Source organism: Triturus cristatus, chromosome 11, assembly GCF_964204655.1.
Source record: "Triturus cristatus chromosome 11, aTriCri1.1, whole genome shotgun sequence".
Taxonomy (NCBI): Eukaryota; Metazoa; Chordata; class Amphibia; order Caudata; family Salamandridae; genus Triturus; species Triturus cristatus.
In genome coordinates this window covers 45,376,211-45,448,299 of record NC_140594.1, presented here as the reverse complement: position 1 = coordinate 45,448,299, position 72,089 = coordinate 45,376,211, and positions in this window count along the sequence as shown.

Sequence of the window (72,089 nt, the reverse complement as noted above, 5' to 3'; positions counted from 1 at the left end):
GACAGTGTGAGGAGCATGGGGCTCAGAGACGGGCAGTGTGAGGAGCATGGATGCAGAGACGGACAGTGTGAGGAGCATAGGGTCAGAGACGGGCAGTGTGAAGAGCATATGTCCCAGAAACAGACAGTGCGAGGAGCATATGGGTCAGAGACAGACAGTACGAGGAGCATGGAGACCAGGGACAGATAGTGGGAGGAGCACAGGGCCCAGAAAGGGACAGTGTGAGACGCCTGGGGCCCAGAGACGGGTAGTGCGAAGAGCATGGAGCCCAGAGGCAGGCAGTGTGAGGAGAGTGAGGAGCATGGGGCTCAGAGACAGACAGTATGAGGAGTATGGAGCCCAAAGACGGAGAGCGTGAGGAGCATAAAGCCCAGAGACAGACAGTGTGTGGAGCATGGGATCCACAGAGGGGGGCAGTGAGAGGAGCATGGAGCCCAAAGAAAGATAGTGGGAGGAGCATGGGGCCTAGAGATGGACAGTGTGAGGAACATGGAGCTCAGAGACGGGCAGTGAGAGGAGCATGGAGCCCAGAGACAGACAGTGTGAGGAGCATGAGGCCCCGAGACGGACAGTGTGAGGAGCATAGGGCTCAGAGACGGGCAGTGTGAGGAGCATGGACCCAGAGACAGAAAGTGTGAGGAGCATGAGGCCCCGAGACGGACAGTGTGAGGAGCATGGGACCCAGAGATGGACAGTGTGTGGAGCATCGAGCTCATAGACGGGCAGTGTGAGGAGCATGGGGCCCAGAGACAGTGCGAGGAGCATCGAGCTCAGAGACAGACAGTGTGAGGAGCATGGAACCCAGAGACACATAGTGTGAGGAGCTTGGGCCCAGAGACTGACAGTAGGATGAGCATGGAGCCCGGAGACAAATAGTGCGAGAAGCATGGAGCCAATGGGCAGATAGTGGGAGGAGCATGGGGCCCAGAGGCGGGTAGTATGTGGATCATGGGGCTTAGAGACTGGGTTTGACTAACTCACCACGTAAGAAATCACAGACCAAGCATGGGGCCAGGGACAGACTGTGAGGAGCCTGGGGTCCTAGGACACTGTGTGGAGCACAGGACCCTTGGATAGACAGTGATAATGAGCATGGGTCCCAAAGACAGAGTGAGGAGCATGGGGCCCAAAGGCAGAGAGAGGAGCATGGGGCCCAAATGCAGAGTGAGGAGCATTGAGCCCAAAGACAAAGCAAGGAGAATCGGGCCCAAAGACAGAGCGAGGACCATGGGGCCCAAAGACAGAGCGAGGAGCATGGGGCCCAAAGACAGAGCGAAGAGCATGGGGCCCAATGACAGGGTGAGGCGCATTGAGCCCAATGACAGAGTGAGGAGCATTGGGCCCAAAGACAGAGTGAGGAGCATGGGGCCCAAAGTCAGAAAGAGGAGCATGGTGCCCAAAGACAGAATGAGGAGCATGGGGCCCAAAGACAGAATGAGGAGCATGGGGCCCAAAGACAGAGGGAGGAGCATGGGGCCCGGAGACAGAGTGAGGATCATGGGGCCCAGAGACAGAGTGAGTAGCATGGAGCCCAATGACAGGCAGCGTGATGAGCAGGGAGTCGAGAGACAGACAGTGTGAGGAATATGGAGCCTAGAGACAAATAGTGCGAGGAGCATGGAGCCAATGGGTAGATAGTGGGAGGAGCATGGGGCCCAGAGACGGGTAGTGTGTGGAGCATGGGGCTAAGAGACAGACAGTGTGAAGAGCATGGGGTCCACAGAGGGGGGCAGTGCGAGGAGCATGGAGCCAAAGGACAGATAGTGGGAGGAGCATAGGACCCAGAGATGGACAGTGTGAGGAGCATCGAGCTCAGAGACAGACAGAGTGAGGAGCATGGAGCCCAGAGACAGACAGTGTGTGGGGCATGGACCCAGTGACAGACAGTGTGAGGAGCATGAGGCCCGAGACGGACAGTGTGAGGAGCATAGGGCTCAGAGACGGGCAGTGTGAGGAGCATGGGGCCCAGAGACAGTGTGAGGAGCATGGAGACCAGGGACAGATAGTGGGAGGAACATAGGGCCCAGCGATGGACCATGTGACGAGCATGGGGCTCAGAGACGGGCAGTGTAAGGAGCATGGGGTTCAGAGACAGACAGTGTGAGGAGCATGGAGCCCAGGCACAGAAAGTGTGAGGAGCATAGGGCTCAGAGACAGCCAGTGTAATGAGCATGGAGCCCAGAGCCAGACAAAATAAAGAACATGGGGTCCAGAGACAGGAAGTGTGAGGATCATGGGCCCACCGACGGGTAGTGTGAGGAGCATGGAGCCCAGAGCCAGACAGAGTGAAAAACATGGGGCTCAGAGATGGGTAGTGTGAGGAGTATGGAGCCCAGAGACAGGCAGGGTGGGGAGCATGGGGCTCAGAGACAGGTAGTGTGAGGAGCATCGGCCCAGCGACAGGCAGCGTGAGGAACAGGGAACCCATAGACAGACAGTGTGAGGTGCATGGAGCCCAGAGACAAATAGTGTGAGGAGCATGGGGCCAAGAGAAAAACAGTGTGAGGAGCATGGGGCCCAGAGATGGGTAGTGTGAGGAGCATGGGCCCAGAGATAGACAGTGTGAGGAGCATGGGGCCCAATGATTGGCAGTATGAGGAGAATGGAGTCCAAAGACAGACTGTGGGGGACACTTGGGGTTGCCTTCACAAGAACTCTGCAACTCCCTGGTAGACTTCTTTCACAACAAGATCTCTGCCATCTACAGATACTTTAAACCCCAACCCACGGACATCCTTGTTGCTTTGTGTTCCCCCACGAACATGGAACAAGACCACCTGCTCGCCACCTGGGACCAACTCACCAATCAAGACACCACATTCATCATGAACCTGTCTGCTCAGGAGCACCTACAGACCCTTGCCCCCACATCTTCAACCTCAGAGGCAATACAATCATCAGCAAGCTTACCGCCATCCTCAATGCATTCATCACCGCGGCCACCTTCCTAGATGAATGGAATCATGCAGAAGTCAATCTTCTACTCAAGAAACCATCTGCAGACCCCAATGAGCTCAAGAACTACCGCCCCACCTCACTGCAGCCCTTTCACGCCAAAGTCGTCAAGAAGGCTATCGACCTTCAACTCACAAGACACCTGGAGAACAACAATATGCTGGACACCTCCCAATCGGGATTCTGCACCAATTGCGGGCACCGAAACTGCCCTGATTGCTGCCACAAATGACATTACATCCCTACTCGACCAAGGAAAAGCAGCAGCACTGATGCTTCTCAACCTCTCAGTTGTTTTCAACACAGAATCTCATCACACCCTGATTAAAAGGCTTCACAACATTGGAATCCAAGGGGATGCCCTCAAGTGTATTGCCCCCTCCCTCACCGGAGAACCCTGAGAATCTGCCTTCCTCCCTTCACCTCATAACACCTTCTGTGGTGTCCCTCAAGGTTCATCGCTCAGCCAGCCCTACTCTGTTCAACACCTAGGTGGCCCCCTTGGCCAATATGCATCAGACAGCATGGACTAAGGGAAAGGCAGCCGGACCAGATGGTCTTCCCGTAGAAGTTTTATGTGTATTCTAGATATTGTAATTCCTGTTCTATGCAAACTATTTAATAGAATATACATAGGTGGAAAGAAGGTTCCTAGATCTTGGCTTGAGGCAACAGTCACAATGATTCAGAAACCTTATAAGGACCCACGGAAGATAGACTCCTATAGGCCGATCTCATTGCTCAATACAGACTACAAGATTTTTTCTGGTATTATCACATCGCGGGTGGCTAAAGTAATATATGAGGTAATTCATTCTAACCAAAGAGGGTTTATCCCGGGGAGACAACTAAACGAGTTGACCTTCCAGTTAATTGGAGCCATAGATCTGGCAGAGGCTGGGAAATTACCTTTGACTAGTGGCAGTTGAAGCTGCAAAAGCCTTTGACCAGGTGCATTGGTCTTATCTATGGGAGGATCTGCGTAGCTTTGGTTTTCCGCCGAATATGGTAACCGCAATGCAGACCTTATATCAAGGTCCTAAGGCTAGAGGTTTAATAAACGGAGGCTGTCAGATTGGTTTGATATTTTTCGAGGGACAAGGCAGGGTTGCCCCCTTTCTCGTCTCCTTTTCAATTTATATATTGAGCCCTTAGCTAATTTGATTAGGGCAGATATGGCCATTTCTCTTTTTCAATTTCATACTTTTGCAGTGAAGTTAGGGCTCTATGCAGATGACTTGCTGCTTTATACAAGTAACCCCCAAGAAGCAATTCCAAATTTGATGAGGAAGGCGGAGGTTTTTGGTCACATCTCAGGCTATAAAGTAAATCCAGGTAAAACTGAGATCATGGATTGGAATCAGGGGGTGGTAACTAGGGGCACAAAGGACCAAATAAGATATATGGGAGTCCAAATATCTCAGAACATGGATGACATCATTAAATTAAACTGGAAGAAAGTTAGTCATGAAGTTATAGGTTTGCTTTCTAAATGGGCAAATTTACCACTTAATATTTATGGTAGGGTAAACCTTATCAAAATGATTATTTTGCCAAAAGTGACATTGATGTTTCATTCTATCCCACTCACGTTTCAAAAGAAAGACATAGCAAAGCTCCAGGGAAGAACAGCAAGTTTTATCTGGGCAGCAAAGGGTGCCAGGATTTCTTAGAAAAAACTGCGTTGGAGACTTGAAATTGGGGGATTGGCATTACCAGATATATTAGTTTATTGTTATGCCTTCCAATTCAAGAATGTCCGTATGCTGCCAACAAGGTTGACAATTCAATGATTGGCGCACTCTTTGAGGCACTATTAGTAGATGTACCACAAAGTCAAATTGGTTTTCTTTTTAAATGTGGGGATCCTACATTTCTTTTAAACGTAAGGCTTAAGATTTTGAAATCAGCATTGAAGGTATGGATGTATGTGGGGAAAACTTTAAAAATCCCGTATTTTTCATTATGGGCACCAATTTGGGATTCTCCCGGTACACGGGAGTGCTCGAGGGACCAATTGAGCCAACCTTTGAAAGCTGGAGGTATTTGTTGTTGGGCGGACCTTAAAGTTGGTAGAAATTTAATGAGTTGGGAGGCATTGAGTTATTGTACTAATGGTCAGCTGACAAGGTTAAAATATTATCAACTTAGTTGCTGGTGGGTTACGCAAGACTGGGCAGAAACCGAGGATGTTAATGTTGACCAAGTAATGAGAACTGGTCAGTGGCGTAAAGAAATATCGTTTTGGTATTGGGCCTTTGTGGAGACAGAAGGACATATTGAAATTTTGAAGCTGTGGGGCGGTAAGGTGGTAAACCTTGATTTAATGCAAATGTGGCATAATTCATATACCATTTTGCGAAAGGTAGTAAAATCAGCCCCACTGAAACGAAATCACCTGTTTACCATATATAGGGTATATTGGTCTCCCAAAAAACGTACAAAGGTTACGGGCAACGTATATACCTGTCCCAGGTGTATGCAGGTAGAGGCTGACGATATACATATGCTTATGTCATGTCCCAAGATTGTCCCTCTTTGGAATGCTATAACTTTTTTCCCGGGAGAAACCATAGGGGCACAATTAAAGGTGACATTAAGTCTAATATTTTTGGGATTAAGTTTGGGCCAAGAAGCGCAACTTGCAACCGTAGAATCCAAATTTTGTTTTATGTTGTTCTCTTGACAAGACGGGAAATTTGTAGACTCTGGAAGTCTGGGAACCACCCATTCTTTTCTGAGTGCCTCAAGAACATTATATAGATTAGTGAAATAGATATGGAATGCGACCAGAGAAGCGGGGAGAAGGTGTGGGCTCCATTGGTAAAGTGGAGAGAGAAGGTAATGCGCGTCCAATGATTATGCCATCTACTCTGTTGGCCATATTATTTCCTGGCACCCCGGTTGGCACAGAATACGGAGATGGAACTGGAAACAGTTGTATACTTGTGGGACATTTGCCATTGGTCTCCTGTCCCTGGGTCTTCGACTAGGGCCCCTAAGATAAGATAAGACCTGGAGAGACTAGAGTGATAGCCCATAAAGATACTGGGCAAAATGAGGACAACAACAACAACAAAAAGACAGCATGGACTGAGCATCCTATACTACGCCAATGATACCCAGTTCATCAGAAGACCCCCTCCGCCACGCTGACCAATTTCCGCAGGTGCATAATGAATATCTCCAACTGGATGAAAGACAACTGCCTATAACTCAACACATACAAGACAGATGTGCTGATCTTCAGGCACAACACCTCCGCTTGGAATGACGCCTGGTGGCCTCCTGAATTAGGACCCTCACCCACTGCGACCAAAGCACGCCGGCAACCGTGGCATCATCTGGACAGTAAGCTCACTATGGAAAGACAGATAAATACAGTATCATCTGCCTTCTTCCTCGCCCTTCACATGCTCTGCAAAATGTTCAAGTGGCTACCCATCGACACCAGACGCACGTCACACTAGCTCTGATCTCCAGCCGACTGGACTAAGGCAACGCACTCTATGTAGGAATCACCTCATACCTCCTCAAAAGACTGCAAACAACACAGAACTCAGAGGCCAGATTCATACCCCACCTCCTCAAAGAGACCCGCATCACCCCCACCTCAAGAAGCCCCACTGGCTCCCCATTCAGAAGAGATGCCAGGTCAAGGCGCTGATCCACGCCTTCAAATCCCTCCACAACCAGGAACTAGCGGACATCAACCACCGACTGAAATCCCACCTTCCCTCCAGACACCTGACTCCGACTCCCTGCGCCTCCGCCGCAGCAGCAGTGGAGGATGCCTCTTCCCACCTCGCTGTGAAGTCCTGGAACGACCTCCTGCTTCACCTCCTGGCCTCGTCCTCCCTATTGGAATTCAGACAAGCATTTACATTGCAATGGTCTCGGCATTGTTAAAGTTAGAGCTATTGGCATTGCTCATGAAATTATTTTTGTTTATGTTTTTGTTTTGAAAACATTTAAAGAAACGGCATTGTCATGAGCAATGGCAATAGCTCTAACTTTAACAATGCCGAGACCGTTGCATTGTAAATGCTTGTTTGTTTTGAGAATCTGGTCACCCTAATAATATACCACCAGATTGTGTAATTCCTAAAATAAACATACTGCATGACAGCCTAATGGGTGAACAGTTAACCTATTTTAAGAATGGCGCCAGCCTCTTGAAAAAAATATAAGCCCTTCATATAACCAATAATAAAATACGAATGTAAAAAGTCATGCTGCAATTGTCCCATACACTTTAGAGCCGAGACCTCTTCAAGCCCGCAATATTAGTTCTGTTAATAATAGGTCCCTTTGCTCTTTGACCTGAGCGCTGAAAAAGCGGAAATAATACTGCTGTGTGCCCGGATGCGATCGCTTCGATATCTCCTTTCCAACACAAAACGGCCTTGAGATTGAGGGGAATGTCTTAACACCGCTGAGCCAATTAACACATGTGTGTACAGTGACAGCTTAAATGGCCGCTTCCCGGTGAACATCGTTATCCCCGAAAGCACTACATCTCCCATAATGCTACTTGGCAGTTTAGTAAAAAGTCACATATATTAGGGCATCCTTCCAAACATCCGCAAACCGCCTTCACCATAACGAGATCAGGACACGTCAGTATATTTAAATAGCAGCAGGCAAAGTCATTTATATGAGAACTGTCTCGCTGTTGGTGGAAACTAGCAGCACTAAATGAATATTTGAAGAATAGACATAAACACGGGGCCGAAGGAGATCCGAGAATGAAAAAAATACTGATGCCGAACGCTCCTCACCGCTTCCGCATAGGCGTCCGCAGTGCCCAGTCACCAGAGGATGCCAGTATTCCAAGTAGGGCTTTTCTAGACTGGGGAAACAACAGACCCCATGCTGGCAGTTGGGAAAACCGCCCCCCTACGAGATCCTCATCTCCCAGCTGCTGTCATCCCCAAAATTCTCCTGCTGGCACGAACTCTGGGGGCTCTATCTTTAGCATTTCCATGCTGCTCCCAAGCAAAATGCGGTCAAGATGTAGAGCCACAAGCCGACTGGTGTTACGTGGACAGCGTTGAACCGCAGCCGCTGTAATTAAATTAATCCACCATCCCACTCCAATGAAGAAGAAGGCACGTACTCGAGGAAGTCTGGTGTGGCATTCTTTAATGTCTCGGGTCTCGCTCGACCCCTGGCAAGAGAGACGCGTTTCGCCTTCAAAGAAGGCTTTCTCAATCTAAATGGCGCCAAACACATTTGAATATAAATAGCCCTCCCCCCCCCTTAAAAGCAATGGTAAACATAAAAGAAATACTGATATGTTTAAAGCATGCATTGAAAGAAGCTTTCAGCGATGTAAATATACACAATTCATTGAGATAATAACTCAGTAACGCGTAGTTCTGCCTCGAAGTAATGAGACCTTCTGCCAAAGTACGTGTGGAAATGTAGCGTGCGCTGAACAGTAAGAAGGTTCAGTACCTTTAACAGATGGTGGCGTATTGTGGGATGTTATGTACCTTGTGGTCGACACGCATTCTCAGTTTCACCTTTAGAGATTGCGGTCATCGTCTTCACTACTGCTTGTCGCAGGGGATGTTCTCGCCTCCAGGCGCCATGTCTTAAAGGTACATTAAAATACCGATAAAGCCAACCGCCTCCCTGTTGATGGAGGGTCTGCGTAAACAAATCAAAAAAGAAGCGGAAATCTGCAATGAATCCCCGTTGTCTGGAATACGATTTATGCGCAGCCCTGTTCTGATCCCCTCAAACAGACAGAAAGTCTATCTGCAAAATCTATTAGGAGACGTTGGTGGTGGGCGAGAGGGGGGCTGGGTTACCTCCCCCTTGAAGCGTGAACCCAAGGGGTCGGCAGCGCTGGATGCATTTCTCATTAAAAGATTATTTCCTGGGACAGGAAACATTAGCTGTTCCTTCCACTTCTTCAATGTAAGTTCCAGGCATCCTTTTTAGAAAAAATAAATAAATGTGCTTAGTGGGTTGAACAAATATTTCCGGCCCGTGTTGAAGCCTATAATATATATATATTTATATTAAGGTAACCCCGCATGGCAATAGCACGAGGGCCAGGGGGAGGTCTCACTGCAGGCAGTCTCCTACCAGAGGTCAGAGGTCACATCTGTGAAACTTTTACTATGTGTGTCCACTGTGAGTTCAGCTGGTGGTGACACTAGTACTGGGTATTCCCATCTCCTGGGCATCTGTTCCATTGCCTCTGTAGTTCGTGTTAACAGTGTAAGATCTCGCCGGATACAACGTCATCACAATCTCGTCACGGGATCACCAAGTGCAGCGCGGCGATTCCATTATCGTTGCCCAGCAGTGATGTATTGTATATAAGGCGCTCTCCGTTATAGTACTGTAGTATTTATAATTCGCCATTGCGGGGTTACAGGCACATATTCAAAGAAAGAGGTGGAAGGCATACTGCGTTGGCAAGATGAGCAATAAATAACAAGGCACAGCAAAAGGCACACCACCGCCTTTCTCCGAGGCACAGCAGAAATGCCTCGGAGAAAGGGAGCGTCCTTTTCGGATTCGGGGGCGTGTTTTGCTGTTGTCTCCTCCCTGAGACTTTTCGCAAAAAACACGCCCCCCGATCCGAAAAGGACGGGGCATGATTGGAGTGACGGGACCTCTTCTCCAATGGCTGGCCAGCATTTACTAGGCCAGCCAATGGAGAACAGGGGAGAAGAGGTGTGGGTTCAAGCCCCTCTTCTCCCAAGTCATTATCTCTCGCGAGCGAGACTGCGCAAGCGCAGCCATCGCTAGCCGAGACCTAAAAAGGACTCAAGGACTGGCTGTTCATCCAAGCCCCTTGCAGCAGCTCCTGGAGCGCCTGGATAACCTCACGGGTGATAAGCCGCACCTGGGGTCTATAGTCAAACAGTGTGAGGAGCATGAAGCCCACTTACAGACAATGTGAGAAACATGGGGCCCACAGACAGTGTGAGGAGCACGGGGCCCAGTGACAGACAATGTGAGAAACATGGGGCCCATGGACAGACAGTGTGAGGAGCCTGGGGCCCAATGACCCACAGTGTGAGGAGCATGGGGCCCAATGACACACAGTGTGAGGAGCATGGGGCCCAATGACACACAGTGTGAGGAGCATGGGGCCTAGAGATGGACAGTGTGAGGAGCATCGGGTCCAAACACAAACAGAGTGAGGAGCCTGGGGCCCAATGACACAAAGTGTGAGGAGCCTGGGGCCCAATGACACAAAGTGTGAGGAGCCTGGGGCCCAATGACACACAGTGTGAGGAACATGGGGCCCAATGACACACACAGTGTGAGGAGCATGGGGCACAATGACACACAGTGTGAGGAGCATGAAGCCCAGAGACAGACAGTGTGAGGAGGCTGGGGCCCAATGACACAGTGTGAGGAGCCTGGGGCCCAATTAGACAGTGTGAGGATCCTGGGGCCCAATGACACACCGTGTGAGGAGCCTGGGGGCCATAGGTAAACAGAGTGGGGAACCTGGGGTTTCTGGACAGGTCGGGCACTCTAGGAGGGTGAGAGGGGTGCTATGAATAAAGAGTGTGAGGGCATGCATTGACACGACGGTCCTCACCCCCAACTGACCCTCAAACCTGCCTCTTACAAGTGCAGAGACGCCTTAGTGCTTAGACGTGACTCGTGCTGTACAGGGTGTGAACATATTTAGCTGTTAGCTGCACTATAGCTACATAGGTAGATGCTGCTGAGAGCCCCCTTTGACGCCCCCCCCCCCAATATGTGAGCACCCCCTGGGCTGGGTTACTCACCTCTACATGTCACCCTATGCTACAATCCTAGTCACACAGCACGTGTGACCTCTCTGACCTTCCAATTGCTTAGGAAGCATTACTCCTGCCCTGCTGATGACACCATCATCTCCTCTCAGACCCGCCCCCAACCCCCGGAGCTCAGATCTGACTGGACGTCGATAGATTCGGCGATCACATTAAAGTGATCTGTGGCCGCGGCCCGGAGCATCGCTTTCATGGAATTTCCAATCTGGAGTTTGTCAAACGCCTTGCGGTGATTTAAGCCTCAGGGGCCTTTTAAAGACAGAAGCCTCCTTGGGGGCGTGGTCCCAGGGGAGGAGTGTGCTGAGCTCAGCAGTCCCGTGTTGTGAAGCCCCCAGACAGCACCTGGCAAGGATTGGATGGATTTTAGGTGCACGTGACATGGGCAGGGGGTTCTCTACCAATGGCACTGTGGGGAAATGATTGGCAAATTATGTATTTTAAATCGAATTGGACCAGGAGGAGTGGTGAAAACTGGGCAGAACCAAATACAACTTTACAGGGGCTACTAATTTTCACTTCAATTTCATGTGAGGATGATTTTTGGAAAAATTGGTGACTAATGGTGCTTTTAACTACATTTCACGGAAAGCTTCATGTAGTGTATGGGTCGCCTGGAAGGAAGAATTGCTCACACCTAGAATAGCAGGTAAGTATGGTTTTATTTGTAGGTAAATTACACACCATCGGGAGAGCGCCGGGAGACCTCCGCTCAGCTCGCGGGCTCCGCGCTATCTGTCCTCGCACCTAAGATGGCTGCCGCGCTCTATGTCATCACGTAGGACCGTGAAGACTAGAGCGCGACGCTACATATCTCCCTCCTTCATGGATATACATTTCACACATATGATACAGTCTCACAGTTTACCTGCTGGTGGGCTCATTCCCGTCTCCCATCTCAAAGTCTCTGTATTTCAATGGTCTTACCACAGCTCTGCCGGTGCGGGTACGCCTCACCGGGGTACTGGAAGTGTACACGGCAGCTTCTTGGGAATTTCTTGCCCCACTTCTCTCTATACTTGGGGAAACTCCTCTGCGAGGCGATCAACTGGTGTTTCCCGAGAGTTTCAATGCACTAGGATCACTCCCCCTCTCTACTCCTTCCTCTCTCTCTCTTTCTCTAGTATTTCCTGTCCCTTCTCCCATCGGATTGGCTTCCGTATCTTGAGTCTGGGGAGTTACTGTCTGTCCACTTTCTCTTTCGTTCCATCGCAATAACTTGTTGCATTTGGACATCCTGTCCTGAGACCAAACTTTCCCATCACTCAGTAGGGCTGCTCTGTTGTAAACCTTTTCTACTTGCATTGGTGCACTGAACTTGCTGTCACCTTTCCTTCTTAACTGGGCCAGTTTGACTCGAACCCACTCTCCTCTCTCTAACTCCATCTCCTTGACATTTCGTCTTCTATTGAAGTGTTCCGTATATATTCTTTGTGCTTTTTCCAGATTGTGGTGCACTACTGCTGGAGACCACTTGCTCGTAATAGTGCGCTCCCTCCATGCAACATTGTCCTTCGTGAATGGGTCTCGACCTCTTAGGCTCTGGAAGGGGCTGTATCCCGTGCTGGTCGGGGTGATCCTGTATGCCCACAACATGCACTTTAATTCTTTTTCCCAGTCCTTCCCGGCTCCGATCGCTGAGCCCATGATGACTCTGTTGAACCTCTCGGCTAGGCCGTTTCCCGCTGGATGATCTATGGAAGTGTGTTTGACCTTTATACCATTCCTTCCCATGTACGCGTTCCACTTGTCCGACGTGAACTGAGGTCCATTGTCACTTAGGAGGGAGCGTGGAATACCTTCTCTCAGGAAAACGGTTGTTAGAAACTTAAATATTTTATCAGTGTTCATGTCTTCCTGTATGTCAACCTCTGGCCACTTGGAGTACCGGTCTATGAGTACTACCACATATTTCTGGACTCCCTCAGCATCCAATATTGGACCCAAGATGTCTATCGACAGATCCTCTCATGGGTTATCAGGTTTGTCAAATTTTCCTAAGGGTGGTCGCATCAGGCTTTGGGACTTGTCCGCTCTTTGGCATTGTTCACACTCCCGCACGTTCCTTTCTATCTGGCCATCCATAGCTGGCCACCAGTACATCTGTTTCGCTCTGAGCTTCGTCTTCGCAATGCCCATGTGTCCTTCATGTATGAGAACAAGTAAGTGTGGGACCAACTTGTTGAGAGGAACTACCTTTTCTCCTCTCCGCAGGAAGATCCCCTTGTCACAGACTGATAATTCCTCTCTCACTTCGAAAAATTTCCTGAGCGCTGGCTCCACGTGCCTCTTTTCTGGCCATCCTCTTAGTATGAACTGCTTGACCGCCCTGATGTCCGAGTCAGTCTCGTACGCTTCCTTCCATTCCTGCTCGCTTATCACTCGTTCATGATCCTCCATGAATGCTACTCTGGTGTCTTCCTCCTCGGAATGGCGTGGAGCTTCCTCCATGGCTGAGGCTCGACTGAGATAGTCCGCTACTTTATTCTTTGTTCCCGGGATGTGTTCTACATCATACCTATAGTCCAATAACTTCAAGGTCATCTTCGCAATGCGGGGGGTCGCATTTGCATGTCCCGATGACGTGAGGACTTTGACCAGAGGCTTATGGTCTGTTCTTAGCCTGAATCTCGTGCCCCATAGGAACTGTCGGAATTTTTCCATGGCCCAGACTACCGCCAACATGTCCTTTTCTATTACACTGTACTTCTGTTCCGTAGGTGACAACGATCTGGATGCAAAGCTGAGGGTGGCTAGTTCTCCTCCTTTTGTCTCCTGCATTAGGACTGCTCCTAGGCCCCTTTCACTCGCATCAGTCGTCAATACTGATCTAGCTTGCTGATCATATCCACACAGAGGTACTGCTGTGCTGATGTCCGCTTTGATCTTTTGGAATTCTTCTTGTGTTTCCTCCTCGGAATGGCGTGGAGCTTCCTCCATGGCTGAGGCTCGACTGAGATAGTCCGCTACTTTATTCTTTGTTCCCGGGATGTGTTCTACATCATACCTATAGTCCAATAACTTCAAGGTCATCTTCGCGATGCGGGGGGTCGCATTTGCATGTCCCGATGACGTGAGGACTTTGACCAGAGGCTTATGGTCTGTTCTTAGCCTGAATCTTGTGCCCCATAGGAACTGTCGGAATTTTTCCATGGCCCAGACTACCGCCAACATCTCCTTTTCTATTACACTGTACTTCTGTTCCGTAGGTGACAACGATCTGGATGCAAAGCTGAGGGTGGCTAATTCTACTCCTTTTGTCTCCTGCATTAGGACTGCTCCTAGGCCCCATTCACTCGCATCAGTCGTCAATACTGATGTAGCTTGCTGATCATATCCACACAGAGGTACTGCTGTGCTGATGTCCGCTTTGATCTTTTGGAATTCTTCTTGTGTTTCCTCCATCCACTCAAAGGTTGTCTTGTCCCTGAGGAGTTGTCGCAAGTGGTATGTCTTGGTGGCGAAGTGCTGTACGAATTTGCTGTCAAACTCGGCCATGCCAAGAAATGACCTGACTTCTTCCTTGGTTCCTGGGGGTGGTGCCTCACATATCGCTTTGACGTTTGACTGTTTTGGTGTGATGCCTCGGTCGCTGATCTCATGCCCTAAGTATGTGACAAATGTAATTCCAAACCGGCACTTGTCCCATTCTGCCGTGAGTCCATTGCGTTCCAAGACATGTAGGACTTTGGACAATTTAGCATCATGGTCCTTTTTGTTCATACCCATCACCAAGATGTCGTCTTGGAAGTACTGAACTCCTTCTACCTCCTTGAACAACTTGTGCATAAGTTTCTGAAATACGGCTGCTGCCGAGGCCAGACCAAATGGCATCCTGTGAAACTGATAGCACCCGAAGGGGGTTATGAATGATGTCAACTTCTGGCACGTGTGGTGTGGGGCTATTTGATGGTAGGCTGAGGTGAGATCGATGGTCGAGAACCATTTCACCCCTTTGGTTTTTGCCAGCATCTCGTCTATCCTTGGTAGTGAGAATTTTTCCACTATTGTGTTTTCGTTCAATTCCCTCAGGGCCACACACAGGTGTACTTTGCCGTTTGGCTTCATCGCTACCACCAACGGCGCCAACCACTCTGCGCTTGTTATTGGTTCTATGATGCCGTTATCTTCTAGTCTGCGTAATTCCTGTTGCACTTTTTCTCTGATCGCCAGTCGTATATTTCTCACTTTGTGGCACACCGGTTTCTCGTCTGCCTTGAGATCAATCTTGTGCGTGAACTTTGTCAATTTTACAACCTTGCTTCCAAACACGGTGGGAAATTCTTCCTTCAGTTTTCTGATGTCCGGTTGTTGTTCGTCAATGGTCATCAGGACTTGTGTGGTGCCACCGGGGTTCAACTGTATTCCCAAATCTCCTTGTTCGATCCACCCCAGGACAGAGGGACCTTTCTCTGCCACATATAGCTTGCACTTTGCACTCCGTTCCTTGAATTCGAATTTCAGGTTTCGGTATCCTACCATGGGAATGGGGTCTCCTGTGAATGTGACTGGACGAATGTCCGGGGGTTCCAAGTGGTGCCCCAGGTGGTCTTTGAAGTGTTCGTCCCATACCGTCCGTTGTATTATGGTGTACGGGGATCTGGAATCTGCTATCATCTTTATTGGTACTCCTCCGATCACTAGGTCGCATTGGGGTTTCTTAGAGCGGTTGCAGTTGATCCCTAGTAGGTGTTCTTCTATGTACAACACGCTATCTTCCTCTTCTTTGCCTTCTCCTTCCTCTTCTGCCTCTTGTGCGACGTACTTGACTGCCGCTCTTTTCTGCTTGCGGTGACATGCTTTCTCGCAGTGCCCTACTATCCCACAAAACATGCATTTGGCCCTAAAGGCTGGGCACCGCTTATCATACGCTGGGTGAGACAGGCTGCCACACCTGTAGCACGTGTTCTTGCTTTCATGTCCAGGTTTCTTTGTCGGTGCTGGTCTGGACGTCCATTTGGTCTGTGCCCTCGTGTCCCCTGTTGCTCCCATGCCTCTTTCTGGTGGTTCTGCCTCCGTGACTTTGTTCACCATGGGCCTGGCGGCTGTCTCTTTTTTCGCCGTTTCTGCACATCATTTCGATAGGTCCGCTTTCTTCACCATGGCTATGACTTCCTTTGGGGTTGCCTCTCCATTTACCCACAGCTTGTCCTGGATGGTCGAGTTCGTGGTGTGCATGACTATTTGATCTTTAATGAATTCATCGTGTAATGTCCCGAACTTACACGTGACTGCTAATTTCTTCAACGCTGCTACATATTCGTCTATGGACTCTCCCACTGCTTGTTTCCGTTGTTGGAAGTTGTATCTGTCTATAGACGTGCACACCGCTGGCCTGTAATGTTTATTCAAATCATCAATCGCATGCTGGAACACGTCGTCATCCGCTGCTTGCTGTGGAGTAGGAACTATATTCTGGAATACTCTGATGCCTTCCGGACCTAGGTTATGAAGCAATATCCTCTTCCTTCTTTTGCTGGGAAATGCTTCTCCATTCTCGTCCTCCAGGGCTTCTAGATAGTTCATAAAGTATTCCCTCCAATCTTCCTATTTCATCGAGGGATCCCCCAGTTTGGGTAAGAAGGGGATCGGTGTTGTGAGCGAGGACGTTTGAGCACACATTTCCGCTCTTCTTCCAGGTGGCTCTTCCTTTCCCCTCGGACTGCCTGGCACACTTTGTCTGTGCAGGCGTGGAGGGCTCAGTTGCGACACCGATCCACCCCCTTTGCTGTGCTCTGCTTGCTCTGCCAGGGCCCCCGGCGTTCCCTCTATCCTCTTTGAATGTGGAACCACTGACTCTACGCTTCGACGATCGGTTTCTTGCTCCGCTTTTCTTCCCCTCTGTGGGTGGTATCTTCCCGCCGTGTTTACCCCCTTCTATGCCTTGGCGTGCGTTAGGGGTGTCTTGCGGTCTACATGCCTTCCCTTCTGTGCCACGTGGTAGGATCTCCAGGCTACAGTCAGCTAGGCCGCCTGCTGTGTTCGGGGTTGTATCTGTGCGTGGGTGGCCGCTTATAGTGCCTGGCGTCCCCTCTGCCGCGCTCTCCCTGTAGTCGCATACCTGTGTATAGTCGGCTGCTGCCCCCTTGGTTGCTGGTGTGCTGTCCCTGGTTCACGTGGCCACGTGTAGCTCCCGGTTCTATTTCCCTCTCAGTGTTTTCAACACCAGACCCTCGTCGCCATTTGTAGTGTATAGGTCGCCTGGAAGGAAGAACTGCTCACACCTAGAATAGCAGGTAAGTATGGTTTTATTTGTAGGTAAATTACACACCATCGGGAGAGCGCCGGGAGACCTCCGCTCAGCTCGTGGGCTCCGCGCTATCTGTCCTCGCACCTAAGATGGCCGCCGCGCTCTACGTCATCACGTAGGACCGTGAAGACTAGAGCGCGACGCTACACTTCAGGGAGCAGTTTATAAGGGTAGTTCTAAGTGCATGGGCATCCAGGCTCAGCGAGTTTCCTGCGTTGCCTCCCAGTAGAGCCACATACACATACAAACATACAAAGACACACCCAAGCATGCCCTCCTCATGTTCAATCATAAAACTGGACTCAACATTTAGAGTTAAAGTTGAGAGTATCAACTTTAACTCTAAACGTAAGACTCTCTGGTACTCCGTGGCTTGTAAAGATTCTTCCAGCCAGAATAACTCGGTCCGGTGCCAGGAGTGTCTAGGTGGTGGCGGAGGCGTAACGCAAAAATGATGGGCCCCCCTCTAGAATGTGATGAGGGCCCCCTGAGACTCCCACATCTCACAGGTATTCATTGATTTTGTGCTGAAGGGGACCCCATTGAAGGGTTAGGGGCCCCCTGGATGGTTGGACCCCCCCTGTGCCGCAAGGGCTGCAGGGGTGTGTGTTACTCCCCTGGGCGGTGTCCTCTTCTGGCACTTGGAAGGGAAGAAACAGATGCTCTGTAGACACAAAAACACACACATTGACACACATAATTCAAGTTTAATTACATTACACTATATTTTTAAAAGATAAGACATTTTGGATTAAAACTATTTAAAAAAAGTATATTAACAAATAATTGATTTTAAAAATATATCAACATTAAAATGAATTTTTGCTCAAACACATATTTAAAAATAAATAAGGTAATTAAAATATGGACTTACCTTCAATGCTGCGAAGTAATCACTCCCGATATTAAAACACTCTCATTTTAAACACTGCTGACATCACGACTCCTGGTGTAAATTTCTGTGAAATAACAACTGACATTCTGCTGCCCTCTGCTGTACATACGTCAGTCCACCCCCAGTGGTTCTCCACTTCCATCCTCTGGGCACCTCACCCTGTGCTCCCCTGCCACACCTCTTTGTGCCTCTTGATGCACACACGTCTGGCCACCCCCTGTGGCTCTCCATGTTAAATGGTAGAGGCAGTCTTAGTCGATAACCTTTCAAGTATTGCCCGGCGGTAATCGCCTCTTATACCATTCGATGCTAAACCAATAAAGAGGCAGGCGCCGGAGACTGGAAGGCAGGAAACAAAGTTTTATTCCGTCGGAGTGGAACACATCAGATTAGACAGCAAGGTATCGTCACGAGGTGCTCTAACTGCATCTCTGAGGCCTGGCCTCTTATACACAGGTTTATGACTTTATTGCAGGTTTATCATACATGGCACATTCTTGAGATTGTCTTGATACATGAAAGAACATCCTCGGAATCCCCACTTCGAGCTCGTTCCCACACATATCTACAGTGGAAGTCCCCACCCCACCCACAGTAGGAGATGGCTATCACACAGCTGGACATTCCGCCAATTCCCGGGGGTGTGTGCGACCGGTCGGGTCTCAGGGGGTGGGGGGCCTTGATCTACTGTAATCCCTTTGATGTGGGGTGCTTTCCCTTACAGTAGGGGCAATAAACTGCATCCGCAGGGCTAGGTGATGGCCTGGGATCGGTTCGGACAATGGGGCGCAGAGGAAGGGGGTTATCAAAGAGATGCATGACCATGTATGGGATGTCGGTCAGGCGTGGGATGTGGTTCCATGGCAGGGTCGCGCAGAAGGAGAGGGTTTATGGCCTGTGTATGAGAGAGCGGGGGTGGCCGGCGCGCGGGGGAATGCTTGCAGCGCCAGGGGGACGCGCTGGCGATCGGCAATGAGCAGGGAGAGACCAGGGTGCCTAAAATGGTTGCCGTGCGCTTTCCTGTGTGTCGCGCTGGGGAGAGGCAAGATGGCGCAGATAATGTTCAGTTGTAAACTAAATTTCCACAGTCCTCCCTTTTAACATATCTCGCCAGCTTGCCTGGCCGACATTCACCTTCGTTAACCCTTTAGCTATAATACCGTAAATGTTTTTCATGCATTCCTTAAAAGTACAGAGTCTTTAGGACAGGCAGGAGCAATCTGACACAATTGTACATAGTTACATGTAGTTGATGAAATAGGCGAGGAGGTAGTGCATACAAAATTACATCAGCTGCGCCGCATGTCAGACCCAGGGATAGGAGGAGGGGAGCTTGTTTGAGCACAAACATGATACCGTAAAGCAAAAATGTTTCTGGCAAAACAAGGGATATTTCGTATATTACTTAAGGCCCAGACTTCGTGTGGATCAAAAATAGTCAGCATAGTCGTGTGCACGGCTGGTGTTATACAAATGTCATTATACAAGGTTAGAGTTTCTTAACTTATCAGCGTACAGTTGGAAGTGACTGATGCAATATCATGAAAACTCGATTGGAAGATAGTCAATATAAAAAGGTGGTTGGGAGAGGAATTCAACTTAACATGAGTTACAGTCAGGGAAGGGAGTTCTTCTTTCCAGTGTCCTATTATAACGAGCCATCACTGGTAAGCTCTTATTGTTCTTCTTCTTTTGTTGGCACTGTTGAGCACCGGCGGTGGAGCTAAGGTCCAGCTCAAATCCAAGTTTTCACGTAGCAGGGTGTGACCATTCGTTGTTCTCCGATCACAGTCCTGTTCCCTAACACATTTTATCATAGGTACTTCGAGACGGGGTACCCGCTTTTTGTTCTTCTGTAGTTAAGTCAAATTCAAAATCCATATAAAAGAGAGAGAGAGAGAGAGAAGGGGTGTGGCGTGCTTTGGGATGCCGAGGGAAGAGGGGGTGGAGTGGGATCGGATCAAAAAGCGGACCAAGGAGAGCAGAATCTTTCAGCACTGGGCCCATCAATCGGGCCCGACGGGTTGGGACTTCAGGCACGCTGGTCAGCGAGCAGGGGGCCTCGAGATGGCCCTTCGTTCTATCGCTTATCATGCTGATAATGGTGCCTCGTCTCACGCCCTTTTTTGCTTCGTTGCTTCCCCCTTGGTCGTTGCCATAGATGTTCCATGGTCCGCAGCCAGGCTGTGCGTCACGTCCGACCCCTCTCTTCCGATGGCCGCAGGTTATCTTTGAATGAGTACAAGAGACAAAATCTTAGAGAGTTGGCAGGGAAGACATTTACACACTTCATCCTCTCTCCCAATCACCGAGTAGTTAGGGAAATGCTTTTGTCGGTCGCTGCATGATTGATGTCTATTAACTCTTATGTCGGTGTGTGTTACTAATCTATTAATCATTGCTGTGGTGCAGGTTTCTGTGGGTGTTTCTGTCCATCGTCTGGCCTGCTAGGGGTCAATTCCTGTGCCCTATAATCGTTGCAGGAAGCCTGACATCTGTCGACTTTCTGGTTTATCAAAAATTCGAACCGGCTTCTCCGGTAGAGACTTCATCTTAACACAAGTTCTGTTAATACACATTTTCCTCCGAGGACTGCTAAGTTTATGAAAAAAGTGTGAGGTGCTACTGTCATGGGTTCACAGGTATCTATTTCGGGGAGGGACATAAGCTAAACATTTTTCCTGCTGGAGACAATAGGTAACCCTCATCAGCTTAGGCGATGTACCTTTAGAAAATAAAGTCATCAGCTATTTTGTTCGGAATACTCTGGGACGGATAGTACAGAGCTGGGGTGATTCTGGGAGGACGGGGTGCTTGGACATTCTAGTTCGGAACATTTGGGCGGGGGCAGTTCTGGGCGGTGGAGATGGTGTTGTTAAAGCTCTAAAAACGAAAACCACCGACATATAGTCCCCGTGATGAGGGCCAAATTGGGAGACATCAGTCGTCTTACCTGTCCTTTCTTTCTCAGCCAATTAAGTTCAACATTTGCAGAAAGGAGAGGTAGTAACGTGGTAAAGTACGGTCGTTTTTGTTTCTGTCAATTTGTTCGAACACCGCCGCGCTTGAGGCCAATTATACACATACTGAGGAGGTATGTGTCGTTAATTTATTCAAAAAGAAAGAGGGCAAGAAAGCCTTCAGCGAGGGAGGGAGAGAGAGTAAGAGAGAGAGAGAGAGAGAGAGAGAGAGAGATAGAGAGAGAGAGAGAGAGAGAGAGAGAGAGAGGGAGAGAGAAAGAGAGAGAGTGAGTGAGTGAGAGAGAGAGAGAGGTGCGCATCAAGTAGGCTATTTGGCATACGTACGACACAAAACGAGAGAGAGAGACATGTGTACGATAATAGGCTACTTGGTGTACACACAACGTGGAGTAGCATGGGTCAGTTCTATGTAAGAAAACACAAGCGGGGGAAAGACATAAATTCGGTGATCACGCACACACAAATACCGGATAGGGCGTGACAGTACATGCATCAAGCGCAGAAACTTAAGACGGAGACACAGGGCTACGTTGAGTATGGGGACCTCTCCTTTCCTGTTCTCTTTCCTATGCATGCTGCGTATTTTCAGTATTTTTGTGGTTTATCTGGGGGGGGGGGGGTGTCGGACCTTTTACTCCCCTCCCTTTGATCGATGGACGAGCACTTCAATCATACGATGACGCTTTCTTCAAGCGACCCAAGCATGAAATGCATACACATTCATACCGCATAATCGTAGCACACACGCACAATCATACCATACAGTTTTTCATGTTCCCAATGGTGGTCTGCACTTTGCACATTATCCCACAACGTTTGTCTATGTTTTTCCCTATATTGAACACGGTGCTGTCCATGTCCACTCCATTCTTCAGTCGGAACTTCGTCGTGACCTATAGAGAGGGAAAAGAGGGGAGGGGATGTGCAGTATTCAAAGTACATTAGCGCGCGTAGACACGAAAAAGTTCTACTTACCACGTACCAGGCTAGCCGCAGGAGTGGGTAATACCACAGACCTATTATTCTTTTCTTCCGAAACAAAGATGCTCTATTTTATTCATCTCCTAAATTCGGGTTCCTTGGTCGTACATGTATTTCTCAATCGGTCGTATATTATGGTGCAAGATACCATACCTTGCATTCGGCATATACCTTAAGCTATAGTCGACCATTTTCTGACAACTCTTGGAAAAAGACAGGTGTGACGGGTACAAATTCCGTTAATCAAAAAGATTCAGGTAAATGGGGTCTGCATTATCTTTTTTCTATTGCTTGGGAGTAACAATCATTTATTCAAAAAAAAACTTTACCAACCTAGATGATTTGTCATGACACTGATTCCGTAATTCCTTTAAGAAGTCCTTTATTTAAAACAATGTCAGTATACAAATACGGGCCTACAACCGTTCAGGCCGGCCACGGTGTGAGAGGCGTCTCGGCGCCATTTTGGGGCGAGGTCGGGTGGGTCCAGTGCACAGTCTAAGTCTTTCCACTAACTAGCTGCCGGACCAGAATCCCCTTCGGTAGTTCGAGAACTTTTCGTCAGCGTCAGCTTGCGTCAGCATGGCGTCACCGCGGTCTTGTAGCGATGCCGTGGTCCGTCCTTGGGGCGGGACAGCAGGCGGGTTCTTCCGCCGTCGCCCTGAATCAGTCTTTCTTTTACGGCACCAAACGGAGGCAAGATGTCTGCCGCCCGGGGCAAGGACAAGTTAACGTGGAATAATCAAGAAAAAATAGCGGCGATTGTCCCCACCGGAGGCCCACGGGAGTCGAATGTCAATGACTCCCGCAGAACCTGCAAAGCTGAGAGGGTGTTTTCAAGGGGTGGGGCCCACGCCCGAGCAGACAAGCCTCCGAGTCCAGGGCCGTCTCACGGTGGGCTAGGCCTGGATCCGAAGAACCGACCGCCGGAGTCCAAAGGCAGCAGCAGCAGCAGCTCTTCGTTACAGCCACCGGGGTGGGTCCCCCGATCACTCTGCTGCGGGGACCCACCTCTCGAATTAAACGCTAATGGCAATCTTGGTGGATCCGTGCCTGAGTGGCTACCCGGCAGGCAAGACTTGAATGGCTGTCCCGTTTGCAGCCGGTCGGTGAGTGCAGGGGCGCCCACTCATCTGGACGGCGAGTGAAATGGCTGGGTGCAACTCAGCTGGCCGGTGAAAGAAACGGCGGGGTGCAACTCAGCTGGCCGGCGTGTAAAATGGCAGGGTGCAACTCAGTTGGCCGGTGAAAGAAACGGTTGGGGTGCCCTCATCTGCTGGCGAGCCTCCACCTGGGGAGGCGGGGGAGGCCCGTCCGCGTCGCTTCCCCCCTGCCAGGGCACCCTTCGCTGCCGGTCGAAGCAAAGAACGGGAAGACCAATACAACATGGTGGACTCCACCTTGGCGCTGCCAGGGCCTCGGCGCTGCGTGTAGCCTCCGGCCTATTCGCACAATCGTCCGCCACTGATGTCGATGGATTTTTGCATGGCTTTTATAGCCCAAAGCCGACTAAAAGGACCGCCCAAAACAGGCCAATGTTGCAACTTCGAGGAAGGAGAGGCGAGGACGGTGTCACGCGGACGTAAATGCTTTGGGATGGAGGTTGCAGCAGACTGTCATGTAAATAGTTGTTTAAAACGTGTTTTAACTTGTTCACCCTGTCGGAATGTTGTTTTACCTATAAGTTATTAAAATGTTTTAATCATACTACTTTGTTGGAGTGTTGTACATATTTGCAATCTAGCAACGAGCACAAGGATGTTACTGTGTAATCGGAAAATGGCATAGTCCAATTGTGCGTGATTCTAGTCCAGTTCGGAGACGTCGATGGTGGGTATCAGCAGGCTTCCGGTTGTGCGGGATTTTTGTCGTGTTTACTGGGTGGGGTGGGTGGTAGGGTAGACATGTTTAGGCAGCGAGAGCGACGGAGCCGAGCTACCTCGTGGCCGTCTTGACCATGAGCTTGGCTCCTTCCCCTAGTTTCATAAATCCCACAAAAGGGCTATTTCCTAGTGTTTCTTTAGTTTTGTAGGGTCAAAAAGGATCCCACCAGTGGCCACTGACTCTCGGGGTCCCCCTTTGTATATTTTATGCCATAGCTTGCTATAAGCTACGGCGACTAATTCATATTTAGTGAACATGTCCTTATTAGGGGTGCCCTCCAGTGGAGCCGGATGGTTCACCTCTAATAAGCGGTCCGGGCAGAACCAACTACCAATCAGTGGGGAGAAGATAGGCATGACGGGTTACAACGGGGACAAAAGTCAGCACTACCTATCTTTTCACTGCTTGCAAAGACTAGACAGAATATCTCTATTCCTCGTTATTTGTAAGCAGAGAATACCTCCAAAGAACCAATATCGAACAACTAGTGTTCGGACAATCAATCAATCAATGGGGAGATAAAGATAGGCACGACGGGTTACAATGGGGACAAAAGTCTGCGTTACCTACCCTTCACTATTTGCAAAGACTAGACAGAATATTTCTATTCTACGTTATTTGCAAACAGAGAATATCTCAAAGAGCACTATCCTTCAAAACAATCAATGTTCGGATAATCAATCAGTGGGGAGATAAAGATAGGCACGACGGGTTACAACGGGGACAAAAGTCTGCGTTACCTACCCTTCACTATCTGCAAAGGGAGAGAGAGAGTTTCTACTCCTCCCCGTTTGTAGACAGCGAATATCTCAAAGAGAACAATCAATAAGTAATACTAGTATTTTCCAATCAATCAATCAATCGTTTCACAATTTTTCGTGTTTCACGACCTTACCCGGACCGCGTGGACAGTTTCTCGTCTTCCGCCTCCAGCGCCCGATCGTCCTCTACTCTCCGTATTTGCCGCGGCACTCCTGATGGTTCCCAGTCAGGACCGTAGATCACTCGAGAGAGGTCTGCTCGGAACCAGTGAAGTTCGGATGATCGGCTGCCAGACGAGGGTCTATCGGGCAGGAGCTCTCCCGATCGTTGCAGTCGTTCACTCTGTCGTCGGGACCTCTCCCACTGGATCCACGTGTCGCTGATGGGCCCCACGCTTGGGACGCCAATTGTTAAATGGTAGAGGCAGTCTTAGTCGATAACCTTTCAAGTATTGCCCGGCGGTAATCGCCTCTTATACCATTCGATGCTAAACCAATAAAGAGGCAGGCGCCGGAGACTGGAAGGCAGGAAACAAAGTTTTATTCCGTCGGAGTGGAACACATCAGATCAGACAGCGAAGTATCGTCACGAGGTGCTCTAACTGCATCTCTGAGGCCTGGCCTCTTATACACAGGTTTATGACTTTATTGCAGGTTTATCATACATGGCACATTCTTGAGATTGTCTTGATACATGAAAGAACATCCTCGGAATCCCCACTTCGAGCTCGTTCCCACACATATCTACAGTGGAAGTCCCCACCCCACCCACAGTAGGAGATGGCTATCACACAGCTGGACATTCCGCCAATTCCCGGGGGTGTGTGCGACCGGTCGGGTCTCAGGGGGTGGGGGGCCTTGATCTACTGTAATCCCTTTGATGTGGGGTGTTTTCCCTTACAGTAGGGGCAATAAACTGCATCCGCAGGGCTAGGTGATGGCCTGGGATCGGTTCGGACAATGGGGCGCAGAGGAAGGGGGTTATCAAAGAGATGCATGACCATGTATGGGATGTCGGTCAGGCGTGGGATGTGGTTCCATGGCAGGGTCGCGCAGAAGGAGAGGGTTTATGGCCTGTGTATGAGAGAGCGGGGGTGGCCGGCGCGCGGGGGAATGCTTGCAGCGCCAGGGGGACGCGCTGGCGATCGGCAATGAGCAGGGAGAGACCAGGGTGCCTAAAATGGTTGCCGTGCGCTTTCCTGTGTGTCGCGCTGGGGAGAGGCAAGATGGCGCAGATAATGTTCAGTTGTAAACTAAATTTCCACATCCACCCTCTGGTGCACCTCAACTTGTGCTCACTTTCTCCCACTTTCTGCCCTCTACTGCACATACCTCTGCCCACCCTCTGTGGCTCCCCACCTCCACCCTCTGGTGTACCTCACCCTGTGCTCACCTGTCACGCCTCTTTGTGTCCTCTGCTATACATACCGCTGTCCACCCCTGGTGCACCTCACCCTGTGCTCCCCTGCCACACCTCTTTGTGTCCTCTACTGCACATACCTCCGTCCACCCCCTGTGGCTCCCCACCCTCTGGTGCACCTCACCCTGCCACACTTCTGTGCACTCTGTTGTACATACTGCTGTCCACCCACTGTGGCTCCCCAACTCCACCCTCTGGGCACCTCACCCTGTGCTCCCCTGCCACACCTCTTTGTGCCCTCTGCTACCCATACCTCTATCCACCCCCTGTGGCTCCCCACCTCCACCCTCTGGTGCACATCACCCTGAGCTCACCCCTGCCACACCTCTTTGTGCCCTCTGCTACCCATACCTCTATCCACCCCCTGTGGCTCCCCACCTCCACCCTCTGGTGCACATCACCCTGAGATCACCCTCTGCCACACCTCTTTGTGCCCTCTACTGCACATACCTCTGCCCACCCCCTGTGGCTCCCCACCTCCACCCTCTGGTGCACATCACCCTGAGCTCACCCCTGCCACACCTCTTTGTACCCTCTACTGCACATACCTCTGCCCACCCTCTGTGGCTCTAAACCACCACCCTCTGGTGCACCTCACCCTGTGCTCCCCTGCCACACCTCTTTGTGCCTCTTGATGCACACACGCCTGCCCACCCCCTGTGGCTCTCTACCTCGTCATCTGGTGCACTCCAGCATGAGCTGACCCCCTGCCACACCTCTTAGTGTCTTCTGCTGTACATACCACTGTCCACTTCCTGTGGCTCTCCACTTCCACCCTCTGGTGCACTCCACCCTGTGCTCCCCTGCCACACCTCTTTGAGCCCTTTGCTGTACATACTGCTGTCCACCCTCTGGTGCACCTCACCTTGTGCTCACTTTCTCCCACAACTCTTTGTGTCCTCTACTGCACATACCTCCGTCCACCCCCTGTGGCTCTCCACCCTCTGGTGCACCTCACCCTGTGCTCTCCTCCTGCCACACATCTGTGCGCTCTGTTGTACATACCGCTGTCCACCCTCTGTGGCTCCCCACCTCCACCCTCTGGGCACCTCACCCTGAGCTCACCCCCTGCCCCACCTCTTTGTGCTCTCTGCTACCCATACCTCTATCCACACCCTGTGGCTCCCCAACTCCACCCTCTGGTGCACATTACCCTGAGCTCACCCCCTGCCACACCTCTTTGTGCCCTCTACTGCACATACCTCTGTCCACCCCCTGTGGCTCTCCACCTCCACCCTCTGGTGCATTTCGTCCTTTGCTCACCTCCTGTGCTGTTCTAGAGCCGACCTTCACATCTGCTTGTGCATGGTTACGCACAACGCATGGCTGTGAGTTTATTTTGTTGGCTTCTTTGCATGGGTGTCGGTATTTTTGTGGTGTCTGCCTGCTGTTAGCATGTGTGCGTCCACGAGTAACTCTGTCTGCTGACTGCTGGCCTGTTTGTATGGGTCCCTGCATGTTTGTTGACCTGTGTGCTGGGTTCCTATATGTATTTTACCTATGGGCGTGGGGGTCTGTAATGCCTGATGTCTTAAGGCGTGGGTAATTACCGGAGGGGTGTTCTGCGGGCATTTATATTGTGCACACACTGTATAAAAGTCAAGCCTTCTGTCTTTGCAATGCTTTTATTTATAATCCCCGGGGCCCTGTATAAAAGTGATAAAATTCAGCAATACAGGAAGTTAATTGAAAGTACTAAATATGTTTGTGTGGGTCGAGGTCGTATAGTCCAGGGTCAGCTGTCCTGGCGGAAGTCCCTCCCACCCCCTTCCCGTTTCAATTACACTAATCCGCGGAGTCCATTACCAGGCTAATTCGGAATTCCAACCCGGGCCCTAAAACAAATTGGGGTCAGGTATTCGGAAATACAGCCATGAGAGTGATGTGAAAGTGGTGTCTGTGCCAGTCTGATAACGTGCCCACAGCCCTCCTTCGCTATCACAAATCACTGCAACCAGCTGGGAAAGGTGTCTGACGGGCAGGCCTGTGTCCCATTCAATGTCCTGTGTTAGGGTGAAAGTTGGGTGTAGTCTTTTATGCTTTAATATACTTTGTTAGTATATGTTGTTTGCCATTATGCTAAAATGTTTCCCTGCTTTTAGTGCACGTACGAAGTGACTACAAAATCCTTATCATCAGAGTGATAAGGAGTTATTCAGTTGATGTGGTATATTTCTTGTGAACTTCGGATCTCACTCAAAGAGGGGCTTGGATGCAGGCAGATTATGACATAGGCCTAATTTAAATGTTGGCAGCATGTATGCTATAGATGTGGGGGGGACATAGGTTTGGCTACGGCGGGGACTACTCTGTCACCGCCATCAGAAAACCTCTTCGATGGCCCGAAAGAAGAAAGGGCCATCAGAGAAATGGCTTAGGTCTGTGTTGTAATCTATGTGCTTGTTCGAAATGGGGGTCTCTAGTTGGCAGAGGTGGGGGACCTTGCTTCTAGTCAGGGGAAGGGGAGTACACTCCTGGGTAACCCCTGCTCACCCCCTTGGTAGCTTGGCACGAGCAAACAGGCTTATCTTAGAGGCAGTGTGTAAAGCATTTGTGAACACATACCGTAATACAGTGAAAACACTACAAATGGACACCACACCAGTTTAGAAAAATAAGTAATCTTTACTAGACTTAACACAAGACCAAATGACAAAAATCCACAATACTGTATTCAAAAATAAGACTTTAAGATAGTAGAAAATAGCTTAGTTCAATGTAGATGGTAAATGCAACACTTTACTCTCAAAGTACCTGGGGCACGTCACGCAATACAAGCAAAAGGGTCGCAGGGAAGTTGAGGCGCCATTCCTTACACTGAGGGGAGTAGATGCGTCGGTTCCTTATTGCAGCGCAGGGAAGGTGATGCGTTGCTTCCTTACTGTTTGGGGAGTTCATGTGTCGTTTCTTACTGCGGCCCGGTGACGGCGACCTCTACGGCGGCGACGCGCTTCTCCGGTGATGCAACGCGTTTCGTCGGTGATGCGACGGCGAACAGCTGCGGTCGCGAAATGCTTCTTTGGCAATGTGACAGCAACTGCTGTGGTGGCGACACGCTTCTCCTCGATGCGTCGCGCTTCCAGCTCCCAGCGACACGCAGTCTTCAGAGGGCCCAAAACAACAGCAGGCACCTTTCTGCAGGCAGAATTCCCAGCAAGGAAATTCAGGGGGAGCTGGTGGTGAAGTCTTTGTGACCCTGAGACTTCAGAACAGGAGGTAAGCTCAGCTTCAAGCCCTTGGAGATCTTCCTCAAGATGATAAAGTACACAAAGTTCTTTTTCCCTTTTCTTGGAAATGAGTAACCACTGCAGGCCAACCCCAGGCAGCAACCAGCACTGGGGCAGTCTCCTTCTTCAGCTTCCTTGGTTTCTCTCCTTGACTAAGGTCTGTCTTGATTCCCAGAAGTGATCTAAAGTTCTGGGGTTTGTGCCCGAATATTTATACCAGTATATCCTTTGCTCTCTGAAGGCCGAGAGTGTCTGTGCCCAGCCAAAACCAGTTCTGTCCTCCCTGGTGCAGCTTCCTGGCAGGAGGTAGAGACAGCATTGTTTGAAAGTAGACCTGGCCCAGGTAGCTGAAAGGAAATCTCCTCCCCCTACTCTCTATTCTATGAGGGCTCAGGTCAATGAAAGGAAATCTCCTTCCCCTACTCTCTATTCAATGCAGGTCCTATTCAGCCCAGCCCTGACCCATCAGACTGCTGGAGCCAAAGCCCTCTCCAGCCCCCTGTCACTCACAAACCAGACATGGAATACACAAACCTAGCAGAGGCATGCTGGATGGTTAGGCAAGAAAATACCTACTTCCTAAAAGTGGTATTTTCAAACACAGAATGTAAAAATCACCCACACTAAAAGATGTATTTTAACATTCTGAGTTCAGGCATACTAAACGTTATTTTCCCATCTTGTTCCCTGGGTCAGTTATGATTATAAGGTTTTATAATCAAACTGCCCATTCTGGCCTATGGGAACAGATAGCCTTGCAATAGTGAAAAACGAAATTGGCTGTAATTCACTATCAGGACATGCCACACACATCAGGACATGCCCTACCTTTTATATACAATGCACCCTGCCCTTGGGTCTACCATAGGGGTGACTAATATGTCGAAAAGGGAAGGTTTTAGGGACTGGCAAGTGGGTGCACTTGCCAAGTCGACATGGCAGTCCCAGACTGCACACAGGCTCGCCAAATGGCAGGCCTGAGCCATACTTTACAAGCTGCTTCTGTGGGTGGCACAACCAGTGCTGCAAGCCCACCAGCAGCATTTTATTTACAGGCCCAGGGCACACATGGTGCACTGTACTAGGGTCCGACAAGTAAATCAAATAAGCCAATCATGGAGTCACTAATCCAATACATCAATTTACAATAGGGAGCACTTGCATTTTGGCACTGAATAGCAGTGGCAAAGTGCCCAAAGCATCTAGACCAGCAAAAACATAGTAAAAATACAGGAGGCAACAGTGAAAAAATGGAAGGGAGACCCACGCCAATGGTGCCAGGTCTAACAGTGCTGATATAATGCATCCTCCTCATTGTTGTTGTCTGCCTTGCTGCTCAGCCATTGGTGAGGTCATCAGAATGCTGGAGTGTTTGTGCTTGGACAAGAGTCAGTTGGTGTGCACAGACTGAGCATCTAGGAGGCTGCTCTGGGTGGGGCATTACATGGGACTTATCACCTTCCTCTAACTGAAGAAGTACTTTGAAGAATAAACGTGTAATCTTTTTCTACATCACCATGTCTATGTGGCATACTTCCTTTTAACAGTCTGACCACCCAATCAGCATGGACAGACACATAGTCATTTTTTCACGACCCATCACCGTCGGGCAAACCCTGCCGGTGAAGGCAAATATTGCCCCCTCACCATGGGAGATGAGTGCAGTGGTGACGAGGGAGCATTACTTTTTTATTTTAAAAACAAAAAATCCTGGAACAGGATTTTCTTTTTGAAATGGATGAAATAATATTGCTTGGTGCAGGGCTGCATCATGTTGTAGTGGAAATCTATACCAGACCACATAGCATTGTGTCCTCCCAAGGCCTCTTACCAGAGTAGCTGGCGGACAGGAAAGCCGAAAGGGAGATTAGGCTGCAGTTGGCTATACTGAAAATGAAGGAAAATAAACTGACTATGGAGACTGAGAGAGCATTAGCTGAGAAGAAATTGCTTCTGGCTCACAAAATAAGCATAAGAGAGCTGGAACTCAAAGCAAGCATATGGGTTCCAGCAATAATGGTGGCAGCATACCCACAGTGCCTGAGGGGACAGGAAAGTCCACATACCTTAAGATCTGGGGTCCAGCTATGTGGTAGGGGATGACATTTATAAGAGGTTTTTTGCCTATGAGGTGGCCCTCAATAGCACAAGGTCCCAGAAGAGTTTTGGGGAGCCTCACTCTTGAAACACATGCCTTAGGTGGGAAAGAATACCTTACTCACACTGGAGGTCAGGGTACACGCTCATGAAAACCATCCTCGTTGCTGAGTTTGGGTTCACCCAAGAGAAACACCACATTAGCTTCAGGGATAGTCAAATGATGCAGAGCCAGTCTTGGGTGGAATTCTTGATTATGACGGCAAGGAACTGCATGATTGGGTGCGGGGCAGCAAAGTTGATGATTTTACTGAGTTGTTTATTCTGATACTGAGACAGCACATGTTCAATTTCTGTTTTATGGAGCTGCACCAGCACCTTATTGATAGTAAGCTCACTGACCCTGGGGAGATTACTAAGGAGGCGGACCTCTGGTTCTGCACCAGAGTGTCCAAAAAGATATATGGGGGATCACCAGAATGGTGGTCAGTACTCCACCAGAAAAAAGGGGTAGAGAAAAACCTAAAAACAAAGATTTCTCTAAAGGCCCCCACAGTAATTCCCAAGTGAACAACAGTAACCAGTACCAGTCTGAGCCTACAGGAAAGGGGACAAACAGACTTTGAGGGTCATCCCCAAGTGTACTGAGTGTTACAAATATTTACACTCCAAAGGAGACACCAAATGTCCCAAGAGGGCATAGCCCCCCTCTGGAGGGCAGACACCTAGGTTGGCCAGTGGAAGATGTGGTCCCAGTTAGCTTGGGAGAGAGAGCAGAGGTTACCTTTGTGTCCCTAGGGTCTAGAGAGATGGTGCTAAAAGCTCATATGCCTTCCAATACTTCTAAGTATGGACAGTGTGTCACTATCAACAGGAAAAGGGTGGAGAATCTGAGGATCTGAGAGACAAAGGAGTCAGTATGACTACTGTGAGGTGTCATCTGGTGTCTTCAGAGCAGGTCCTCCCTAATACATTCCACCAGGTCATAGTGGCAGTGTTCATTCTGGAGTTACTGCAGTTTTGCTTACAGCATTCATATTTCAAATGGAATGATGAATTTTTCCTGCAAATTAGTGGGACATCCATAGGGTTTTCTGGAGCCCCAGCGTATGCAAATACGTAAATGGCGAAATTTGAAAATGATCATATTCTCACTGATCCAGGCTGACAGAAGAATTTATTATTCTACAGTAGTTTCATCAATGACATTTTTTTTAATCTGGTCATGTACTGGAGAAGAACTAATCAGCAAAATATTTGAGTTAAATAAAAAAAAACTGATTCAATTTACACATCAGATAGACAAGCATCACATTTCATTTTGGGATGTATGGATCACCAATACAAAAGGCAAATTAGGGACTTCCGTCTATCACAAACCTACCGATCGAAACAACTCCTTGTTGTACACCAGTTTCCATCCTAAGGCTCTTCTGCACAATTTACTTTATTGAGATCTCAGCGCATATCATCATCAGCACAAGCACTCCCTAAAGAAGTGGATCAACAAACAAAAAAATTCTTGGCACCCGGATATCCATTGAAAGTAATTGCTGCAGCCGAGTCGAGGGCCAACAGCATAGCCAGAAATGAACTGTTGCAAACTACACCTAAAATTGATCAGGACAGGCTAGTTTTTGTGTCCAAATTTTCAACAAAATTTGATCAAATCAAGATCTTGAATCATCGATGGAAATTACTCCAATGCGAAACAGATTTTCAAGGTTTGTTCAATAATAAACCTTTATTTGCATATACCAGGAGCAGAAACTTAAAGGAACTCATAACCAAAAGATCACCACACAGCACGTCTGCAGCAGCTGGAGCTGGTACAAGAAAATGTCATAATTGCGTGCATTGCAATAACATCATCACGGGCCCAACTATCTCACATCCCCAAACTGGAAAAAGCATTACATTGCGTGGTTCAGCTAATTGCAACTCTATGTTTGTAATTTATTGCATTAAATGTCCCTGCGGCAGAATGTACGTGGGCAAAATGGAAAGAAAGATCAAGGTTCGGATTACTGAGCAAAAAAGGTATATACGCAATAAGAACCCTAACTCGAGTTTGGCATCACACTGGTCAGAATTCAATCATACCATACCACGACTGAAATTTTTGGTACTGGAAAAGATAAAATTAATTCTGGAACCTAATAACTCCAAATGGTTATCACAGAGAGAAATATGGTGGATAACATTTTTGAACACCATGTTGCCTGTTGGATTAAATGACAAGCTTGATATGGCTTGTTAGCTTTAAATTGTACTCACATTGGAACGTTCACTCTACCACACATGATCACACACACTCGTGTCCACCGTTTTTTTGTTCCATTTACTTTCACTTTTAGTTCCTTTTATGCAACACAAAGTTTACATTGCATCACTAACACTCAGGTGTACTGTAATCTTTCATGATGCTAAAAGCAACATGGTTCATGTTTGAAGATATTCAGTTCCTTGGTTGATCGCACGTCCCATCAAAAGACGATGATGATATATCTGTATACACTGGTTCCTTCACATGTCAATTGTTCTATTCACATGAGCTGTCACTGCATATCTCTGCTTCTATTCACTGCATGCCCTTGTTTTCATTGACATCACTTACAACTTTATTTATAACTGGTCGTTGTTGACAAGCTTTTCCTTTCGCGACATTGTGGTGACAGGATGGTGAGTGGACTCATTTGTTTATTTGCACCATGTGATGGTTACATCGCGATTAGGAGCTAGTATTTCTTGTGATCACCACTAGTGTTTGTTGTGTTAAGCGTGCACAAGGTTTTCTTTTCAGTTTTTGGAGTGTTGTTTAGATTTGGGTAGTTTTGTTTCAGTATTATTTTAGAACGTATTTTTCAAGTCGTTTAGGAGGCAATTTTTTGCTAACAGGCATTTTGCCGTACACTTGATCAGTTCATATCAAAACCATCTCAAGATGATCCCCACGTAAATGGGATACATCCTCCTACACGCTGAATGTCGTCGTCTTTGATTTTGGCAATTTGGAAAGGTTTAAATGAGTCTTTGCTCCTGGGAACTTTTACTTCTGGCAGCGGTTCACGCGGAGACGTGGTAGTTTCTGTTTGAAGCTACAGGTAAGCAGGCAACGGTTGTCATTTCTTTACAGTTTATGAGAGCTGTGATGCGGATGGTCATTCATGGACATTTTATTGTTTATAGTTTGTCGAGCTCTGTTGATGCGCAGGATATCCAAGGACTTTACGTCGGGTGCACCGCTACAATACAAGGTATTTGTTAGTTACGATTACGACATATGTGCATGTCTAAATTACGCATGGGTTCAACTTAGGGGCAGATTTACAAGCCCCTTGCGAGACATTTACGCCGCCGTTGCATCACTTCTGTGATGCAGCAGCGGCGTAAACCATGCGCCATGTTGCGCTTTATATACAACGTGACGCATCTAGGGAGATGCGTCACGTTGTAAAGCCCTGCGCTACATTAAACCGGCATCAGGTTTAATGTATGCAGGGTGGGCGTTCCGTCGGAAAAAGCCTCGGAAAAGTGACGCAGTGAAATCTACAAGATTTCACGGAGTCACTTTTCCGACGCTGCTGCGTCAAAACCCTGCGCCTGCTTGAAGCAGGCGTAAGTCATGACGCAACATGTTTGGTATGGGCAGCCCCTGAGCATTGCTGGAGTTGCGCCGTGCTTGCGACACGACTCCAGCAATGCGCCGCCCTTATGCCATCAGATGCGTCACGCATCTGTTTATCCTTGTGCCATGATGCGCTGCATTGTAAATGCGGCGCATCTGTGGTGGCGCAAGGGTAAACTTGCGTGACGCATCTTTCCTGGCGCATCCCTGCTGATTTGCAGGGATGCGCCAGGAAACATAAATCTGCCCCTTAGTGTCTAAAGGACTCATTTTATGTAGCTGTTTGACATACGCATATTGCGGGCATCGGACAGCGCGCATATTTCTTTGTGAAAGTAAGTTGTGGTTACTCATTATTGAAATTTTATTTGGGTGAGTAGGTGGCAGGTCGCTGTTTAGATCACATTCTTATGGCGAAGGGTGTGTTTCGTATTACTATTATTTGGCAACTGGGGAGACTATAATTCAACACTTTAGCATCTGGTCATGATGTTACAAGTTGACAATGTTTGGTAATTCATTGGGTAATCTTTCCTCCTTGTATGTTTAACATTGGAGTTTGATTTTCAGTTCCCCTGACGAAAGGAGAGGATTATCCCAAAATGCATTGGGAAAACAACAACAAAGATTATTGCTTTTTGTGACTATTATGTATATGATGTCTGTAGTGATTACATGTTTTTGTTTAGTACATGTTAATGACAAGATGATTACGGAAAAATATCTGTAATAAAAAAGATCAATGTTTTGAGACAATGTGTGAATAGCATATTTTGAATATTGAAGTAGTGTTGATATATAGAATTGTAAAATTGAGCAAATAGTGTATTTGCACCACCAGCTGTGCAGGAACGGGCTAGTGAATGTTTACACTTGCACTCACAATTTAGACAACCGTGAGAGTCACTACACAGTGGCTCTTGTTCCCTTTGAGTGGGAGGTCTCATGTTCTCTAAAAGCAGCTGTGAGCCTTGCCATGCGTGAAGATTGTCTGTTGGACAAGACCTAGAGCACACTGTCTGGAAGGAAGTGGAGCCCAGGTCACACCTAGAGATATTAGGCTTGTCTCAATGAGCCTGACTGACCACAAGGTTCATAGCAGCCCAAAAGCGGAGTCCGGGAAGCCTGGTGCCTGGAAGAATGGCCCAGTCAGCTGCCAAGAAGGGAACTGGCTTGGGCAGCCCCTGAAATTACTTGAGTCCAAGTTGATGGGGTACCTTGGAAGGGTGCCCCGGAGCCTTCCGGGGTAGACATTACTGCCTGAGCTTACTTGATGGAAAGTTGAAGGTAGGCCTACCAGGGAAGAATTCTGTAAAGCGCAGACAGAGTGCCCAACTCTAGAGGGCTTGAGGCGGCAATCTGCGGCCCAGGCAGCAGCCGATACCTCTGGTGATCACATTTTGTTTTGGGAGAATGACCTCCTTTACAGTGAACCTTAGGTTGCTGGACCTGGGGCAGTCCATGTGCTGGTTGTCCCCCAGTGTTACAGGGCCTTCCTACTAGGTTTGGTTTATGATATATCCATGGCAGGCCATCTGGGGCAGGACAAAGACCTTTGCTAGGCTTGCCCCGATTCTATTTGTTTCGGATGTAGACTGCCTCAGATACATTCTGTAGGGCTTGTCCCACCTGCCAGGCCAGTGGGAAAGCAGGGAAGGCACTCCTCTGCTTCTATTGCATGTCGTTGGCACTCCATTTGGAAGGGTGGGCATCAACATTGTTTCTGCTTTGGACACCAAGACAGCCTTAGGACCATGCCACACATTACCAAGAGGTCATCCCTCTCAGGTTGGTGCCTAGACCTGCAGTAGCTAGGGCTCTGATGGGGATTTTTACCTGAGTGAGGCCCCCCAAAAAAGTGGTGTCTGACAAAAGCACCAACTTCATGCCACCAAATATCAAGTCCATGTAGGATGAGTTTGGGGGTTACCTACAAGTTCTCTAAACCTTACCACCCTCACACAAATGGCTTGATGAGAGATTCAACAAGGCCCTGAAGGGCATGATAATGGGCCTGCTTGAGGCCATGGGTTGAAAGCGGGACATCCTCTTGCCATGCCTGTTGTTTGCCTACAGGTATGTTCCACAGAAGGGATTAGGGTTTAGCCCATTTGAGCTCTTCCATGGACACCCTGTCAAGGGACCTCTCAGCCTTGTGAAGGGTGGGTGGAAGCAAGTACCCAGGAAACCCCCTCAGGATGTAATCAACTGCATGATGGCTCTCCACAACAAGATGCAGCACTTTTGGGAGAAGGATAAAGACAATCTTGAGGCCAGTCAAGAGGTGATGGAACTCTAGCATGACCAGAAGGCCACTCTGGTGGAGTTTCAGCCTGTCCAGAAAGTATGAGTTTTGAAGCCTGTGAAGCCCAGAGCTCTCCAAGACCATTGGCCAGGCCCAAATGAGGTTAATGAGCCCACCTAACTGGTGGAGCTCAAGACCTGTAGAAACCCATTAAGGGTGCTCCACAAAACCACCTCAAACCAAACTTTGAAAGGTCTGAGGTCACCATGTTCCTGGTAACAAATGTGGAATGGAGAGTGAACCTCTCCCTGACCTCCTGTCTTTCCAGGAGCACAATGTGTTAGTAGAGCGTGTTAACCTCGCCCCTACTCTGACTCCAGAACAGCAGTGTGACTGTCACCAGTGGTTGGGTCAGTTTTCCTCACTGTTCTTCTTCATTCCTGGACTCACACATTTGCGTACCCATGACATCGATACTGAGACAGTATGCCTGTTAAACAAAAATACAGGTTGTCAGACAAGGTAAGAGGTAGAATCCACCTGGCACCACTCCAGAACTTAGATTCTGTGTGAACTGCCGAGGCCACAATTCCATCACTAATAGTGACGCTCACCCATCCCTGAGCTGATGAGCTCATCGACAGGCTGGACACTTCTAAGTTTCTCAGTAACTTTGATCTTACACTGAGGTCAGCTTTCTCAATCCCAGAGGGCCACTCCTAGTTTTGGGTGATGCCCTTTGGTCTAAAGGATGCCCCTGCCACCTTCCAGAGGTTGTTGAACAGGGTCCTGTCTGGGAAGGTGGCATTCTCATGCTGCCTACCTAGATGACATAGCTGTTTTCAGTTCCAGCTAGGAGGAACTCCTTTGCCAACTCCAGGAGATGGTTCAGCTCCTGCAGCAGTCAGGTGTGACTATCAAGGACAGCAAGTGCCATATAGGGCAGGGTACTGTGATATGTCTGAGCCAGATGGTGAGCTTGGGCAAGGTGCAGCTCTTCCAGGCCAAGATTGAGACTATCCTGGCTTGGAAGCCCCCCAAAACACAGACTGAACTGAGGGCCTTCCTGGGTCTCACTGGATACTACAAGAGGCTTGTTAAGGGATATGGCACCACTGTTGCCCCATTAAGTGTGCTGAGAAAGTGCACTGTCGCCCAAAAAATGTGGTCTGGACAGAGGCCTGCCAGAAATCCTTCGACACCCTCAAGTAGGTCAAGCAATTTTGCTTTTCCTGCTTTTTTTGACACCTTCATTACTTTTCCTTTTTCCCCTCTGTTTACCGCTCCCTGCCTCCCAGCCAGCCCTTCTACCTCCCAGGACTACTTATAGAGGCCATTGCATGGATCCAGTGAGCCAGACCTTGAACCCAGGTTCAAAAGCACCGTTCCCCTGCTCCCAAATAGCTCAAAGGCACTATGACTCCAACACAGTCCTCGAGCCCATGCTCCTTGAACCCACTGTTCGGGTGATTGTTTTCTTGCTTCTGAATTTGCTGCCACTATTTCTGCACTCTGCCTGATTTTGTTGTACCTGAATGGTTGTAACTACTTGTGAGTATTGTGATTACTTGTTTACCGTTAGTGCCCACATTTGTCCCCATCTACTGTCTGCATTTATATTTTAATTACGTTTAATTTTATTTCTCCTACCGGTTTTGTCTCCATCATTGCTGTTACTTTTTCCTGCCATTTCCCGCTCCCTGCTCTCCCACTTCCTGCCTTGTGGCCAGCCCCTCTCACCTCCCAGGACGACTTATGGTCAAGAGCACTGCTCCCACGCTGCCGCTTCAGAATAGCTCAAAGACATAGGGGCTTATTTACAAGCCCCTTGCACCGTTGGTACGTCACTTTTTCCCATATTAAAAGTGAAGCTCTGGTGGTGCAAGGGGCTTGTAAATAAGCCCCCTGTGACTCTGACACCGTGCTCCAACCCTCGTGCCTCGAACTCCCTGCTCAATTGATTGTTTTCTTGTTCCTGAATTTGCTGCCATTATTTGTGCACCGTGCCGGATTTTGTTCTACCCAAATTGTTGTAACTACTTGTGATTATTGTGATTACTTGTGCGCTGTTAGTGCCCACATTTTCCCACATGTACTGTCTGCATTTACATTTTAATTATGTTTAATTTTATTTAATTTTGCTTTCCCCTCCTCGTTTGTCTCCGCCATTTCTGTTCCTTTCTTCCACCGTTTACCGCTCCCTACCCCCTCACCTCCCAGCCAGCCCCTCCTACCGCCCAGGCGCTGTGTGTCCGTGCCGCTGGCCTGCTGAGCACCAAAGGCAAGCTAGTCTGCACCTTTCCGTGCCTGGACCGTGGCCAGAGCAAGGACCCCCTGGCCCTTCCACCCTGTGAATCTACACTGCAGCTGACCTCCGAGCCCTGTACAAACCAGCAACTACTGCTGCCGTACATCACCGTAGACCACCAAAGGACCGTTCTCCTGCCGACATTTCCACCTCACCTGCAGCAACGAAGTAACCAATGATGCTAGAGAAACATGGCCACATCTGTATCCCCCGCGTCGGCCGAGCCGACCATGACACAACTCCAGTGCATCCTACTTAATGCACAATCACTTGGTATGCACGCCACGGAGATTTGGGACACAATCTCATCCCTCTCTCTGGACGCAATCTCCATACAGAAACCTGGCTAAACCCCGCCTCCGCACCAGGCATCACCAACACCATACCAGAACGCTACAAAATAACACACAAGGACCGAACCAACAAACACGGAGGGGGAATCGCCATTATCTACAGGGACACCATCGGCTGCACGACATCCCCCGATGGCCTGAACGTAATAATGTAACACATCAACTTCCAGCTCCACACGGCTGGAAAAAGCACCATCAGAGGCACCCTGGCCTACAGACCACCAGGACCACGCCCCAGCTTTTGCACGCCCATCCCAGACCTCATCACCCCGTTCGTTATCAATTCCGAGCACTATATTTTCCTGGGGATCTCAACTTCCACCTTCATGATCCCAGTGATGCCAACATCACCGACCTCCTGGAGAGCATGAGCAACATCGGCCTCGAGCAGCTTGTCACCGACCCTATCGACATCACAGGACTGTCTAAGTACATTTAAATGAGGAGGGTCTCGACCAGACAGCAACTCACCCAACACTTCGAAGACCACAACCTTCTGCACCTCTCCCAATCTGGATTCCGATCTAACCACAGCACAGAGACAGCACTGACCGCAGCCACCCATGACATCAGAGGCCTCCGGGGCCGAGGAGAAACAGCAGACCTCATCCTCCTGGACCTTTCCGCAGCTTTTGAAACCATCTCCCATCACATACTGATCAACAGACTCCACTACACTGGGATCCAGGGAGATGCCGTCAAATGGATCATATCTCACCAGTGGAATTTAAAGGATCCTTTTCTTCCCACCATTTAACTCGCAGCCCAAGAAGCGGAGTCCTTCAAGGATCATCCCTCAGCACCTACATGAACCCACTGGCTGACACTTTCAGATTGCACAGATTCAACATCATCTCCATGCTTATGACATGCAGCTCATCCTTTCACTATCAGAAGACCTCTCTACCACCAATGCCAACTTTCACAGATGCATGAGGAATGTCGCAGACTGGATGAAGGGCAACTGTCACAAACTCAACATGGACAAGATGGAAGTCCTCATCTTCGGGAAAAACACCTCGCCATAGAACCATGCATGGTGGCCTGTGGAACTCGGCACACCATGCCAGCAACCTCGGCATCATCCTGGATAGCAACCTATCCATGAAGATAGTCAATGCAATCTCATTGGCCTGCTTACGCAAGATCTTCAGATGTCTCCCACACTAGGAAGACCCTCACGCATGCCCTCATCACTAGCAGACTGGACTGTAGAAACACACTCCATGTACGAATCATTACATACCTCTAGAAGAGACCCCAGACAATACAAAACGCAGAAGCAAGACTCATCCTCGACCTCCCTGGAAGAACCCACATCACACCCCATCTCAATAGGCTACAATGGCTCCAAATTCAGAAGAGATGTCAGTTCAAGATGCTGACCCACAACTACAAGGTCTTGCACAATGAAGGACCAGCATACATCAACAAACACCTGACCTTCTACCAACCACCCAGACACCTTCGATTTGCTTCCCTCTCGCTCACAGACACCCCACGGATCTGCCAAACCAACTGCGGAGAGTGCTCCTACTCGCATCTGGCAGCCAAGGCATCGAACAACCTCTCCCTGCACCTCAGGGGCTTGCCATTACTCCAGCAATTCAGAAAAGAACTCAAAACTTGGTTGTTTGAATGATCAAGCCACCATGTAGCAGCCAACATCTCCAGCGCCTCGAGACCCTCACTGGTGATTTGCCACACTCTATAAGTGTTGATCAATTGATTGATGTGTACAGCACCTGCACTCGTGAATCCTCCAAGGAGTTTATTGTGCAGACGGACCCTTCAGAGCATGGTGTAGGGGGTGTCTTAGTGTAATTAAATGAGGAGTGTCTCAACCAACCTGTAGCCTTCATTAGCAGGAGGTTACTTCCCCAGGAACAAAGATGAAGTGCTAGTGAGAGGGAGGCCTTTGCTGTGGTCTGGGGACTGAAGAAGCTGAGACCATTCCTGCTTGAGACTCACTGCTGGGATCAGACAGACCACAGGCCCCTCAGATGTCTCTTGCAAATAAGTGGTGAACATCCCAAGCTGTTGAGATGGTCCACCCCCTTCAGGGAATTGACTTTACGGTGGAATACCGTCCTGGGTCAGATCACGCGGCATTGCTGATGGGCTCCTCAGGTTCTTGCACCTTAGTGATGAGAGCTCCCAGGAGGTATGGCAGTTCTCCCCACTTTCAGCTGGGGGGGGGGGGCACGTGTTAGACCTATCAGCCTTAGGGTGGTCTTCCCACAAACTTTTTGCCTTGCTTCATTTATGCTATGATCTTGTTTATGTTGACCTTGCGACTCTGTGCCCTTTCCCACCGCTAACCAGTGCTAAAGTGCATGTGTGAAGCATGCCTGGGACATAAGACTGGACACAGGTATGCAGTTTCTTCTTAAGTTTATTCCACCAAGAATCCCATCAATCAACCAGCAGGTCTAGCATCAACTGCTAAGGTTTACTTACAAACTCCACATAGAATATCATGACACTGGTCTATGACTCATACAACATTCTGTAAATGACATAGTAGAATTCTATGACTGAGACATCACATGTGGAGGAAAAGGCAGTACACCACAATGTGCTCACTCCCTAAAACATGGTAACATTGGCTTACATCAACTGGAACATTTAATTTACTTGAGAGTCTCTAGTAAAGTGGTGCTACATGTACCCAGGGCCCGTAGATTTAATGCTACTAGTGGGCCTGCAGCACTAGTTGTGCCACACACTTACGTAGCCTGTCAAGCATGTCTCAGGCCTGCCATTGCTCAGTGTGCTATGGGTGCCACACTCTTGTACAGTGCTACTGCATGCCACATTAGGCAGAAGGAAGGGCAGCACCAGGGTGGTGGGAAAGAGCCCCTTTGTTTGTTAGGCTGCATGAGATGAGGGAGTGGTTGGCACATTTCCTGGACTGGGAGAGTGCCAACACATAGAAGGAGTTTAGTGATGGTTTCAGATAGAAATTGAGATCCATTGAGATGAATAAGGAGATTTTAAGATATAAATTGAAGAAAAAGCATAAGAGTACAGGATGGCCTGACTCTTGAAGGGGATATCTAGGGGGCATCTGCAATATTAGAGTAGATTATGTCCATTAGAGTCCAGGGAGTTTATAGGAACAATGTGACAGTGAGAGACATATGCCATACACGAGTTCTGGAAAACCAGTATACAGGGAAAATGGACATTGGTGGCACTGTGGAAGTCAGTCAATAAGGCAGTCATTAGGCTTAATGTGCTGAGGAGTGCGTAAGAGTCCTGGGGAGGGAGGGTCCTGAATGTAAAGGAAGTGCTGTGGATGACGCAAAAGTGCCTCCATGGGCCAGGAAGTTCCTGGATGGAGAACAGCTTACATTCCTTCAGCTTTGGGGGCAGTCACTGGCGGGCAACGGGTGTTGGTGGGCAGACTGGGCAGCGAGAGCGGCAGACAGGCTGAGAAGATGAAGATCAAGCAAATTTAGGGTGTTCTTCAGCCCAGAGGGGCAGGCGCTGATAGCAGTATCATGTCTTGTTGTTTATGGCCACAAGGGAATTGAACTGAACCATGTATTTGGGGACATTCCATAAAAGTACATCAACTGGGATGTCCCTTTGGGGTGCTATTGATGCTGTTATCAGGCTAAGGGTATGAGATGGGCACCACGCTAGTACATATTGATCAGGAAGTGATGGAAAATACCAGAACCAGACCTTGCTGTGCAGCAACCTGATGAGAATGACTGAGTGCAAATTCCTAGACTTGAGGTGATGAAGCAGGTGAGAAGACCTCTCGGAGATAATTAGGTGGTTCTTGCACGAAGACACAGCCTTGCGGAGTGTAGAGAGGTGCGGTGAAGTCAACTTCCACTAACTGAGCACACAGAGACCAGAGAGACTGTAGGTTTTGGCAAACATCAGTAAAACATAAGCACTTCCAGTCTGAACTCTCACCTCATTTCAGGTAGGTTGAGATACACCTGTTCTATTTAGAAATACAGACATACTTAATGTAATCGATGGTGGTGGTTGAACTATTGGGTTATTGGAGTATATACACTTCTGAAGCAACAACCACAATCCTTGTCTAGGTGACCCACAAAAGTCTCTAAATTAACCTGTGCTTACCCCTCTGTGTGCTTGGCACAAACACAGCCAGGCCTAACTTAGAAGAAGCAAAGCGTAAAGTATTTATTCAGCACATGAACAGTAATAAGGTGAAAACACAACACAAGAAAAATCCCAAACCAATTAAAATCAATTAGAGACATTTTTAATTACTAAAATGAGACCAGAATGACAAACATCCAACCAGTAGATCCAGAGATATTGAATTTCAAGAATTTAGGTCAAAATAGCACCTAAAGCACAAAGTGCCAATTATTGGTATCTGGTTGTGCTGGACCAGGAAAAAGGGACAAGTTCAGGGGGACCGCGATGGAGTGCAGGTCGGGCACAAGACCAGGGTTGGCCCACTGAGAGTTGTACCTTATGTCCTTCGTGCGAGGGCGGCACATTGTTGCTTCTTGAAGCTTGGCATCGCTCATCGTCAGTCCAATGAGGCTTGCAGCTGTGCTGCAAGGTTTTGCTGGGCTTTCTGTTGCTTGGCATTAGTTCCCATGAAGCTTTCATCTATTTGGCAATGCTTTGCAGGGCTTTGCGTCATCTGTCCCAGTTTCGATGAAGCTTGCAGCTGTACGCTGAGGCTTTGTGAGGCATTGCATTGCTTTGCGTCAGTTCTGATGCAGCTTTCAGGTGTGCTTTACGCTAGATTTGATGGAAATTGCAGTTAGGAAAAATGAAATTCTCTCTGATGATGGCCGAGGGTCCAGGAACTGGGGAGGCACTTCTTGGTGATCAGGAATTCACTCCAGCAGAGGCCAGTAGGGCTCACACAGGTTCAGCTGAAGGTCCAGTTCCAGCAGGTCAGTTGGGCAGTTGCAGAGAAGCCTCTGGAGCTTGTTGGGTCACTGTAGGTCAGAACAGGAGGTCAGCCAACCCCAGCCTTGGAGTCACTCAGGTAGCCTGGGAACAAGGAGATGGTCCAGTTCACCTTCAGCACGCCAGGCCTCAAGAAGCAGGGCGGTCCTCTGGGTATACAGGTAGGCCTCTATGAGCAGGGCAGTCCTGTGGGGTCCAGGTAAGCATCTAGCAGCATGGCAGTCCTCTGGGAAACAAGACAATCACTCTTTAGCCTTCCACATGTCCAAGTGTTTACTGAGAGTGGGTCGGAAGAGCCAATAGTTATACCTGGTGCCAGCCTTTGAAGTTCAGCAAACCTCCTGGCCTACCTCACCACATCTAGCTCAAGAAGATTCTTACCTCCCCAGCAGGCTCCAAGAAGTCTGGTGTGACCAAAGCCTAGTGTTAGGTTTATTCGTGTGTGCTATAGGCAAGCCCCTTTGACGTCGGGCAGGGAGCATTTTCGCCTCAACCCATCCTGTCAGAATGGCCCATCCTAGCCCCAACTAGGCCCTTTTGTCTCACTGTCTGGGAAAAATTCACAGAGCCTGACATTTTCAGAATTGTGACTTAAAATCAGACTTTACCATTAAAGAGGGTGTTCAATTACAATTAATTTGAGTTTAAAACATGACATTCCTACCTGCTTCCAATCGTCAATTATTGCTTATTTAATGTAATAAGGTAACCCAATATTATCCAATGTTAGAGATAATCTGTACTGTAGTGAAAAATGAATGTAGGAGTTTAACCCTGCCAGAACATGTAAACCTTAAACCTCCACGTCCTTTTTAAGAAAAATACAATGCACCCTGCCCTATGTGCTTTTTAAGGCCTACCTTAGGAGTGACTAATATGTATTTAAAAAAATGATTTAGACATGGCCAAAGGCTTATTTTGCCATGTTGAAATGCCAGTTTAAAACTGCAATGCAGCCTAAGATGTTTTAAAAGGTTACTTTAGTCAATGGCACAATGAGTGCTGCAGCTCACTAGTATCACTTAATTTGCCAGGCCTGGGTACATTCAGTACCACTTCACTAGGGACTTATCAATAAATTAAATGTGTCAATTAGGTATAGTTGAATTTTACCATGTTTAAAGGAAACTCAAGCACCTTAGCAGTGGTTAGCAGAGGGAAAAGTGCATGGAGTCCTAAAAGCAATAACAAAATAATCCAGCAAAACAGGAGGAGTGAAGGGAAAAGGTTTGGAGAAGACCAAGGCGGTCAAGTCTGACGCGGGGAACTGAAATAGCACCTCTGAGAAGGACTTAAGCAGCCAGAAAAACTATAGATTGCAGGCTAGTGTCAGATAAAAGTGAGAATAAGCAATGCATAGAGGTGAAGGCAGGGATGTAGCCGAGGGATGTTAGGTCCAGTGTGAGAAAGGACCAGACGGCCAAGAAAGAGGGGGAGGAGTGGCAGGGGGGGCGAGGTTTCCACACCTCCAGAAGGCAGAGAACATTGGAAAACTCACCGCAAGGTACTGGGATCAAAGAGGGAAGGGCGGTGAGGGGAGGTGGACAACACTTAATTTATTAGAAAAAAGTTTATCATTAGAGTTTGTTTTTAGGAGAAAAGGGAGAGGCCGTGCTTTCTAAGGCCTAGCCTGCTTTTAATTGTATAATTCTTTTCACCACATCACAACACGCGGTGCTCCTAATGTGAAATGACCGATGTTGCTGTTCGATCGTCTTTATGGAGAAGGAAATCTGAGAGAAGAAGTATCTTTCCTGAGTTACTATCGGCCGCTCTGAAGAAGGTTCAGGACCGCTTCAGGCTCCCGTGCATTAATAACCCCTGTGCCAGCGCCCCTCGAGCCTGTCAGGTGCCAGGCACCCATGCCAAGGGGCGACCACGTGCTGCACCCCTCAAGCCTGTCAGGTGCCAGGCACCCATGCCATAGGGCGCCCGGGTGCTGCGGCCCTTCAGCCTGTCAGGTGTCAGACACCCATGTCAAGGGGTACCCGGATGCTGCACCCCTCGAGCCTGTCAGGTGTCAGACACCCATGCTAAGGGGCGCTCATGTGCTGCGCCCCTCGAGCCTGTCAGGTGCCAGGCACCCATGCTAAGGGGCGCCCGCATGCTGCGCTCCTCAAGCCTGTCAGGTGCCAGACTCCCATGCCAAGGGGCGCCCGCGTGCTGCGCCCCCGAGTCTGTCAGGTGCAGGCACTCATTACAAGGTACGCCCGCGTGCTGCACCCCCGAGCCTGGTAGGTGCCAGGCACCCATGTCAAGGAATGCCTGTGTGCTGCGCCGCCTGAGCCTGTCAGGTGCTAGACACCCATGCCAAGGGGCGCCCTTGTGCTGCGCTGCCTGAGCCTGTCAGGTGCCAGGCACCCATGCCAAGGGGCTCCCGGGTGCTGGGCCCCTCGAGCCTGTCAGGTGGCAGGCACCCATGCCAAGGGACGCCCGCGTGCTGCTCCGCCTGAGCCTGTCAGGTGCTAGACACCCATGCCAAGGGGCGCCCTTGTGCTTCGCTGCCTGAGCCTGTCCGATGCCAGGCACCCTTGCCAAGGGGTACCCTTGTGCTGCACTGCCTGAGCCTGTCAGGTGCCAGGCACCCATGCCAAGGAGTGCCCAAGTGCTGCGCCCTCGAGCCTGTCAAGTGTCAGACACCCATGTCAAGGGGTACCCGGATGCTGCACCCCTCGAGCCTGTCAGGTGTCAGACACCCATGCTAAGGGGCGCTCATGTGCTGCGCCCCTCGAGCCTGTCAGGTGCCAGGCAACCATGCTAAGGGGCGCCCGCATGCTGCGCCCCTCAAGCCTGTCAGGTGCCAGACTCCCATGCCAAGGGGTGCCCGCGTGCTGCGCCCCCGAGTCTGTCAGGTGCCAGGCACCCATGACAAGGTACGCCCGCGTGCTGCACCCCGAGCCTGTTAGGTGCCAGGCACCCATGTCAAGGAACGCCTGCGTGCTGCGCCGCCTGAGCCTGTCAGGTGCTAGACACCCATGCCAAGGGGCGCCCTTGTGCTGCGCTGCCTGAGCCTATCAGGTGCCAGGCACCCATGCCAAGGGGCTCCCAGGTGCTGGGCCCCTCGAGCCTGTCAGGTGGCAGGCACCCATGCCAAGGGACGCCCGCGTGCTGCTCCGCCTGAGCCTGTCAGGCGCTAGACACCCATGCCAAGGGGCGCCCTTGTGCTTCGCTGCCTGAGCCTGTCCGATGCCAGGCACCCTTGCCAAGGGGTACCCTTGTGCTGCACTGCCTGAGCCTGTCAGGTGCCAGGCACCCATTCCAAGGAGTGCCCAGGTGCTGCGCCCCCAAGCCTGTCAGGTGCCAGGCACCCATGCCAAGATACACCCCCATGCTGCGCTGCCTGAGCCTGTCAGGTGCTAGACACCCATGCCAAGGGGCACACTTGTGCTGCGCTGCCTGAGCCTGTCAGGTGCGGTACCTATGCCAAGGGGCGCCCGCGTGCTGCTCCCCTCGAGCCTGTCAGGTGCCAGACACCCATGCCAAGGGGCGCCCGGGTGCTGAGCCACCTGAGCCTGTCAGGTGCCAGACATCCATGCCAAGGGGCGCCCGGGTGCTGCGCCGCCTGAGCCTGTCCGATGCCAGACATCCATGCCAAGGGGCACCCGGGTGCTGCGCCGACTGAGCCTGTCAGGTGCTAGACACCCATGCCAAGGGGCACCCTTGTGCTGCGCTGCCTGAGCCTGTCAGATGCGGTGCCTGTTAGACCCGGCCCTCGTAACATAGCCAGACCTGACCCCTGCACCTCACACCAGCCCCCGAGCCCACGGCCTAGCCGATCCTTCCCACCAGAACACACACACCCGACCCGGACTTCCCCGTCCGTGGCCTTCCTCCTTTCGGCCAAACTGGGCCCGCGTGCCAACTTCATGCACCAAGATGGCCGCCCGGCCCCAGCGCGACCCTGGCCTAGAGGCGCCACTCCGGCTGGAGGACATCGCGCTCCCCTTGGGATGAGAAAGGGAGGAGCAGTTTCCATCACACCTCTGCGCTTCCCTGGGAAGGTGGGTTTCGATCGACCCGCCGGCCTCCCCGAGGGCTGGCTCCACGCCTGCTGGGTGTCTGGGACTCCTCCCGACCCGGCCCTGAAAGGATCAAAGGACAATGGCAGGAAACCCCAACAAGCGACCCCCAGGTGACAAGACCCCTGCCTGCACAGACTCCGGACATCAAAGAGGAGTCGCCCTATAACAAGGGGTGCTCTGGGACTGTCCGGCAGATTCGCCTTGGAAATACCTGAGCCCTGCTGAGTGACTCGCGGCTCCCTGAAGATCGTAAGACCTCCGAACTTGTGCTTGAGCCCTGCTGAGTGACTCGCGGCTCCCTGAAGATCGTAAGACCTCCGAACTCGTGCTTGAGCCTTGCTGAGTGACTTGCGGCTCCCTGAAGATCGTAAGACCTCCGAACTTGTACCTGAGCCCTGCTGAGTGACTCGCGGCTCCCACAGACTCTCTTGGTCCCGCCGGACCCCACGACGACAAGCGTATCCCCCAGCTCGAGGATTGTGAGCTGTGCGCCGGGTACGCTCCTGCATCTGATCCATATCCCCAAAGACTGTCCCGCTACCTCCTACTCCCCCTCCAAGACTTTGGGAGCCCGCGCTCCACTTGTATATTTTTGCCTTGCTGATCATAAAGATCCTATAACTCCGATCTGATAAAGGTTTATTCTTAAGAACTCCCGGTGTGGTGTCTCTTTGTCGGGTGGTGCCGAGTGTACGATCCTAGATACGAGATTTCTCCCCTGAGGAGTCTCCCGCCAGTGCCCGGCTACGATACCTCGAGGGTGGGTCTCAGCGCAGTCAGGGCACCCTCCGGGCCCCTCTGAGGTCGCCTTCTAACATTGGTGGCAGCGGTGGGATTCGGGCCCATAATCTAGAGATCGTACCGTGAACGGCTGACGCACTACCGACAAAGATGGCAGAAGGAAACGCCGTGGTTCTCACAGAAAACGACACCAGTACCATGTTCCAGGTGGAACAGCTGGAAGCGTACACACACAAAGAACTGAAGCAATTCTGTAAGGAACTCAGAATCGCTACCACTGGTCTCAACACCAAAGAAGATATGCAAAAGGCACTGAAAGCTTGGGTGGATTCTGGAGCCTCCCGCCCAGAAGGAGCGGGGGAGCCCCACGACGAAGCTGGACTCTCCCAAGGAGAACGCAGCAGCAAGCAGGTGCGAGGCTTCGTACCAGACGGGGGCCTATCCCCGGAGGAACTCGCAGACAGAGAAAGAAGTCGCCATCACGAACTCGAATTAGCCAAACTCAAAATTGAGGGCGAGTTGAAATTAGCCGAGAAAAAGCTAGCGGTGGAACAGCTGCGAGTGCAGGGAGAACTAGAAGAGAAGAAACTCCAACGGGAACACGAAGGAAGGAGACTTCAACTGGAACATGAACGCAGCTTGAAGGAAATGGAGCTGAAAGCAAAAAGCGAAGAAGCGCGGCCCCCGGGGAACCGAGAGACGGCCTCCCCGGCGGAGCAGAAGGTCCACATCCCCAAGGATGTGGTCAAAGAATATTACAAAAACGATGACATTCAACAGTGGTTCCGGGCCTACGAGGTCGCCATGACCTCCCATCGGGTCCCGCAGAAGGATTGGGGGGCCGGGTTGTGGGGACGATTCCTGAGCGAAGGGAGAGACACCCTGCTCGACCTACCAACCTCCATGCAGACCTCCTATGACCACATGAAAGCGGCCCTCCTCACAAGGTACGGCCTCACCCCGGAGATGTACCGCCAGCGGTTCCGGGACTGCAGGAAGATCCCGGGTACCACCTGGGTGGAGTATGTGAATTTCTTCAGTTGCACCTTCGATGGGTGGATCAAGGGCAGCAAGGTAACCACCCTGGAAGAACTAACAGACCTTATGTTGTGGGAACACCTGGCTGCGAACTGCTTTGTGGAACTGCGCCAGCATCTGCTCGACAGCAAGCTCACGGATCCGAGAAAGCTGGCCGTCGAGGCGGATCGCTGGACCAACACCCGGGTCTCCCGGGGCCCTGTAGGAGAGTACCCCCGAGCCAGTCAGGGACCACCCCGCCAGAGAGGGGGGGGAAACCAGGGAGGGCAGAGAGAGTCCCAGTCTAGTCCCCCGAAGTCCCAACCTCCGCCTTTCCCGGCACCCCCACCAGCTGTATCCGGCCCCCCCCTGAGACGGGGGCACCGGGTGACCATCACTTGTTTCCGTTGTCAGAAGCCCGGGCATTACGCCAACGACCCTGAATGCCCCATGGCCCCACACACCACCCAGGCAGCACCCCCCGCTAGACAGATAGCCAATGTAGCACTGGGGGAGGAGGTTGAGGAGACCGAAGAGTGGGAACCCGCAGCCATGGCCCTAGTATCCTTAGGAGATAGAGAAATGGTCCCTGGAAGCCTCCTGCCCTCCAACACGAAGAAATATGGGCAGCTCGTAACGATCAATGGCCACCAAGTAGAAGCCCTCCGTGACACCGGGGCCAGCATCACCGGTGTCCTCAGTCATTTAGTCCACGAAGACCAGATCCTCCCCAACGTCTTTTGCCCGGTCATTTCCGCCGACAACACGGAAAGCCTATGTAAGGTAGCCCTGGTGCCTTTTGAGTGGGGAGGGGTGGTCGGTAAACTGAAAGTCGCAGTGAGAACCTCCCAGCCAGTCGACTGTCTCCTGGGGAACGACCTGGAAAGTTCCCCCTGGAAACAAGTCGAGCGCAAGACCCACCTAGGGATGATGGGCCTCTCTGAGTGGGTGTGCGCCACCACTCGATCCATGGCGGCCCGACTGACCCCCCTGAGGGAAGTCGACGACGCCCCGACCACTGATGATAGGATGGTCCCCGCCGAGGGTCTCCACATCCCCCCACCAGAAGGGTCGGTCGCCAGTGACGAACCCCCGCCTTCCGACTCCGCCCAGGTCACCGAGTTAGGCGATCTGCCCGAATTGGCCCAGTGGCGCCACGAGGGGGGCCCCTCCCGAGAGGAGTTCTGCCGAGAGCAGGCTACCTGTCCTTCCCTGGTCGGGCCCCGGCAACAGGCAGAGGCCCAGGCCGCAGGCGACCAGACTGGGATGCACCGGGTGTATTGGGAGAATGACCTTTTGTACAGCGAGCAGAAGTCGGTGGAGCTAGGGTCCGGCCGGGTGCTAGTGGTACCCCTACGCTTCCGAAACCTCCTCCTGGGCTTGGCCCACGACGTTCCCCTCGCAGGCCACTTGGGCCAGGACAAAACCTACAGTCGCCTCGTGACTCACTTCTACTGGCCCAGAATGAAAGCAGATGTAGAAGCCCACTGCAAGTCCTGTCCCACGTGCCAGGCCAGTGGGAAGAGCGGAGGAAAGCGCAAGGCTCCCCTCCAACCCTTCCCTGTCGTCAGTACCCCTTTTGAGCGGGTCGGGATCGACATCGTGGGGCCTCTGGACCCCCCAACCTCCCAAGGGCACTGTTTCATCCTCGTCCTGGTGGATCATGCCACCCGATACCCTGAAGCCATCCCCCTGCGCACCGTCACACCCCCCGTGGTGGGCCGGGCGTTGATGGGAATCTTCTCCCGCATGGGTTTTCCCCGCGAGGTCGTGAGCGATCGCGGTACCAACTTTATCTCCCGATACATGAAGTCCTTATGGCAACAATACGGGGTGTCCTATAAATTCACCACCCCGTACCACCCCCAAGGAAATGGACTGGTAGAGCGGTTTAACCGGACTCTGAAGGGGATGATCGCGGGCTTGGAAGAGCCCCTCCGGCGTAAGTGGGACGTCCTGCTCCCCTGCCTCCTATTCGCCTACCGAGAAGTTCCCCAGAAATCCTTGGGGTTCAGCCCCTTTGAGTTACTCTACGGACACCCCGTCAGGGGGCCCCTCAGCCTGGTCAAGGAAGGGTGGGAGGCGGCGGCCCGAGGCCCCCCCGAGATGTGTTCCGTTACGTCCTGACCCTCCAAAACCAGACTAGGAGGTTCCGAGAGATGGCCGAGGCCAACCTGGAGGCGAGCCAGGAGGAGATGAAGCGCTGGTACGACCAGAACGCCACTCTGGTCGAGTTTTAGCCGGGCCAGCAGGTATGGGTCATGGCCCCCGTGAAACCCTGCGCCCTCCAGGATAAATGGACCGGGCCCTTCAAAGTGGTTGAGCGGAAGAGCCAGGTCACGTACTTGGTGGACGTCCAGTCCCCCCGGGACCCCTTCCGGGTCCTCCACGTCAACCGCCTCAAGCCCCACTTTGTGCGGACGGAGCTGAGCCTCCTACTGGCCACTGATGACGGGTCCGAGGAGGAGTCGGATCCTCTCCCTGATCTCCTGTGCACCAAAGAGAAGGACGGCTCCGTAGAGGGAGTGAACCTCCCCCCATCCCTCACTCCCCAGCAACGTGAAGATTGCCGCCAGCTCCTAGGGCAGTTTTCTGACCTCTTCTCCCTGGTCCCCAAAGTCACCGACTGGTGTGTCCATGACGTGGATACCGGGGACAGCCTACCGAGTCCCTGATCGGGTCCGGTCCTGTATTCAAGCCGAGGTCTCGAAAATGTTGACCCTAGGAGTGATCGAACCCTCAGACAGCTTCTGGGCCAGCCCTGTGGTCCTGGTCCCAAAAGCAGCTGCCCCCGGTGTCGCCCCAGAACTCCGCTTCTGCGTGGACTACCGGGGACTCAATGAGGTCACCCGAGGCGATGCCCACCCCATTCCCCGAGCCGACGAGCTCATTGACCGGCTTGGGGCTGCTCGGTTTCTCAGCACCTTCGATCTCACCTGCGGCTACTGGCAAATTGCGCTCACAGAAGGAGCCAAGGAGCGGTCCGCCTTCTCCACCCCGGATGGGCACTATCGCTTTCGCGTGATGCCCTTCGGGATGAAAAATGCCCCGGCCACCTTCCAGCGACTGGTAAATAGAGTCCTGGCCGGGCTGGAAAAATTCAGTGCTGCATATCTCGACGATATCGCAGTTTTTAGCTCTGAATGGAGCGAGCACCTCCAGCACCTCCAGAGGGTGCTGACCGCCCTGCACCAGGCAGGCCTCACCGTGAAAGCCAGCAAGTGCCAGATTGGGCAAGGTTCAGTAACCTACCTGGGGCACCAGGTCGGGAGCGGGCAGGTCGCCCCTCTACAGCCCAAAATCGACGCCATCCTAGCCTGGGAACCCCCCACTACCCAAACGGAGGTCCGAGCCTTTCTGGGCCTCACGGGCTACTACCGGAGATTCATCCGGAATTACGGCAGCCTGGTCGGTCCCCTCACGGGACTCACGTCCAAGAAACAGCCCAAGAAAGTGCAGTGGTCCCCTGCCTGCCAAGAGGCGTTCGAAGCCCTGAGAGCGGCCATGTGCACTGCCCCCGTCCTCCAGGCCCCCGACTACTCCAAGGAGTTTGTGGTACTGTTGGACAGGCCACACGAAGGGCTTGCTCCCTCCCCGCATGACAGGGCCCAAGCCCCGGCCCGCCAGGCGTGACCCACGAGAATCACCCGCACCCCGTCTCCCGACGGAACTCCTGCCCTCGGACCTCCATGTATCACGGGCCCAAGCCACCACCGGCTCCCTCGGCCGGGTCAAGCCGCCATCTTGGGCCCTGCGCCACGAGGCCGCGTGGCCTCCACCCGACCCTAACCCTGGGCCTGGCCGGCCCCGACATCCCGGCACCACCATCCACCCAGGAGGTGAGCGGACCACTTGGCAGGCCAATGGGAGAACGAAGCGCCAAGGACTCTCCCCCGCCAGGTGACGATCGCCTCCAGCTCCCCCAGGCACCGGCTCCACCCCCCGCTGGGTGTCTGGACACCTTCATCCCGGACCCTCCGACCTCCAAGTGCGAGGGTCCAGACATCAAAGGGCACCTGCCCTATAACTGGAGCAGCTCCGGAGCAGGAAGACAGTTGTATCCTGGAGTCGAGAGACACCGAGAGAACTCAGCCTTGACGGACTACTGGCGCTGCCGTAGCCCTATCTTGTGAACTATCGTCCTGCCTGCTGGCGCTGCCGCGGCCTTCTGCAACATCCATCCTCGTCGGGACCTGCTGGCGCTGCCGCGGCCCGTTGTAACGACCACCTTCACCGGGACCTGCTGGCGCTGCCGCGGACCGTACATCGACCATCTTCACTGGGACCTGCTGGCGCTGCCGCGGACCGTGTATCGACCATCTCCACCGGGACCTGCTGGCGCTGCCGCGGCCCGTACCAGCTAGACCACCAAGCTCGAGGATTGTGAGCTACCCACCATACCATCTCAACTACCAGACTGGTAACCAGACTGTCCCGCTACCCCCTTTTCCCATCTTGAGAGACTTGAATCGAGGGGACCCCTGAGTCCAGACCTCCTTGTACCTTTTCATCGTACCTTAAGAAGTGCTTATAAAGAACGCTAACTCATCTCCTTGTGTGGTATCTGTCTGTGGGGGGGAAGTTATTTGTCTGTACGATCGCTGGAGACGGCTCTCCCCGGAGACCTCTCCCCTTGTCCTCGGCCGACCCTCCCGGTCCGTCTAACATTGGTGGCCAGCGGCGCGACCTGAATCAACGCGTAATCGTACAGAGAGTAGCTCACCCCACGACAAAACCACGATGTCAGCCAAAGATAGCGGTTCCACTGAAAAGTTCCAAATGGATAAGTTGGAAGAATATAGCCACCGCGAACTTAAACAATTCTGCATGGAACTAGGCATTGCTACCACCGGCCTGAGTACCAAAGATGATTTGAAGCGTGCCCTTGAGTCGTGGGCAGAAACTGGGATCGCCGGATCCTCCGACCAAAACAGTGTCGCACCAGAGGGGAACGCCACGGCTCCCGAGGAGCGGGGAACGGGCCTCTCGCAGGAGGAGATCCAGGAAAGAGAAAGGACCAGATTACACGAGTTGGAAATGGCACGACTCAAGATGGACGGTGAACTAAAGTTAGCCGAGCAGAAACTAAATCTAGAGCATCTGCGGCTCCGAGAGGAACGAGAAGAAAAACAGAGACAGAGAGAGCTTGAGGAAAAAAGAATAACACTCGAACATGAGCGCAAACTGGCGGAAATAGAACTTCGGAAACAGAATAAAGAACCGGGGGTGCCTGAGCGACCGCACACCCCAGGGGCAACCGAGAAAAAAGTCCACATCCCCAAGGATGTTGTCCGAGAGTATGTCAGAGAAGACGACATACAGCAGTGGTTCAAAGCCTACGAGATCGCCATGACCTCCCACCGGATCGACCGGAGTGATTGGGGAGCCGGACTATGGGGGAGGTTCGTCAACGAAGGTCGCGATGCCCTGTTGCAGCTCCCAGATCACCAAATGTCGTCCTACGACCACATGAAGGCTGCCCTCCTCACCCGCTACGGCCTCACACCCGAGATGTACCGCCAGAGGTTCAGAGATTGCACCCGGATCCCGGGTACAACTTGGGTGGAGTACGTAAACTATTTCAGCCGAGCCTTCGAGGGTTGGATCAAGGGGAGCCATGTAACGACCTACGAACAACTCTTTAACCTTATGGTATGGGAACACCTGTCGAACAACTGTTTCGTCGAGCTCAGGCAGCACCTCCTCGACAGTAAATTGACTGACCCCCGGCAGCTCGCCGCTGAAGCTGACCGATGGGAAAGCACCCGAGTGGGCCGGAGAGGACCACACGAGCAGAACCGAAGCAACCAAGGCCAGCACCGTCCTCGGGGAGGAGGAGGAGGCCAGGGGCGAGGGAGAGACACCCTCCCGGCAACACCCGTGGCCAGCACCCCGCCCCCGGCCGGCCGGGGAAACCCCCCGATGCGTCCAGGGTTGCGAGCCAATGTCACGTGCCACCGATGCCAGCGAGTCGGCCATTACGCCAATGACCCGAGCTGCCCGCAGAACCAAACGCCCAAGCCCCGCCAGGTAGCTGCCGCCGCCCTGGGGGAAGAACGACTATCAGAGGAACAGGAAGAGTATGAGCCGGCCCAGCAAGAGTGGGAACCGGCCGCCATGGTTCTAGCGTGCCTAGGGGGAAAAGACATAGTCCCGCGGGCTCCCCTACCCGCCAACACCAGGAAATACGGTCAGTGGGTGACCATTAATGGGCATCGGGCCGAGGCCTTACGTGACACAGGCGCCAGTGTGACGGCCGTCCGCTGTCACCTGGTGAAACCCGAGCAGATCCTGCCGAACATTCTCTGCCCCGTCCGCTCAGCCGACAATTCCGAAAGTCTGTGTCAAATGGCCTGCGTCCCCTTCGAATGGGGAGGGGTCTCCGGCCTGTTGAAAGTGACGGTCCGGGATGATGCCCCCGTGGACTGCCTCCTGGGGAATGACCTTGAGAGTTCCCCGTGGGCCACCGTCGAGAGAAGAGAGCACCTGGGGATGCTGGGCCTCCCGGACTGGGCCTGCGTAACCACCCGGTCCATGGCCGCCCGTGCCGTCCCCCGACCAGAAGAACCGGAATGGCCAGCACCTCCGCCCCCGGTCGCCCCAGTAGAAGACAACGACGAGGCCAACCCCCCGGAACCAACGACCGAAGGGGACGCGCAACCCCAGGACTTCCCCGGCCTGGCTCAGTGGCGTCAAGAAGGGGGGCCCACCCAAGAACAGTTCCGCCAGGAGCAAAAGACCTGCCCCTCCCTCGAGGGACTCCGCCAACAAGCCAGCGCCCAGAGCGCAGGGGACTCCACCGGAACTCACCGGGTCTACTGGGAGAACGACCTGCTATACAGCGAACAGAGAATCGCAGAGCTAGGGGCCGGTCGAGTACTGGTGGTACCTCTCCGCTTCAGAGACTTCCTGCTCAACCTGGCCCACGATGTCCCCCTGGCTGGACACCTGGGCCAAGACAAAATTTACAGTCGCCTAGTGACCCACTTTTTCTGGCCAAAGATGCGGAACGACGTCCTGAACCACTGCCGGTCCTGCCCCACGTGCCAGGCCAGCGGGAAGAGTGGCCGTAAGCTGAAAGCCCCTCTACAACCCTTCCCAGTGGTCACCACCCCGTTCGAGAGGGTAGGAATAGACATTGTGGGGCCCCTGGACCCCCGCACGGCACAAGGACATAGGTTCATCCTGGTACTGGTGGATCACGCCACCCGCTACCCCGAGGCGGTGCCTCTACGAACTGTAACAGCTCCGGTGGTTGGCCGGGCCCTAATGGGGATCTTCTCCCGGGTGGGCTTCCCCCGAGAAGTCGTCAGCGACCGAGGCACGAACTTCATCTCAAAATACATGAAGTCCCTCTGGCAACAGTGCGGGGTCACCTACCGATTCACGACCCCCTATCACCCCCAAGGGAACGGACTAGTGGAGCGATTCAACCGCACTCTCAAGGGGATGATTGGGGGATTGGAAGAGCCCCTCCATCGCCAGTGGGATGTACTACTCCCGTGCCTCCTCTTCGCCTACCGAGAAGTTCCCCAGAAGTCCCTCGGTTTTAGCCCTTTCGAACTCCTGTACGGGCACCCTGTGCGAGGGCCCCTCAGCCTAGTCAAAGAAGGTTGGGAGATGGCCCCCCTAAAGACCCCTCCAGACGTCTTCAAGTACCTCCTGGCCCTACGCAATCAGACCCGGCGCTTCAGGGAGATGGCCAAGGCGAACCTCGAGGCCAGCCAGGAAGACATGAAGAGATGGTATGATCACAATGCCTCCTCCGTCGAGTTCGAACCTGGTCAACAAGTGTGGGTGATGTCCCCCACCGAACCATGTGCCTTGCAAGATAAGTGGACGGGGCCCTTCAAGGTGGTCGAGCGCAAAAGCCCCGTCACTTACCTCATCGACATGGGGACCCCCCGGAACCCCCTTCGGGTCCTCCACACCAACAGACTCAAACCACACTTTGTGCGCTCAGAACTCAGCCTCCTGATGGCTACGGACAGTGGGGCAGAGGAGGACTCCGAACCCCTCCCGGATCTCCTGAAGACTCAGGAGAACGACGGTTCCGTGGACGGGGTCCGGCTCTCCGATGCCCTCACCCCAGAGCAACGCCAGGGCTGCCGGGACCTCCTGCTGCGGTTCGCTTCGCTGTTCTCCCTCACTCCCGGGGTCACCCCTTGGTGCTTGCACGACGTGGACACCGGGGACAGTCCCCCTATCCGACACCGGGCCTACCGCGTACCAGATCGGGTACGGGCCTGCATACAAGAGGAAGTTGCCAGAATGCTCACGATCGGGGTCATCGAGCCCTCGGACAGTCCCTGGGCCAGCCCGGTTGTATTGGTCCCCAAAGCCGCTGCCCCCGGCACCACACCTGAACTGAGATTCTGCGTCGACTACCGGGGCTTGAACGCTGTCACCCGAACCGACGCTCATCCTATCCCCCGAGCGGATGAATTGATCGACCGGCTGGGGGACGCCCGCTACCTCAGTATCTTCGACCTAACAGCGGGCTACTGGCAGATCGGTCTCACACCCCGGGCTCAAGAACGGTCCGCCTTCTCTACCCCCGATGGCCACTACCACTTCAAGGTCATGCCCTTCGGCATGAAGAACGCCCCCGCTACATTTCAACGTCTTGTGAACCAGGTCTTGGCGGGGCTCGAAGAGTTCAGCGCTGCCTACCTGGACGATATCGCTGTATACAGCCGCCACTGGTCCGACCACCTCCTCCACCTCCAGGAGGTCCTACAGGCCCTCCAGCGGGCCGGCCTCACGATTAAGGCCGGCAAATGCCAGATTGGTCAAGGGTCCGTGACCTACCTGGGGCACCAGGTGGGAAGCGGGCTGGTGGCCCCACTGCAACTTAAAATTGCTGCCATCCAGTCCTGGCAGCCCCCCGTCACCCAGACCGAAGTCCGAGCCTTCTTGGGGCTCACCGGCTACTACCGGCGGTTCGTGAGGGACTACGGCAGCATTGTGGGGCCCCTCACGGGTCTCACGTCCAAAAACCAACCGAAGCGGATTAACTGGACCCCCGATTGTCAAGCGGCCTTCGAAAAGCTGAAGGCCGCCCTGTGCACCGCCCCTGTGCTCCAGGCCCCCGATTACAGTCGGGAATTCGTGGTACAGACAGACGCCTCCGACCACGGCATCGGAGCGGTTCTTTCCCAAGTGAACCCCGAGGGTCATGACCAGCCGGTGGCCTTTATCAGCCGACGTCTCCTGGCCCGAGAACAGCGCTGGAGCACAAACGAGAGGGAGGCCTTCGCAGTGGTGTGGGCCCTCAAAAAGCTCCGGCCCTATCTCTTCGGTACCCACTTCCGGGTACAAACCGACCATAGACCCCTGCAGTGGCTGATGCAGATGCGGGGGGAGAACCCAAAACTATTGCGCTGGTCCATCTCCCTGCAGGGAATGGACTTCACCGTGGAGCACCGACCGGGCCAAGACCACGCCAACGCAGATGGCCTGTCACGCTTCTTCCGCCTCGACGAGGAGAGTCCCCAAGAAGATGGGTGACTCTCCCCGCCTTCAGCTGGGGGGGACGCATGTTGGACAGGCCACACGAAGGGCTTGCTCCCTCCCCGCATGACAGGGCCCAAGCCCCGGCCCGCCAGGCGTGACCCACGAGAATCACCCGCACCCCGTCTCCCGACGGAACTCCTGCCCTCGGACCTCCATGTATCACGGGCCCAAGCCACCACCGGCTCCCTCGGCCGGGTCAAGCCGCCATCTTGGGCCCTGCGCCACGAGGCCGCGTGGCCTCCACCCGACCCTAACCCTGGGCCTGGCCGGCCCCGACATCCCGGCACCACCATCCACCCAGGAGGTGAGCGGACCACTTGGCAGGCCAATGGGATGAAGGACTGGGTTTTCTTAAGACCCAGCGGTGCCAGGGGACAACACCTGAAACCTTCGTGGGTTACCTGTTCTGGCGTACAAAACACAGAGACACGGGACACTTCCAGCGACGTCAGAGATCAGCGTTTATTTACTGCAGGGATACAGAGGTCACAAGAAGTACACAGCGTGTAGGTTCTCGGAGACTGCTTCAATTTCGTAGAAGTGGGTCGCTCCTTTTATACACGTTTTTGCCATAGCACAACATAGTGAACAAAGATTCAACTCGGTTCCCACAGTAAACTTCAAAAGGGTCGCATTCATGTTTCAGGAGGCCGGAACATAATTACAACAGTCCTTGCCGGTTCCCAACTGTAAAAACATATCCCCTCCGCAATAAACACATTTCTTCTTAACCATAAACACATTAAGGAAGGACGAAAAACAGAATGCGAGGAAAGGGCAAGGATGCACAACAGGTTAGGAAAGAGTGTTAGGGTAATAAAGGAAACTCGATAGGGATCAAAGGCCTTGTGTCTAATGTATGCGTGACTGAGACAATAGACCGGAGCGGCAAGATGAGCCTCGAGCGGGGCCATCTGCCTTACTCGTGTCATTCCCCTCATCGTAAAGTCACCTCAAAGAAACACGTGTCCTTCGTACTATCTTGGAAGTCCCAGGGTCACGAAGCGGACAAAAGCCCGTTCGCTGGCTACTTGAGGGCAAGAAACAAAATGGACGCTGTGTCTAAAATGGAACCCGAGGGTTCGAATGAACGAACACAAAAATGAGACGAACCGTACAAGGGTGCACAGCGAAACTTCGCACGCCCACTGTACTCGTCATTTGCGGTTCATAGATACCACACTCGTCCATATTCGTCACCACTCAAAAAGTGCCGTCCCGTCTCATGCGGAACCTCAGACGCTCCTTTTGCCCTCATGTAGGCAAGCACTAGTCTAGATCGGAATCTATATCGATATTCATCAGATCGTTCAGATGCTGCTGAAACATCATTCTATCCATCAATGTCTTCTTGGTAACAGATGGCCGCCTTATACACGTCGCAGCACATAGGCCACATAAGGCAGGACCACACTGTACACAAAGACAACACGTGAACAGAAACGCTACAACAGCCCCTACAATCATCAGAATACTCCAACCCCAAGTTGACATCAGGCCCCAAAACCATCCTAGAAGCGTCCAATTACCTTCGTCCACGTGTATGGACTCGGAAATCTTATGCAACTTCGAGATGGCTTGATATACAGTCGGAGCATTGTCAGGGATGAAAATGCAACAACTAGAATGGATAATTTTGCACACACCCCCTCGATCTGCAAGAACAACGTCTAGAACCATACGGTTCTGTAACGTCATGAGTCTATCCGCCTGTAGTTCCGCTGTTAGATTACCAAGGGCGTTTGCAGTAATATTAGCAGTCGATTCCACTACACGGGTCAACTGTCTTAGGTTCCTACTATTGACCATAGGTCCCCAAAACGGCAGGAAACCCTTAAAGAAGTCTCCTGCTTCTTGACCAGCAGTATCCTCTTTGCTAATTACGCCTCTCACGACTCTGGTTTTGTGATAGTCCGAAGCAACTGTGAAGGTCGGAGGTAAGAGATTCGCAATATAACAGGTACCCGAGAAGTCGCGGGGTAACCATGTATATGCGCGCTCATAACACACAAAATAGGTGCCCTTGGCGGTCAGAAAAACAGGGGAGGAGAGCATCGGTAGGACATACGTTTCAGTGCAAGCACTGTTCCCAAGTTGTGCTCTCGGATTTCGACCCAAACCTTGCAAGCAGAAATTACCAAGGTGCGGTACAATCCATATCGGGGATGAGCTCTTCAACTGTCTATCTCCCACTGACGTACCATACTCAGCCTCACTCAGATCCTTATAAGCCTGCACTTCTTCGTCTGGAATGAGTGATGGATCGAAAACATCTCTACTCAGATCTGCTATGGCTATCGCCAGAGGCTTGTAGTATGGACCAGGACCAGACTTGACAGATCGTGGCTCTCGACTGGGGTAGGAGTCTAATGCACTACGGAACATGGTTTGAAATGCTCGAGCTGAACCCTGGGAACTGTACGGAAGGACCAAGTACGGAATACCCCTATCCATGGTGTGTGGCATTAACCCACATACCCAACAATTTGTAGTATTCACCACTAACTGATGCTGATGTAGGAGTTGAACAAAAGAATTATTCCTGAATTCCGCACGTCTAGCCTGTTCGTGTTGAGGCAAAGGATGAAAAGAATGTGGGGAAACAGTAGTGAGGGAACTCAGGTTAGGAGAAAAGGTAGGCGAAACAGAAGGCATGAATTGCGATACCCCAAAATACACTCCGCCTACCAATAACATAGATACAGTTAGGAATAACCAAAACACCTGTAACAGAAAACATTTTGTTCGTGCGACCCTCAATAACTCTGATCTCCGTGCCAATACCCTTTCTTCTTCCACCAGCTTAGAGAATGCCATCCTCTACAAACCGTCCGTGACGTTCTTGACACACTTCGTTCTGAGCAGCGATTATCAATCCCCAGGAGTTCCCAGGAATCGACAAAAGTAACCAACCTAACGTCAGAAACCTGCTAAACAGAAAGAAGTGCCCGCACGGCCCTACGGTAACCCAGATGACGAGGTTTAAATTTGTTACAAGTCTCTTTAGCAGTGGAAAACACGAAAAAACTCAAGAAGAGAGGATGTAATTGTTCATAACATTGGTAACGTCAAAACCACTATACTATCAATTTTTATTAGTCCTTGAAGTCCTTGAACGAAGAAAGTATCGATTTCTTCCAGGTTGAGTTTGCTCTACGAACAATTGTTCAGACGGCGCAGCAGTGTTCAATGAAGCAGATGACGAGTCGGACCTTGGGTTTTCTGCTACTGATGACTCCACTTGTGGATCTGACAATGACGAATCCTCCACAAGTTGAGCGTCGCTGAAGGGCACAAAACGCGAAGGGGTCTCAGTCTCTTCGGCCGAAATCCCAGTTCTCACCCAACCGTCAGTTGGTAAGGGGATCGGTACCTTCTTTGTATGACTGGCGTGGACCCAATGTTTCCGGCCCTCCAGTCGTACCGCTGTCCTCGTCGTCAATAGGACTAAGTGGGGTCCAACAAATCTTGGCTCCAGATTACGCTTCCGACCGAAATTGCGGGTGACTACCCAGTCACCTGGCCGGAGCTGATGTCCAGGACCCTCTGTCTGCGCCGGTAGAGCTTCAAAGACCTGTTGATGAATTAATCGTAGTTTAGTGGTCAAATCATACAAATAATCGATCAACATTGGATATTCAAGACTATCAAAAACCCTAGGTCTCGGGACTCCCCAAATATTCGCAGGGCGACCGAACACAATCTCATATGGGCTGAGCCCTACTCGAGAGTGTACCGTCGCTCTGGTCGATAGGAGAGCCAGAGGCAAGGCATCCGGCCATGACAGACCAGTCGAAGCCTGGATCTTAGCGAGTTTCAGCTTCAGGGTACCATTGTACCCTTCAACCAAACCCGCTGCCTGAGGATGGTTGGCACTGTGGAATTTCTGCTTTATTCCAAGGCCCTTACACACACTCTGCATTACACTTCCCACAAACTCACTTCCATTATCCGACCACACAATCCGCGGCATTCCATACCTAGGGAAGTATTCCTTTAACAAGATTTTTGCTGTGGACAGGGCAGTATTATCCTTGAGAGGATAGGCCTCAATCCATCTGGAGAACGCACAAACCACAACCAAAACATACTTCAGGTTATTGCATCTCTCCATATGGATGAAGTCTAGCTGGATAACCTCAAAGGGACAGGTAGGAGGAGCGAAATGACCAGGGGGAGTGGGAGTGCCTTTTCCTGGATTGTGCATCAAACACACCATACAATTCTTAACCACTCGTTCGGCACACTTAGCAATACCATCATTCTTCCACACAGGAGACAAGAACTTGCATATTCCTTTCGCACTGATATGTGACAACCCATGAGCCATCGTCACAACAGCTAACACGTATGCATCTGGAAGCATCCATCTCTGACATTCCGTCAGATCAACCCAACATCCATGCATATCCAATTTCCCTGTACTTTCTTTCCACTTAGTCTTTTCAGCTTCAGTGGCTTCGTTCTGAATTTCTTTCACACTCTCAACCGTATTTTCGCACATACCAGTCTCCGCCGGCCATCTCACTGAACTCGTGACATACATTCGAGTCGCAAGATTCTTAGCCGTTTCTTTAGCAATCTCATCCGCAAATGCATTACCACGACCAACATCATCCGTCACTTTCCGGTGCGCACTACATTTGACAATCGCCACTTGTTTAGGCAATGTAAGTGCATCCAAAAGGTCGTTCACTAGTTGCCCATGTTGGATCTTCGTACCATGCGATGTCATGAATCCTCTCTCTCTCCACAATCTTCCGAAGTTGTGCGCAACACCAAACGCATACTGACTATCGGTAAACACATTCACACGCTTTCCTTTCGACAGAACACACGCTCTCGTTAATGCAATTAATTCTGCCGCTTGTGCTGAATTCTGGTTCAATCTCGCAGCTTCCACAACCGTGCTCAATGTCACCACAGCATACGCAGTCGTCACATCACCATTCGGCAACTTGAAGCAGGAGCCATCCACATACAGAGTACCATCAGGATCTGACAAAGGAGTGTTTTTCAGGTCCACACGACCTTTTGTTTCTTCCTCAGTTCGTAAATAACAATCATGGGACAGCACATTATCTGATTCCATATTAATCGGCAACAAGGTCGCCGGATTCAGTACGTTACAGCGCTTAATCTGAATATGACTTGCCAAAAGGGTAAGCTCATACCCAGACAACCGTGCACTCGTTAGATGTTGAGTCTTTGTCCGATTCAAGAGTGTATCGACTGCATGCGGAACCATTACTATGAGCATATTGTCCATGACCAAACCTGCGGACTGTCGAATAGACGCCGCAGCTGCCGCCGTCGCCCTCAAGCAACTTGGCAACGCTCTAGCTACTGGGTCTAAGGTCGAGGAAAAATATGCACACGGACGCTGCTTATCACCAAATTGTTGCGTTAAAACACTCAACGCACAACCATCCCTCTCATGGACGTATAATGTGAAAGGCTTACTGTAATCAGGAGTACCTAACACAGGAGCCGAACACAGCGCATCACGTAGTTCAGAAAAACTTTTTTGACATTCCTCCGTCCAAGGCAAAGGAGTCGAAACGTCCTTGCACGTGAGAGCTACCAATGGTTGCGCCAGCAGTGAAAAATTCGGGATCCACTGTCTGCAGTACGATGTGATACCTAAAAAGGCACGCACATCTCTCTGAGTTGTCGGCACAGTCATTCGAGCAATTGCTGCAATTCTTTCAGGGGTCAACCTTCTTCCCGCCTTTGACAATAAGTGACCGAGGTAGGTTACTTCTTGACAACAATATTGTAATTTGGAAGGTGACACTTTATGATGTAAGTCGCAAAGGTGCTGTAACAGAGACACTGTAGCAGATTGACAAAGCTGTTCAGTATCAGCAGCAATTAACAGATCATCAACGTACTGAATCAAGGCTGCACCAGCCGGTAACACAAACGCATCAAGTTGACTTTTAAGAGCTTGACTGTAGATTGATGGACTCTCACAGTAGCCCTGTGGAGCGCGTTTGAATCTAAAGCTACGCCCACCTAATGAGAAACCGAACAAGTCTCTGCTTTCTACAGCAATCGGAATACTGAAGAACGCATTCTTCAGATCAATGACCGAGAACCATGATGCAGTGGCTGGAATCAGAGTCAATAAAGCTGTAATGTCTGGTACCACAGGAAACTGCGGAACGACAACTTTGTTTACCTCTCGCAGGTCAATAACTAAACGGTACACGGGAGGCTTGGATGGATCCGTTCGTTTCAGAATAGGCAACACGGGACTATTGCACACATTACCTCGTGTCTCCTCAATAACATCTTTGCCGATCAGATCGTAAATGATCGCTAACAGTGCCCTTTCACCATCAAGGGAGATACGGTACTGAGGTATACGTGGCAAACGCGCACCCACTTTTAGTTGGACAACATAAGGTGGTATATCCAACAGGCCCACATCATTGGGCCCTGCTGCCCACAAGGAATCTGGAAGAGACCTCAATTCCGATGGGAGCTTGTCGATCGATAAATACATAGGGGAAATCACGCTCTTACCCAACGTAAGCTCCACACCCGTAGGAGAACAGTACAAAGTCGCATGTAACCTTTTCAACAGGTCTAAGCCCAAAAGATTCTCACCACAACCAGTAGTCAAAATCAAAGGAGCTTCCAGCTCATGAGTCCCAATTGTAAGGGGCAAAGGGCTAGAGACCGGATTGCGAACGGGGGCGCCAGAAAATCCAACGGAAACATTCGTTAAGCCAGACAAAGGCGCGCCAGGGAGTTTAGAATGCATGATGGAACTCTTCGCTGCACCAGTGTCCAACAGAAAAGGCTCAACGACGCCCAAAGTGGCTACTGCAACATAAGGCCCTCTCTGATCAACCGGAACTGATACTTCTCCCTTCCTTTGTCTACGGCTGTCCTAGTAGATACCATCCGTATCAACATCACATGCAACATAATGATCGTCCACATGATACTGTGTAGACCGACCGGACGATGATTCGCGTCGATCGAAACAATTCTGCGAATCTGAAGACGTCGCAAAGCGTTCGGTCTGGTTCTGAGTAACTCCGCGACCTCTACCACGAGGAGCCTGTGGAGGACCACCACGTCCTCCTCGAGCCGACACACCATTGGACCTATCACGTAGAACCGGACAATCAAACTTCAAATGGCCTTCCCCACGACAATATGCGCACTGATTATATCCCAGCGCAGTGCGAGGCGCAGGCGAAGCATTGCGCTGCTGTGGTCTAGAGAACTGTGATTGCGATCTATTTGACTGCTGCGTATCGTTGAAATTCGAACGCGGCGGATAAGCTTGCTGCAGCAAGACCTTAGTTTTGAGATCCTTAGTTTTCTTTTCTGCACGCTCACTTTCTTCTTTTTCTCTGTTTTCGTAATATTGGGCCGTAGCCAATATTTGGGCAGTGGTAGAAACAGCCCACGCACTCTCAGAATTCTTCAACTTGTTGCTCAAGTCGGGCAACAAATTCGATACAAATTTGTCAACGAACAACCGCTGACCACCCTCAGAACCCATATCCTGACCACTATGATCAATGAACGCTTCTTCGAACCTAGTGAAGAAGTCGGACACACTTTCATCCTTCTTTTGCCTGCATGCTGATAGTTTGTCCCAATTGACGCGCATTGCTGGCATAAGCGTCTTCATGAGGGTAATAATCCTCTGGGGCAAAGCCGTAATAACCTGTTCAGGTTTGGCCCCACCGACCTGCCGGGCATCTGCCGCTATAAGGGCAGCCCAGTCACCGCCTAACTCGGCGACATGATTCTCATGACGTATTTTCGTCCAAACCGGCTGAGGCACCACATTGCCGAACAGCATATCAATATCGGCTAGGTTCATAACTGTAGCATCCACCAATTGGGACAACTCCTTATAATAACCCGCAGGGTTCTTACGAGGATCAGGTAGGGATTGCTTCACTTGCAAAACTTCCGATCGCTTCCAGGGGAGGTGTATCCACACTCTCTGGAAATGCGGTTGGACAGGAGGGTTAGCAGCAGCATCACCTGGCATCCACACTGGGGGAACTTCTCGCATTGGATACTGACCAGGTTGTGTCATCCATTCCGCGGTCGCGTCTTTGAACAGTGCACGTGGTTGCACCGCGCATCGAAATGACAACAAACGTTCTAAAGCTTCTCGGACTTTATCGCCTACGATGACACCCGTGGCAAACCGGAGCTGTAGCTCGGAAACCTCAGGTGGTATATCATCAGCTATATCCTCGTCCCACTCCTCTTTCAATGACTTACACAATTCTTCGAACACAAATCGTTGCGTGGGCGCATTGAACTGAGAAAATGTTTCGAACACTACACGTGGGGTGTATCTAACAGGGTTGCGAATCCATCTGCGCGCCATCTTTACCAACGACTCACGTTCCCTATCGTCAGGAAGCTGACTGCGTCTTTGAGCAACATCCGAAAGAGTCGAGCCAAGTATCGGCCCAAAGAACGGAGAATAAAGAGAAGCAACAGCAGTCAAGAGACGACTACGAACAGAAGGAGAGGAGGAAGAAGACGAAGGTGTAGCAGCCATAGGGGCAGAAACAGCAGAGGTAGACGCAGCAGCAGGAGTAGCAGGAACGACAGGCTGAGGAGGGACTTGAAAAGGCGCAGCAGGGAGAGAAGCCGGACCAAGGGGATGTACGATCTGTGGTCCAAGGGGATTCGGGAGTACAGGAGGAACGGCAGGCTGACCAGCAGCCGCCAAAACAGCAGGTTGAGGAAGAGGGGGATTAACAAGACCCATAACATCAGGAGCATAAGGAGGTGGCGATTTCATCAAATAAGACAAAAGCGAATCTTCTACCGATTCTTCTCCTGTCTTATCGATCGCAGAAGGTAGCGATGGATAACATTTGTCCACTAACATATGGTGAAGCCGAGCACTAACTTCTTGCTCCTTCTCATTCTTATCTAACTGATACTGTTCTGCGTTACGTATCACCGTAATGGCACCTTCTCGTTTATTTTTCTTGTTCTGTTTGATTTCTTTCTGCTTGGCCTCTTTCCGCCATAACCGGAAGGAATCAAACATAGCCGGCCTAGCTTTCTTTTTAAACAATTTCGCTTCCAAGTTATCTAAGATGGCAGTCTCGAAACTACCATGAGGTGGCCAACTAAGGACACCATCCTTTTTAGTATAACGAACCCAATATTCATTATATACGATAGGACCCACACCATGGCGACTATAGAGCTCATAAAGCGGAGTTCCAACCGGAGGTATCGGGCAAGAATCCTCCAGCCGGGAATCCATGCTGCAACATTTGAGAAACCCAAACAAAGTACTACGGCCAGGCATCGTGCACACTAGCCAAGTATACAAACTTCAAGGGCTATCGAATTACGATGTCCTCGCAAAAATGCAAGACCCTCGGTTTTTGGCAATTGCAATCGTCAAATAAAACCCAACAACTAAGAACCAACGACTAAAGACCACAAATGCAATGGAACCATGCAAACAACAAAGCAACACTGGGAGCGACCCACAAATACTTAACTGAGAGAGAGCAATGGCGTCACCAGGAAGGCCCGTCTATCGTCTCGCCGTACAAAGGACTACGCCAAGCGCCAAACAGGTCGACAGTCAGGGCATCGGTCCGTCGCAGCCGTCAGGAGGCGGGGGATCTTCGCGGAAAGGACGTCGGGCCACTTATTTCGACAACTGGATCGATGAAGCGGGGTGCACCTTCCCTCGGAGATTTCACACGAAGCTCCTCACGATCGTCGGGCTTTGGACCGGTACCGTTGATGTCGCCCAACGTTGGGCGCCAACTGAAGGACTGGGTTTTCTTAAGACCCAGCGGTGCCAGGGGACAACACCTGAAACCTTCGTGGGTTACCTGTTCTGGCGTACAAAACACAGAGACACGGGACACTTCCAGCGACGTCAGAGATCAGCGTTTATTTACTGCAGGGATACAGAGGTCACAAGAAGTACACAGCGTGTAGGTTCTCGGAGACTGCTTCAATTTCGTAGAAGTGGGTCGCTCCTTTTATACACGTTTTTGCCATAGCACAACATAGTGAACAAAGATTCAACTCGGTTCCCACAGTAAACTTCAAAAGGGTCGCATTCATGTTTCAGGAGGCCGGAACATAATTACAACAGTCCTTGCCGGTTCCCAACTGTAAAAACATATCCCCTCCGCAATAAACACATTTCTTCTTAACCATAAACACATTAAGGAAGGACGAAAAACAGAATGCGAGGAAAGGGCAAGGATGCACAACAGGTTAGGAAAGAGTGTTAGGGTAATAAAGGAAACTCGATAGGGATCAAAGGCCTTGTGTCTAATGTATGCGTGACTGAGACAATAGACCGGAGCGGCAAGATGAGCCTCGAGCGGGGCCATCTGCCTTACTCGTGTCATTCCCCTCATCGTAAAGTCACCTCAAAGAAACACGTGTCCTTCGTACTATCTTGGAAGTCCCAGGGTCACGAAGCGGACAAAAGCCCGTTCGCTGGCTACTTGAGGGCAAGAAACAAAATGGACGCTGTGTCTAAAATGGAACCCGAGGGTTCGAATGAACGAACACAAAAATGAGACGAACCGTACAAGGGTGCACAGCGAAACTTCGCACGCCCACTGTACTCGTCATTTGCGGTTCATAGATACCACACTCGTCCATATTCGTCACCACTCAAAAAGTGCCGTCCCGTCTCATGCGGAACCTCAGGGAGAACGAAGCGCCAAGGACTCTCCCCCGCCAGGTGACGATCGCCTCCAGCTCCCCCAGGCACCGGCTCCACCCCCCGCTGGGTGTCTGGACACCTTCATCCCGGACCCTCCGACCTCCAAGTGCGAGGGTCCGGACATCAAAGGGCACCTGCCCTATAACTGGAGCAGCTCCGGAGCAGGAAGACAGTTGTATCCTGGAGTCGAGAGACACCGAGAGAACTCAGCCTTGACGGACTACTGGCGCTGCCGTAGCCCTATCTTGTGAACTATCGTCCTGCCTGCTGGCGCTGCCGCGGCCTTCTGCAACATCCATCCTCGTCGGGACCTGCTGGCGCTGCCGCGGCCCGTTGTAACGACCACCTTCACCGGGACCTGCTGGCGCTGCCGCGGACCGTACATCGACCATCTTCACTGGGACCTGCTGGCGCTGCCGCGGACCGTGTATCGACCATCTCCACCGGGACCTGCTGGCGCTGCCGCGGCCCGTACCAGCTAGACCACCAAGCTCGAGGATTGTGAGCTACCCACCATACCATCTCAACTACCAGACTGGTAACCAGACTGTCCCGCTACCCCCTTTTCCCATCTTGAGAGACTTGAATCGAGGGGACCCCTGAGTCCAGACCTCCTTGTACCTTTTCATCGTACCTTAAGAAGTGCTTATAAAGAACGCTAACTCATCTCCTTGTGTGGTATCTGTCTGTGGGGGGGAAGTTATTTGTCTGTACGATCGCTGGAGACGGCTCTCCCCGGAGACCTCTCCCCTTGTCCTCGGCCGACCCTCCCGGTCCGTCTAACAGGTACAAACTGATGCCTCCGAGCATGGCATCGGGGCAGTCCTCTCCCAGGTGAATGACCAAGGCCTAGACCATCTCGTAGCCTTCCTCAGCCGAAGGCTGTTGCCCAGGGAACAGAGATGGAGCACCATCGAGCGCGAGGCGTTTGCCGTAGTCTGGGCCCTCAAGAAGTTACGCCCTTACCTGTTCGGCACCCATTTCAAGGTCCAAACCGACCATCGCCCCTTGCGATGGCTCATGCAGATGCGAGGAGAAAACCCCAAGCTACTGCGGTGGTCAATCTCCCTCCAGGGGATGGATTTCACCGTGGAACATCGCCCTGGTACGGACCACGCCAACGCCGATGGCCTCTCCCGGTTCTTCCGCCTCAGCGAAGAGAACCCCCAAGAGGATGGGTAGTTCTCTCCGGCTTTCAGCTGGGGGGGACGCGTGTTAGACCCGGCCCTCGTAACATAGCCAGACCTGACCCCTGCACCTCACACCAGCCCCCGAGCCCACGGCCTAGCCGATCCTTCCCACCAGAACACACACACCCGACCCGGACTTCCCCGTCCGTGGCCTTCCTCCTTTTGGCCACACCGAGCCCGCGTGCCCACTT